General features: G+C 41.3%; 1 protein-coding gene and 1 pseudogene across 1 annotated transcript; both read right to left on the bottom strand.

Annotated features, from left to right (window-relative positions):
- Nucleotides 1-41,224: 41,224 nt before the first annotated feature.
- Nucleotides 41,225-47,238, bottom strand: LOC147420839 (ferrochelatase-2, chloroplastic-like; annotated as a pseudogene).
- A 15,947-nt stretch (nucleotides 47,239-63,185) lies between these two features.
- On the bottom strand, nucleotides 63,186-66,227 carry LOC147420838 (uncharacterized). The gene is made up of 2 exons (XM_086504589.1): nucleotides 65,480-66,227; nucleotides 63,186-63,214 (listed from the first exon to the last, which is right to left on the bottom strand). Exons 1-2 carry the CDS (start codon nucleotides 66,225-66,227, stop codon nucleotides 63,186-63,188), a joined length of 777 nt encoding a protein of 258 aa, XP_086360715.1.
- Nucleotides 66,228-72,089: the final 5,862 nt, after the last annotated feature.

Below are 72,089 nucleotides of genomic sequence, written 5' to 3'. Positions count from 1 at the left end.
AGCCACCCGATGCAGCTCAAAGGTTGAAGGTCATAGAAGCTAATCCTAATGTGCCCTTGGTGAAAGCCTTTGAATTTGGTGCACCTATGAAGAATCATGGAAGCGAAAAGAAATCTCCCCTACAAGAGTTCACCCCCCTCAAAATCAGCCCCATTGGTGTCTGCCTCTCCCACCAGAATAAAGCTCTCCTATGTGTCTAGCGAACTCCCTTCACATGTGTCTGCCTCTCCCACCAGAATAAAGCTCCTATGTGTCTAGCGAACTCCCTTCACAAAGCTTCCTCAATACAAGATACAACAAAAACAATGTTGATTTCAAGCTTGATGAATTACCTGATCATGATATCTATCTGCTGGATGGACATCACCCCTCCCTCCCTCCTCGCCCTTACTCACACCCCCTCTCATCCCTACCCACCCCTCTCTCTCCCTCGCCCCCCCCTCCCCACCCCCTCCCTCGCCCTCCTACCCACCTGGCCTCGCCTCCCCTACCCCCTACTCACCCCTCGCCCCCCTACGCACCCCTCGTCCCCCTATCCACTCACCCTCACCCCTACACTCCTTCCCTTACCCTCTACCCACCCCTCGCCCCCTACCTAGCCCTCACCCCTACCCACCCCCTACGTAGGCCTTGCCCCCTTCCCACTCACCCTTGCCCCCTTCCCACTCACCCTTGCCCCTACACTCTTTCCCTTACCCCTACCCACCCATCGCCCCCTACCTATCCCTTGCCCCTACCCACACTTTACCTAGGCCTCACCCCCCTACCCACCCCTCGACCCCTACCCACCCCCTACCTAGGCCTTGCCCCCCTACCCACCCCTCGTCCCCCCTACCCACCCCCTACCTAGGCCTCGCCCCTACCCACCCCCTATCTAGCCCCCCCCCCCCCCCCTCCCGCCCCTACCCACCCAATCTCTTCATCTCACCCCTATCTAGCCCGCTTTCCCCTTCCACTCTGTTCTGCCAAGGTTGCAAGCTTTGGGGTTTCTGAAGCAGTTCTTTTGGTGTTTCATAGCAGACGAGCAAGAAGAAGATCCTTTTGGCTGTTTCCTTGTGGATTTCAAGCATTCACCAAGTTGCCATCCCGTTGCTGTTACTTCTTTTTGTTCTGCCGTCACGATGGAGCTTAACCTTATTTGCGGTGTTACTCCACCTTATGGTCATCCCTCTTTTCGAGAAGAGTTTTGTGTAGAAAGTGTTGCAAGGTTCATCTGCAAGCATGGACCATGTCATTTTCCTCTCACTATGATTATGGAGGGTAAAGATGCACTGGAGCCTCATTTTGTTTTGCCAATTGGGATTCTTGGACTGTGCAATCATACTAGGTTCCTGCCTATTCAAAGGCTTAAGGCGTTTGCAAGCAGTGCAGTGTTTTTAACTCCACTTTTGAGGCATGTAAGGTCATGGTTGGGCCTAGCACCTCTTCATGAAAGATGTACGGATGCGGTAACTAGTGGTTTTCTTTCACTGTTTTTCAGTATTCCTCTTAGTGAGACGGTGAGCGGTCTTGTGGCAGGCAACCTGTAGTAGGCTACAATGTCATTTTCACAGGACACACAATTATTGCAGTTGGTCTGGTCTAGTATGGGCTGGGAGTGACATGTGGCAAGGATACGGACGGTGGTCTATTAGACATCGTGGCCAAGTCACCACCACCACTCAGTTTGGAGATAGACTTAGATGGATGACCTTTATGAGCCGTTGGTGGCTCTTTATGGTGGTGCATGTGAGTAGTAGTGGAGGGGTCATGATTATCATCTTCTTCATATATGGTCCAGCGTTTTCGTCTGGAGCAGCGAGTCTATACACATAACACGTTTGCACTATCCCTGCACATCTGAGCCTTGACACCCCCATTTGTACCTATGAGTTCTGGGAAGGAGGTGAGTGTGCTGCCATGCCAGAGTATGTACCGGCTCTTTGAGATAGTCGAGTTCATATGTTCTAGTCTGTTTCTGTGTTGTTGTGTCTCTGTGTTCATCAATTGGTATCTATTGTTTCCTTTGTTTTCACTCTATTATGAGTCAGATGTCACGCACATTGCACTGAGGAGCATCCAATGTAGAGAGCACGATACACTATCTGCGCTACAGGTGCTCTTGGGTTGGCCGTGTTTGGTCGCTTAGGTTTTAGTTCTTTGCACTTTGGCTATTTCAATTTGATTAGGGCTAGCCGCTTAAAACTAACCACGAAGATAGACATGCTCATAACCACCCAACCTACCTATATGTAGGTGCGTGGCCCTATCGCTCTTAGCTACATATAGCCCCTATACCGCATGTGTATCCGGAGTTAACCCATGGCCTTGGCCCATCCTACCTTACACCTGACATTACTCCCCCCTTGGGGAGTGTTTTTGTCCTCGAAAACAGGAGTGGTGATATATTAATGTTTTCCACAATGGAATCCTTCATGGATCGAGCTGGTTGCATGACCAAGACACGGTTCAATAGGAGGTTCAATGAAACCAAAAAGTAACATCTTGATTTTACACATTATTTTTCATTTGCAACTATCTTGGTTAACCAACCCATAACCAACATAGTGTGGGACTCCATTGATAACTCACTTGAGTATGCTAAATGAGTTATCACAACTAAAAGGTGTCTAAATGCATACGCAGGTTTGAGACCTTGTGAAGGTACTGGAACGTGCAATAAGACCATTACTCAACTTTTCATGAAAGTAACATGTTGATATACTTATCAACACCAACCAAGTCCTTGACTTGTTGTCGTTTCTTGTGGGTAAGCACCCTTATCAAAACTGATGATCAAGGTTGATAACGTAAGAATAATAGGCAAAGACTAAAACTAGTCGCAACATGCCTTTCATCATGTGAAGCAAAATCCAACAGAAAAAGGGAGCCGATGTAGTTGTGTCGCTTCTTGCTAACGTATGCGCTTATCATATCCTTTAGCGTGGTTTACTAACATATTCGCTTAGCATATCCTTTAGTACTAAATAGAACACTTGTAAGCTGCCCATCCAACGCGCAATGAATAGAAGTAGCAAGAGTGAGGTGCTTTCCCCAATCAATTACAGAAAGTCTTTCATGAATGACGAGATAACCGATGACTCACCAAGTGAGGCTCCAATCGTATACTTGATGTGAATTTGACCGAAGTTAACTCATAGTGTTTAGATCATGCAATCACAAACACCCATACTAAACCATTATCGTGTATGGACGGGTGTGAACTCATACTAAATCTGATATAGAGGTTGCACTTGAAGTGTAAAAACTTACAAAAACAATAAAGTCCATTAATTTCAATGCCGCTCCAAACAAATCTGTGTTAAACACTAGAGCCCATAACACCTAGTGTGCATGCATTTAAGACAAACAAATCTGAACCGCAATTTCATGATGAGACTTTCTATAATACGTACATGAAATCCTTGCAACAAAAGTTGAACCATAACAGAATGTGAAAACTCAGTCACACCTAGGTACCAACCATGAGACATTCTTGCAGTTGTAATTGTAACAAGTTTATACTTAGTACATGACAATTTTTGGCCATTGAAATTGTTCCTGATACTATGTGCTCAAATTGGTCTAACAAACGGATGTGACCAACACCTAGGGACTTCGTTGCGACACATCATTAGGAAATAGGCGCCAGTGTGAGTCCCAAAGACTCATATTCTCCACATGTGGAATATGTCTCAAAACATGATGTCAAGGAAAGTGACATCAATCAAGTACAATATGTACTTGTGGGTGGAGGTAACTGCAAACAATCAGCAATATGAGTGAGAGGGACCCTCATTAACATTTCTCCACACTGGTTAAATCGAACGCCTTGAGCTCCTAGACCATGTTGTATCTGGTGTGACAACATGTGCTAGACATAACCCTACCATGTAGTTTTGTAATTGTTTTAACAAGAATCAAACCTATCGTGGTATCCTGATGAACAGTGAAGGGAGAAAGTGACAACAATTTCTTAGAGTGCTATGCTCTTACATGACCTTGTCACGTTGTTAGCATGCAAACAAGAAGGAAAATGAGAACCCCTATAGCCTTGCACACACCACACCCTCAGAAAGAAAGCTGCGGAAAACACCTATGTCGAACACTTGTAGAGCCGGGCGGAAAACAGCCCTAACCCAAACCATGATTAAAATTTATGAAAACCAAGACCATAAAGATGAATCTCGTGTGTTGTAGACCTCCGTAGAGTATCCATATGCTTAATTCCGACACCAGAGGAGAGAGTTACAAGCTTTTGAAGATGGGGTCTCTCTCAAAAGCTCCAAAAAAACTAGTCTCTGTTTTGAAAAAGGGTGTGCAAGGAATTGTAGCTATTAAAAGGGGATTTTTGGCTCTTATCCCAAGGTATTTTCTCTCTCTTCTTATCCGACATGGTTCTCTCCTTGAGCACCTTTTAATTGGTCCGATTTTGGCCTTTTTTGGGTCAAAAATGAGCTGTCGACCACTTTTTGACCAAAGCAAGTGAGGAAAGGGGATGTCCAGTGGACCAAAAAAGTGGCAAGGCGCCTAGACAGCTGGTGTGGACTGAAAATGGCACCCCCTCTCTCCCCCAAATTCCACGAGCCCTCACAAGCAAGGCCAAGAAGCTCCATTAGCTCCTTTGATACACCCTTAGGGGGTACCCACTTCCCCCCTTATACCCTCCAATTTCCACTTTCTTCCCCCCATGTGGGATTACTCCATTTCCACTTGGCACCATCGTCCCACCTCCCCAACTTCTCAAAAATTTCTAGCTTCTCCCAAAGCATGAGGGGACTTCTCGGACAATTTTCCCCAAGGCATACCTTGTTGCTCTGGTCACCGAATGATGCACTGTAACACATGGCTCGAAGCCCATCACATCGACTATCTCTAGAAATATAAAACTTCAGCATTTCTAATCTTAGACCCCCAAGTTGGCCTAGTTGCCCTTCTCGCATGCACCTGCAATCACCTTCTAAGTTGAGACCGCCCGATTTGGATGCTCATAATTCATGACGTACAAGTCCGATTCACAAGCTATTAAGCACGGATGAAAACCCTTATTAAAAACCATATTTTGGAGTCTCAAAAAACCCAAAACATCAGCATTCAATCTTGGCAAAATCACACCTTTGTACATGAATTTTCACAAGGTCACTTTCAAAACTTGCAGGGCTATGTACACATATATACATGAGGCTAGTGGGAAAGCTTTTTAGCATGGATTAGTGACTTTATCTTCTTCTAAAAAGTGCCTGACATAGTTTGCCAACCCCCCTAGCCTTCTTAGTCATTCATGACAAGCATAGGTGTCTAGGGTGAACAACTGTTGCATTTCATCTCCAGAAACCTCATCCACATTTTTAGATGTCTCTACATTTTCTTCTTCTATTGATAGCATTTCAGTAGTCACAATTGTCATCAAACGTGCCCGATACTTCTTCAATCTATAGCCATTAACATGATACTTATGCCGGGCACCATTTAAGTCTGCCAACTGATATGTGCCGTTTTCAAATTTGCTTACAACAGTAAACAGACCTTCCCATTTGATTTGAAATTTCTTTTGAAAGGTATTGTCCAGCTTACTATTGTATCGCAACACCATATCACCCTTTTCAATTTTCTTGTCCTCCATGCATTCATTGGCTTTGACTTGAGCCTTCTTTGACACTTCCTCATAGTAACTCAAAGCTAAAACTCTATCCAATTGCAAGCATTGTAAATCCAATAACCTTTTCTGCCATGCATTCGTTTGCTCTCATCTTCCAATGACAACAACTTGAGAGCAGGAATTTCCACTTCAATTGGCAATAAAGCTTCCTTGCCATAAACCAAGTGGTAAGGGGGAAATCCTGTACTCGCTTTGATAGTAGTTCTGTAGGCCCATAACGCACAAGGCAACTCTGAATCCCAAGTCTTCCAATGTGTCTGAGTCATCTTTGTCAAGATCTTCACCAAATCTCCATTGAACCTTTCATTAAGACCATTGCATTGTGGATAATAGGGAGAACTATACCTATGCCGTATATTGAGCTTTTTGCATAAGAAATCAAACAGTTCTCCTCTAAATCCTGGTCCTCTATCAGAAAGTATCTCTAGTGGCACACCAAATTTTCAACATATGTACTCATAAACAAATTTTCCCATCTCTTTAATGGTAATCTATTTGACAACCTTGGCTTTTGCCCATCGTGACAAATAATCCACTGCGATCAAGATGTAAGCATTTCTTTTGCTAGTCATAGGTAAGGGTCCAATAGCATCGAGGCTCCATTTCTCAAACACATCAGAAGCTAGCATTATCTTTCACAATTCAGGCTTCAAAATTATCTTTCCCATCCTTTTGACAAGGCAAACACGACTTGCACCAATGATTAACATCCCGTTGAATACTCGGCCATATGTACCCTTCTTGCAAGATCTTATGCAACATGATCTTCATAGCAAAATGGCCTCCACAAGACCCCTCATGATTTTCTTCCAAAATTTTGTAAATTTCTTCTTTCCAAGGTACACGACGCAAAACCAAATCACCTCCTTTCATGTAAAGTACTTCATCAAGCATTTTAGATTTCTTGGCTTTTCTTATGAACGCATACTTTTTAGAAGACAGTAAACCTTCAGGTAGAACACCTGTCAATAGAAAATCCACTTCCTTTGATAAGATTTCCCTCCCATGATATAAAGGGGCATCTGCCTTTACCACAAACACACAAGTGATCATCTCTTGGGCAGCATCATGAGCTTCTTCATTTAGAGACCTCTCAATATGCTGCAAACTCCATGCTTCAAGATTTTTGAGCAACACTTTCACTTTGAAGCATAAATTTTTCAGTTTGGGGTTTTTATTCTTCCATACTCCCAATACTTGCTTCACAACCAACAAAGCATCTCTTTGATTTGCAAGTGTCTAATTCCCAGTTGTAAGCAAATATGAAAACCACCTTCAAGAGCCATGTATTCTGCTTCATTGTTACTTTTGGCATCAAGTTTCAGTCCTTGCTTTCTCATAAGCTTCCCTTGGGCATCATAAATAACAATGCCTCCTGAAGCAGCATCATGACTTCTTCGATAAGAACCATCAAAATATAACAGTGAAGCATTAGGGATGGAAAAACTGGAGTATCCTTATAAGTGAGAAGATCTGCTAGGGTAGCCCGAGTACTTTCCTCTACCAAAAAGGTGAACTGAAACTCTTGAAGCTCAATAACCCATTTCATCACTGTTGTTGATACATTTGAATTATTGAATAGCTACGGAAGCAATGAATAACTGGTGAGGAAAGTGAATGACTTTTGCAATAAGTAGCGTCTAAATCGTCTGCAAGCATAAACCATATTGGTCATCACCAATTCAATTTTCGAGAAATCTCTTTCATGAGGAGTCTTTCTTTACTCTGCTAGCATAATGAACAGGCTTCATATACTGAGCTTCTTTCCCCCTTTGCAATAACATAGCCCCGATAACATCATCTCCCAATGATGGGTTGACATAAAACTCCTTTTCCCAATCAGGAGCCTGCATAATGGGAAGCGTACTCAAAACCTCTTTAACTCTGTCAAAAACCTCGTCACAGTCATGAGACCATTCCAAGGGATCATTCTTGACTGTTTGTTGCAATGGATATAATAGTTGCGATGCTAAGGGTATGAAGCGAGACAAATATTTAACTTTTTGTATGAAAGTGACCAACTGTCTAGTATCTTTTGGAGATGACAGTAACAGCAAAGCCTCCACTTTCTCTGGATCTGCTTCAATCCCATTTTTTGAAATAACATGCCCAAGAAGCTTCACCCATGGCTGTGCCCAATGACATTTTTTAGGGTTTAGTTGACCCCCGCATTCATCATACTTGGCAAAAGTCATTTCAAGATTTTGAACATGCACTTTTCTTGAATTGTATACACAAAAATCATCTATGAACCCTTTGAAAAACTTCCCAAAGAACGGGGTAAGGACCTAATCTACTTTTCTTTCAAAGGCTCCTGGCCCATTTGTCAACCCAAAAGGAAAGCAACAAAAGCAAAAACAACCCCATGGCGTGATAAAAGTAGTTTTTTGCCGGTCTTCAAGAGCAACGATAAGCTGAAAGTATCTTGAATACCCATCATAGACATTGTATCTCTCAAAACCAGCCAGTGCATCTAACAATTGATCAATAAAAGGCAAAGGATAAGGATCTATTTTAGTCACCCCATTTAGTGGCTTGTAATCAACACAAACTCTCCAACGCCCATCTTTCTTTGGGGTGACTACCACAGGGCTCACCCATTCAAAATTATCCACTGGCACAATGAACCCTGCGTCCAAAAGCTTATCCACTTATTCCTTTAAAGCATTCATTTGTTCCTTACCCATCCTTCTTAGTTTCTGCCGCATTGGCTTTGCCCCTTCAACTAGCTCAATCTTCACAGGATCCGCAACAAAGCCCCTTATTTCCTGATATGAGGTAATAAAAAGATCTGGAAACCTGTCCAGCATTGTTAAGTACTCCTTTCTTTCTCCTTGTGTCAGATCAGTACTTAACATATTTTGGATCAACTCTTTCTTCTCTAGCGGTTCCTGCTTAGGTTGCATTAACTCTTCAAGTTGCTCTAAACGGTGTCGAGAAATTTGCGATCTTGCCAGGAAAGCACCGGGCTTATGGCTGTGAGAGTTTGTGAGAGAACTCAACAAAAACTATATGAAGGAGTTAAACCATAGATTCCATGAAGACTAGGGTTTGGAAAGAAGTGCAATCAAAGAAGACTCACTCTTTCTCTCTTGCACTCACACACACAAACAAAGAACACAAAAGAGAATGTCAAAACAATACGAAGATGAAAACATCAAGGCTATGGTCATATCGTATCATGGGTAATATGAAAGGGTTAATAGATGAATTAATGGCATTCAATCTTGGCGGACCAAATAGGCTACGAATTGTTATTTGGAATTGTAGTTTTGGGCTTACCATATTATATATATTTTGTCTAGTGATTAGGATTAATTGTGTGTACAAATCCTCTTGGTTCATAGCAAGATAACTACGCTTACGTCAAAAGAAAAGTTATAGTCTATGAGAGGTAGTATGATGGGATCCGGTGATAGAAGTATTTCATTGAGCCTTTCAGGGCCGAAGAGAAACACTATACGTTGTTGAAAGTGTATTTTACGGCTAATCCATACGTTAATTCTAATAGATCGTACAGAGTGAAAGCAATAGAAATGATCATCATGTGGGTTATTCATCTTCGATAGTATGTGAGAAATGTAGATATGAGAAAAATGTAGATATGAGAGAAGTGAAGAGATGAGAAGTTTCCCTCCCAAGCCCTACTCTTGCCCGTACGCAATAAGGATACTGCGGGGAGAGATGTACCTGTAGCAAAGAGAACCTAGAGAGGATCAATTACTAAAATGAGAGAGATAGGTTTGGTTAAGGAGATGAGATTAGATATATATATATATATATGTTGGATTAGAGATGAAAATGAAAACAACAAGAAATCAAGAAAACATCAATGTAGAACACATCTTACTTGAAACCCTTCGGAACCATTATTGATGGGAGAGAGAAGAAGAGGGGAGAATTCAATGTTGATTGATACGCCAAGTACAACACCTTCTTTGATTAGAGTTGATCTTCCAAGGATAGCGTACAAGAATGGCTAGTCTTCCTCTAGGAGAAAGTGTAGGCTTGGGCTTATGTTAATGGGGCTAAGTACAATTAGGCATTACTACTCCCTCCCTCAAGAATTCCTCTCATCAATGGCTTGAATGCTTAAGTCTCTTTTTAAGGAAGAAGAGGTCCTCTTTTATAGATGAAGGGAACCCCCAAGGGTTTACACAAGAAGAGAGGAGCCAGTGTGAATAGGAATTGGAAAAGTTGAAAATGAGCTGTCCGTGCATGATGTGGGCAGACTAGGGTCCAGTATTTTGATCATATCTCCTCAACCGTGGCTCCAAATACAAAAGTTAAAATATGGGCAAAAACTTCATCTCATTAGCTACGATTTTCATTTTAAAATCATTTTCCAATTCGGATTGGAACCTTGTGTAAAAAATTCATCAAAATAGGGTCCATTTCTGGCAGCAAAAGTCTTCTTGTGGTCCCCTTAGCTTAGACTTTCATTTAATTCCAAAGGACACCTCATGCCATATGAAAGCATGACATTGCTCCCTGACAAAGTTTTGTAATCATGCTTGCAATAATGCATTAAAATAAGTGTATCTTTGAAATCATGCCACCTAGTGTCCCACTAGGATTTGATTCCCTCTTAGTAGCTATTTAAAAAGAAATATAAGAAAAGTATAAAAAATACATAGAATATATATATATATATATTGGAGTTTACCCTAGATATAGGATCTAGCTAGGGTGTGAGATGATAATGAGATAGTAGAAATAAAGAATCAATGCTTTTTGCCCCAAGTTAAAGAGGCGGAGCTATTGAGCTTTTTCCATAGTATTTTCTGATGGTAAAGTAAGGATAGGTTACCCTTGAGACAAATAATAGGATGAGATAGAAAGCTTATTATTATACTTAAATATGCATATGTACATTATAGGAAAGATAATTATGTATCTAAAAAGTTACAAGATAGATCTTGTAGCATGCGTTCCCACTATGTACGTGTTACAGCACGACATCCACCCCCTCTAAACCTGCACATCCTCCGGTATGTGCCACATTATTTCTTTGTAAGATCAGCCCTCTTGTACATCTTCCTTGCTTTCTTCTTCACTGGATGATTCCAAATCTTCATCTTCACTTTGATCTTTACCTGTGGTTTGCTCTTCTTCCTCATCAACATCTTCTGGATCATTGTCTCCTCTTCTCTTAAACATTTTGATCCTTTTTCCAGCCATGTGAATCTTTTCTTCTGTACCATCTAGTTCAGACAAGCTGTAAGTAGCATTTTCATGCATATGCTTTACAACATACGGTCCAAACCATCTTTTTGAAAACTTATGCATGACTGTGTGCTGGTTATCAAGGCTATTATCATACAACAAAACCCAGTCACCTTTGTCAATTGCTTTGCTCCTGAGTCGATGTCGCTTATCAAAGTAGTCCTTGTTTTTTAACCTTGCATTTTTGAGTCGTTCTTTTGCAACTTCAATGTCTCCAGGTCTTCTCTCTAGCTGCCTTATATGCAGTGCAAGGAGATCTTCCCTGCTAAGCCCCTCTTGCCAAGGTAGTACATTCCATGTGGGAATTGTATCCTCAATCGGCATCACTGGCTTTTGACCATACATTAGCTCCGCAAGCATGTAGCCAGTTACTGAGCTATGTGTTGTACGATCAGCCCATAAAGCATATGGTAACAGTTTTGGCCACTTACCAACTCTTCCTTCGCAAGCCTTGGCCAAAGCTTTGATGATAGGAGGATGCCCTCTTTCACTCTTTCCATTGCCTTCAGGGTTGTAAGCTGTAGTAAGAGAAAGCTTGATTCCTAATATAGAAAAGAACTCCCTTGCTTCTTCAGCATTCAGTTCACCTCTATCTGCAGTGATTTTTCCCACACAACCATAACGGAAAATCACCTCATCAAGAAGGAATTTGCACACAGCTTCTGTGGTTTTAGCTCTTAATGCTCTTCCTTCAACCTGGTTAGTTAGGTCCTCTTGTGCAAGAACCAAGTATCTCATCTGCCAGAGTCCTAGAGGCATTGTGACTAGATCCACAACCCATTTATAGTGCATGGCTAGTGGATATGTAGGGTGCAATCCATCACGATGTCGAACATTTGAATACACTTGACAAGTTACACATGTCTCTACAAACTGAGATACATCTTTATACATACCCTTCCACCAGTATTTTTCTTTCAACTTGGAGAAGGTTGCCCATACACCCCTGTGTCCAGCCCATAGACTCTCATGAAACTCTTGCATGAGCTTTACTTGAGTCTCTTTTTTACATATAACCCTTTGTGGTGTAGCACCCTTTTGTTTAAGATGCTTTCCTGCGTATCCTCTTGAATTCTTGTTCAGACCAATCATCCTGTTTTGTTAGAGTACTCAAGTAGCTTCCAATAAGAAGCCAATCACCTTCATAAAGGTCTTTCAAGAATGATTCAAGTAGATTAGTCATGCAAACATTGTTACCTTTGACATGAGAGATAGAATAGAACTTTGTGCCTACATCATCTCCCTCGTCAATCATTTGTGACTCATCTTCATACCTTGCCCTTGATAGCATATCTGCCACTGTATTGTCTTTACCTGCAATGTGCTTAAACTTAGGATTTAAGGACTTAATGTAGGCAATCCACCGCAACATAGCAATATCTGGAGTTGAGCAGCTTGTAATCATCCCAAGAAGTGGTAGACAATCTGTTTCTACAACCACACATGCACCAATTAGGTACTCTTTCCCACTTTTCAAGGCTGTAACCATACCCCATAACTCTCTCTTTATCTGTGGATAGTTTCTTTGGCAAGCACTTAGCACCTTTGCTCCAAATCTTACCACATACCTGTGTCCTTCTTTGTCATCTTGCCCTATTGCCCATCCAATCCCTGTAGGACTGGTGTCTACTGTCACAATTACTGGCCTTTGACACTCATAGTCTACCTTTCTCAAAGTTGTTGCTGACTGGAGCAACTCCTTTAGCTTTTTCATGGATTTTACATGTGCTTCTGTCCATTTAAACTTTTGATTCTTTCTAAGCATCTGATAAAGAGGATCAGCTACATGTGCATAATGTGGAATCCAAATAACATAGAAGACACATGCTCCCAGAATCCTTCTAACCTCAGTGATGCTAGTGCACTTTTCTTTCATTCTTTGGATGGCATCTACCTTTGTTGGACAAGGTTTCCTACCATATGGCCCGCACATGTGCCCCACAATAAGCACTTCATTGACACCAAACATAGTATTTTTCCCTGACAATGTAAGATTCACTTCTTCCAACCTAGACAAAATTTTATCACAATCATTTATGTGATTTACCACAAACCTGTGACATCCCTTGAGATCCAAAGCTTCATCTTTGTCACTTTCTTCACATCCTTTGATAGGAAAATCATCAATGAAAGGCATTGTGATTTGAGGAATAAAGTCACGTAAGACCTTATTCATCCCATTCATCATATGTGCAACCGAGTAGGTTGCTCCCTGTGGCAAGGTACACATCCTTAACAAACCCAAAGGTGTCTTCATGGTTGTCAAGTCTTTGCTTTCGATTGCAAGCTGAAATTGATCATACCCTGAGTAGAGATCCCCCATTGAGTAGATTGTCCTCCCTGCAAATGCCTCTGCAAACTCATCCACAATTGGACCTGTACCTACATTTCTAATTGTCACCTTGTTGATTGGTTGCATATCTTGGATGAAGCGTAGAGAACCATTCTTCTTCGGAACTGTGAACCACCTGTTTGAGTATGGAGCACAAGAAGGCTCCAAGATTCCCATCTTGATTTTCTCATTCAGTAGCTCTACTAAATTTGCAAATGAGCCTTTGGAACCGGAATAGGCCGCAGATTCCAAGGCACATGAGGTATTGTGAAAATTACCATAGGAGCTACAATAGAAGGATCAACACATCCTATCTCATGTGGCTCAAATGCAAAAGCCTTACCATGCTTTGAAAGCATTTCTTTGAAGCACTTTGTCTCCTCCTGTGTTAGAAACTCCTTGCGACCAATCTGCAAGTCTTGAAAAGACTCCTTTGTGAAGGTATGCCCAATCTTTTAAGGATTCCTCAAACTTGGTTGTAAAGAAGCCTGCTCAATCTTTTCCCTGTTGTTGGGTGGTAAGGGTGAAGCTACTGGTTTCACCTTCTTTGCTACACTCTTGTATTTAGTTTCAACATGGACTTCTGGGCCAACTGTTTGGCTTTCTTTAAAGGCTTCTATTACTTGATACATTTCCATAGAGCAAACTTCCACAACTTCATTTTCAAGATGCAAATTAGACCCCATTATAGCATCAAGCTCACCCACATTATCTACAAAAGAAACTTGTTCACACAAACCCAAAACATTTTCAGTAGGCTCTAGCAACCCACTCTTTTTCATGCCTATTTGTACATTATGCACATATTGCCTCTCACATCTCTTCAAATCTTCAAGTTTTGTAAAACATACTGATCCATTCTTTGTTACCAAGGAGCTCGTTGAAAACGCTTCACCTATTTTTGGATCAGGCGAGACCCTTTTTCTTTCTGTACCACTGCAATCCCGCTTTACAATGGTACTTGGCCAAAACCCATCATTTCTCTATGATCATGAAACTCTTTGCTCACCTTTGGTAGAGGATGTTCTCTGAGGTTGTCACGATTTCTTTCATGGTTCACACAAACTGTGAGAAATTGGACAGCTCGTTTACCATCTTTGCTACGTATCCTAGCATATGCTCAACCATCATCCATTACCTTTGTTTCCATTCGAACTCCCATAATGTAGGGCTGTCCAAGGATGAGATGATATGAAGATGTATCCTGTACAAAGAAGTTTTGGTCAATCTTTACATCACCTATTGTTACCTTCACACCTGGACATGCTGCATACAATTCACCGGATCAATTGTTTGCCACTTTTACCATCCAACCATGATCTGTGTCCATCGGCCATTTTCACTTGTTGTAGAGACTCTTTGACATTATGTTTATTTCTGAACCATGGTCAATCAAGGCAACAAATGGCTCTTCAAGATCACCTACCTTGACCAAAGTTTCTGTAGTAGCCCTTGCCCAATGACTTCGTGAATAGTAACTCCTAGGAATATCTTCAACTTCTTCATCATCATTTGAGGAATGCACTTGCTTCACTCTCCCACTAGATTGGTAGCATCCTACCACAGCTCCGTCATTCTCCTTATTTTGCAGTTGCATCCCTTGTGTCTTTGAGGTTTCCCCTTCAACCTGTGGATGAGAAACTTCAGCAAGGGTTTGCCTCTTCCTCTTGATGATGTCAATGATCTCCTCATGGAATTCACGCTTTGCAATGCCAAGAACTTCTCCCAGAGTAAACTCAATCTTGCTATTCAAGATCCTTTCCTCCAAGACTTTCTTCAAATCTGTAGCAACCTCAATATCAGATTGTAGTTTATAAGTTGGGCCTTTTGTCTTACCTTTTGTTGGCTCTTTCTTCTTTCCTGTTGTAGACTCCTCCATGAGTACTTCAGGTGGAGATGCTCCTTGTGTTGAGGGTGTTTGAGAAGGCATTGAGTCGCTTCTTCCCCCACTTCTAGAAGCTCTTTTTGATGGTCCTTCATCAACATTCTCACGTCTGCGCTTCTCTTCTACAATTTCCTCATTTTGTTGGCATTTTGTAATGTAGGCATGCACTGACAATGAGTCCACTGGATCATTCTATCCTATTTCTAGACGTATGCAATCACCTGCTTCATGTAGAATCTCTTTTGTAAGCTTTTCCTTTTTAGCTAATTGCATGACATTTGGCCAAATCTGACCATGATGGTCACTCACCTCTTCATCAAAAAAATGTTCAATTTTTACTCCATAAGTAGCTGCCTCAACTGAAGAGGTGGCATGCTTAGTTGCCATATCTTCAACTAAGGTTTGCATTCCCCCCTTCCCAAAGTTAGTTCTCAAGGGTAGACCTGTCTCTCTTAAGTGGATTTTACCATCCTTAAAAAAGACAACATCTTTTGACAAAGCATCACTAAAATAATCACAATCCCTTCTTACATGGTCTGTACTATCACACCAAATACATCTATTAACAAACCCTTCTTTGGGCTGTTGTCTTTGCCTAGGAAGTAGCCCTGATGGTTGGCCTTTTTCTTCAAGCTTTGCAAACTTCACCTTCAAGTCACGCATTCCCTTCACAAGCTCATCTAGCATGGAATCATCAAACTTAGGAGCGATAAAAGTAGGCTTTACCATTTTGTCCGAAGTTGAGGTGGAAGGACTTGTAGTGTTTACTAACATCTTGTTCCTTCTTCTTTGTCGTTTGGCAAGCAGTGAGACAGCACCTTCAACCTCATTCCAATCGGTCTTTAGTCCTTGCTCAGCATCTTTATCTTCAAGAAGAAGCTCCAAATTTTCTTGAAACTCTTTACCTGCAGCTTGTAAGAAAAGATCTGTCTTCTCTGCATCTAGTGTGGCCCTTTCTATCCTGGTGAGTTGTGCATAGCGCCGCTCAAATTCCCTAAGTAGCTCTGTTATTGATAGTCCTTGCTTTGGCTTGACTACCCATTCTAAGAATGTCCTTTTGGTCACTCTCTCAGAGTCCTCCATGAAATATTCCTCCTTTAAAGCTACTTTGAGTTCTTCCCAATTTCTCCCATGCCCATCTTTAATTACCCTAACATGCTCTCTAATTTCTGGAGCAACAACTAGCTCAAAGCTTTGAATCATCTCACCTTCTGACACGCGATGCAGCTCCATCTCCTTCACATACTCGCGTAAGTACTTGGCTACATCTTTGCCATTGAACTGATCCATTCTATTGACGACTGCTTGTATGGCCTTCATTGCTGAAATCTCCCTTCTTTCAATGGCATGTTGTTGTTGCATGAACATTGCAAATGCTTGAAACATTTGCATTGTTGCTGGGTCAAAATGCATACCCTGTTGCTCAACATGATCACCCATGGTTATCCACAAAATCTCACCCTGGCAGTTTCACGTCGGGTTCACCAAACATATGTCGAGAAATTTGCGATCTTGCCAGGAAAGCACCGGGCTTATGGCTGTGAGAGTTTGTGAGAGAAATCAACAAAAACTATATGAAGGAGTTAAACCATAGATTCCATGAAGACTAGGGTTTGGAAAGAAGTGCAATCAAAGAAGACTCACTCTTTCTCTCTTGCACTCACACACACAAAGAAAGAACACAAAAGAGAATGTCAAAACAATACGAAGATGAAAACATCAAGGCTATGGTCATATCGTATCATGGGTAATATGAAAGGGTTAATAGATGAGTTAATGGCATTCAATCTTGGCGGACCAAATAGGCTATGAATTGTTCTTTGGAATTGTAGTTTTGGGCTTACCATAATATATATATTTTGTATAGTGATTGGGATTAATTGTGTGTACAAATCCTCTTGGTTCATAGCAAGATAACTACGCTTACGTCAAAAGAAAATTTATAGTCTATGAGAGGTAGTATGATGGGATCCGGTGATAGAAGTATTTCATTGAGCCTTTCAGGGCCGAAGAGAAACACTATACGTTGTTGAAAGTGTATTTTACGGCTAATCCATACGTTAACTCTAATAGATCATACAGAGTGAAAGCGATAGAAATGATCATCATGTGGGTTATTCATCTAGGATAGTATGTGAGAAATGTAGATATGAGAGAAGTGAAGAGATGAGAAGTTTCCCTCCCAAGCCCTACTCTTGCCCATAGGCAATAAGGATACTCCGGGGAGAGATGTACCTGTAGCAAAGAGAACCTAGAGAGGATGAATCACTAAGAATGAGAGAGATAGGTTTGGTTAAGGAGATGAGATTAGATACATATATATATGTTGGATTAGAGATGAAAATGAAAACAACAAGAAATCAAGAAAACATCAATGTAGAGCACATCTTACTTGAAACCCTTCGGCACCATTATTGATGGGAGAGAGAAGAAGAGGGAGAATTCAACGTTGATTGATACGCTAAGTACAACACCTTCTTTGATTAGATTTGATCTTCCAAGGATAGCGTACAAGAATGGCTAGTCTTCCTCTAGGAGAAAGTGTAGGCTTGGGCTTATGTTAATGGGGCTAAGTACAATTAGGCATTACTACTCCCTCCCTCAAGAATTCCTCTCATCAATGGCTTGAATGCTTAAGTCTCTTTTTAAGGAAGAAGAGGTCCCCTTTTATAGGTGAAGGGAACCCCCAAGGGTTTACACAAGAAGAGAGGAGCCAATGTGAATAGGAATTGGAAAAGTTGGAAATGAGCTGTCCCTGCATGATGTGGGCAGACTAGGGTCCAGTATTTTGATCATATCTCCTCAACCGTGGCTCCAAATACAAAAGTAAAAATATGGGCAAAAACTTCAGCTCATTAGCTACAATTTTCATTTTAAAATCATTTTCCAATTCATATTGGAACCTTGTGTAAAAAATTCATCAAAATAGGGTCCATTTCTGGCAACAAAAGTCTTCCCATGGTCCCCTTAGCCTAGACTTTCATTTAATTCCAAAGGACACCTCATGCCATATGAAAGCATGACATTGCTCCTTGACAAATTTTTGTAATCATGCTTGCAATAATGCATTAAAATAAGTGTATCTTTGAAATCATGCCACCTAGTGTCCCACTAGGATTTGATTCCCTTCTAGTAGCTATTTAAAAAGAAATATAAGAAAATTATAAAAAATACATAGAATATATATATATATTGGAGTTTACCCTAGATATAGGATCTAGCTAGGGTGTGAGATGATAATGAGATAGTAGAAATAAAGAATCAATGCTTTTTGCCCCAAGTTAAAGAGGCGGAGCTATTGAGCTTTTCCCATAGTATTTTCTGATGGTAAAGTAAGGATAGGTTACCCTTGAGAAAAATAATAGGATGAGATAGAAGGCTTATTATTATACTTAAATATGCATATGTACATTATAGGAAAGATAATTATGTATCTGAAAAGTTACAAGATAGATCTTGTAGCATGCGTTCCCACTATGTACGTGTTACAGCACGACAACGGCTTGAAGCATTTATGTTCCCTAATATTTGCAACACTTCACTAATTTCTTTTTGTTCCTCATCCAACAACAAGAATGACACTTCCCCCTTATCACTGGAACTCAAAGCAGTGCTACTTTCTGAGTCCTCGGAACTATCATCAATGGTAGTTTCGGACTCATCATTCTCACTCACATCTTCAAGTGCCATAGGTTGTTTGGTAGTCATATCAAACACTCTCTTTTCATCCTACTTGTCATGCACCTCGATTGTGCCCTTGCGCCAATCTTGCACAGCACCAACAACTCTCAACCAAGGTCGTCCCAAAATGAGAGGGAAGGCTCCTAGACCAGCTGGCATAACATGAAAGTTAACCATAACCTTCACGTGAAAGACTTTGACTTCCAAATTCTTGATCATTCCCAAACATTTCACTTTGGCATGGTTTGCTAGTCGAATCTGAAACCTAGAGCTCCTGCATGTAATGAGACCCAGACTCTCAACACATGACTGTGTGATCACACAAACTTGACCCCCTCCATCAATGTAGGCTTCTCCCATGCCCACACCTTTGTGTCAAGCAGTCACCATAGGACAGATGTCGGGTAACTCTCCCACGGACAACACTCTGACTTGTCCATGATTCGGCTCTTTTTGATTCACTAATGACTTCCACTACCTTTTAAGTTTGGGCACCATATTCATTAGCTGTCCAAAAGCACAATCCGCTTTCCTCCCAATCAGGTCTTCATTTAAACTGTAAGCTATTTGGCCTTCTCCCAAAGGCAAATCTGCCACTTCAAATCGTCTATGAGGCTTTCTCTTTCTCTTGGCTTTTGCATCTTCACCCTCCTTCTCCTTCCCTTTCTTTCTACTAGGCCCTGGTGTTGCATAGCGTTCCCTCTCTCTTTTGCCTACCGGCAACACATATGCGTCTTTCTTTTCTACACGCACAATACCCACATGACCACCAGAGATTGAGGCTTGATTTTCCTATCCAGTACCTTAATCTCCCTGTGTATCCAATTCATAATCATTAGCTCTATTAGGAATCTCCTGAGGAAGTTGAAACATATCCCCTCCCATCCTTGTTGGCTTTGGATAGTAGGTGCTGATGTGACCAAGCTCACCACAATTATAACAAGTAGGAATGAATCTCCCAATAGGAGAAAGTTGGACTCACTTTTGGGCCTTTCAGTTCTAGAGAGAGAGTGGCACTCGTCCAATGAGGAAGAGGCTAACGTTACGTTGAAAATCGACATTTTGGAGTCAAGATCTTTTTTAAAAAGGGAGGAAATATTATTTTTGTTCATCAAATTGCACAACTTCACGCTTTCAAGGCATAAATACCGTAAGTCACGTACTAACTCTGTACCGAGGAATTTCAGAACTTTCATTGAAGACTCTATCTAGTAACTTTAATATGACTTTGAGTAGCTCTACTTCCCTCTCAAAACTTCTTCCCTTTTTCATATTTGCGCTAAACTTTCTGTGTATTCTACTGCACACCATGACTACTTCTCGAAGGCGTAGCACTACCATTGACTCTGTTAGCATTTTAGTAGTTATACTACAGACGATCAAGCATGGATACCATCTCGAATAACTATCAAAAGTTGGGTTCTACTGCAAACTAGGAGGAGGAAGAGAAGGCAACACAATGATTTTGTGGAGGCTTTCAAGGGACAAGTTAAAGAGTTTAAAGTGTGTGCACAAAGCAAGCGGGTGAAAGAGGTCCTCATACAACATGCTTTCCAGCATGCAGACTTAAGGTTGCAAACATCTCCTCCAAGTTTTCCAAGGCATCGACCCAACTGTAAGTTATTTTGAGCATCTCGCTTAGTGCATGATTATATTCGAAGGTTAAGTGGTGGATATCATCTTTGGTATGTTTCAGATATTTATCCATCGAATAGGACAGATTGGCAACCAGTTGAGAGCATAGTTGGGATTTTTGATGCTTTCCATGCATTTATTGGTGAGCAAATGTATCGGGGAAGACAACACAAGGAACTTGCAGATAATGGAATTTTCTTTTATGATATGTCATATGTGGAACCGAGAACTTCCATTGGTTGGGGTCGTGTAGCTCCTTTGTATCTTCCATCCTTTGACAGCAAGAATTGGTCCTTGCCAGCTTCGCAAACTAGTGAAAGCTTTAGGAATAAGTTGTTTCAGTATATACAAAAGTCCCTCAAGTATTCAATTGCCATAAAAATAGTTCTGCTCACACTATTTATGCCTCTTAAAGTGTTTGTAGATTTTTTCTTCGATGAGCAAATAAGAACTACCACAATAATACTTATTTGCCAGTCTGAGAGCTGTTTGGACTTTTTAGATGATAATTGGGATAGGAAACAATCACAGAACAAAATCTGTATTTTGCAAAAGAAGTCCATAATTTGCAAGTTCATTATAAGCTCTCAAAATTTCTTAGTGTTGTTTTACTATATTAGATATCATCTTCTTAGTGGGCAGCTTATTCCACTCGACCAAGATACTGAGAATAGCCTCGAGAACAAAACTTTATCAATGGAGCTCTACTTTCGAGACAACCTACTTACTGTGATGGAGACAATGTCAAGCACAACTCTTGCACACCTCAAGGTAGATCTTACATATGAAGAACTTCCACTTTTGTCGGAATTGTATGCATTCAGTCTCAACAATAGAAAGGTTCTTACTAAATCGATGAATTTTGATTGTCTTTAATACATTAAGACAGAATCTAACTTTTTCTTCTTTTCAGATTCCAAGATGCAAGGAGAAAACAACATTGTGCAAGGAGTCACTAACAAATACACTTTACTTAATTTCTTCCACCAGAAGCTAGGTCACATACCTTGTGCAGGCGAAGAGCTTTGATGTCATGCAAACCATGTACTCTTCAAAATGACTAATGCAGAGACATTTTGTGGCGGTCAAACAATGTTTCAAAAATGTACATTTTCATTGTTTCAAAACTTTACATATTGTGTTGTTTCTGTCAAGATTTATACAAGTAAATTTCTCCCTTTCCCTGCTACTGTCCTCTGCCCCGGTTTGTGCCACTCGTCCCCTATCCTCTCCCCCGATTGTTTGCTGCCACTCGTCCCTTGCCCTCTGGTCCGTTTGCTCCCCTGCCCTCTTCTCCGGTTGCTGCTACTTCTACCTCTGGGGACGCTGATCTCGGGCATCCTTTCGCATCGCTCGAAATCATGGGCCTCTTCTATGGCTTCCCATGCTTCTTGCACATGTGAAGCTTCCCTTTGTTCTTGCTCTTGTCGTCGACGTGTAGCCCATTCCTCTACTTCTGTGGCATCCGCATAATATTGATTTATTGCTTCTTGCATATTTCGAACTTCTTCTTGAGTCTGATTGTGGCGTTGCGTCATTTTGTTAATGCGAGCCTCTTTGAACTCCTCAGCTCTCGCCGCTTCCTCTCTTGTGCGTCTGTTTACCGAGGTTATAATATGTTGGATGGCCATTACAAAAAAATATCGCACATTGTTTGGGGTGTAGTTATGTAATTGAAGTTCCTATAGGAGCGTGATTTAGACATTTGTTGCTTCATACAAATGTTGCAGCAAACAATGAAACAACACGATTACTTACGTTCGGTACATCCATAATTTGACTGAGGAGCAACATGGCATTTAAACAGGTTCGCCAGCCACATCTATAGTCAACAATCTACGTGGGCACAGTTACCCATTGGTGCCGGACGGTATTTCCTAGATCATGTTCTAACAAAACATGCTCTACACAACATACAAGTTTTTTCGCAGCACTACATACATAACCACTTGAGTCAGAAACACAGTACAAAGAGACACTACTTCCAAATGTTCCCAAATGGGCCTTAAGTTTTTACACAACCATGAAACGCCCTGCTTTGCTCGGAGTTTGCATAGTAAACAATCTTAGCTTCCATGTCAAATAACATCAGACTCCAATGATCACTACAAAGACACCATCAAAGATGAGGAGAAAGATTCTAAATGCAACATGGTTTTTACAAGGCAATAAAAAACTCACGATTGATTGTATGCAGTGAACAGAAAGTGTGCTAGATCAAAGTTGACTCTGCTAAACCAGTTCATCAGACTCAAAAAGGAAACTGAGTTGTTCTGCAGATAAGGCGATATCAACGAATCTATTACATATACTTTGTCTTGAACCTCAGGGGGCAGAAGCGATACAGTGTGGCTAACATGAATGAATGGCAGAGATTAGACTTGAGGTATTTCAGCGGGATGTCACTGCCACAAACCCATGAGTCAATATCGAGCAAGTGGGGCAGCTATCGAATTCCATCTACCACTGATTCGCTTGGTATTGACCCATGTCTTAACGGTAGTGAGCCATTTAATGAATCAAGCGTGACTTATAAAGAAAAACTTGACGACTGCCGCAAAGACATGGGTCAATACCGAGCGAGTAGTACCACTATCCAATTCCATAAGCCATTGTCTCGCTTGGTATTGACCCATGTCTCGGTAGAGACCCATTTAATGAACCAAACGTGACTTTTAAAGAGCATGAGAATTACCACAAAGCAATGTTGACGACCTCATTCGTTGCATCGGAGTTGGTGAAACTGCGCATGCACATGAAGTCTTGATGATCGAGGTTGAAAATGCAGGCCTCCCCTGACCTTCCACGCTGCAGTATCTGTGCATGCAGAGACGCTGAGCTGAACATAATTCTCAACTCCTCTTCATTCTCTTCATTGATTTTCTCTAAAATAATTGACTCATCTGATACATTGGATGGCCCTTGTGATGTAGAGCCTTGCCCTTGACTTTCTTGAGCTGGCTCCGTGGCTACCTCAGGCTCCTCCCTAACAACCGTAGGGTCCTCCCTAACAGGCAGAGGCTCCCGATCATTTTCCTTCAATATTGGCTCCTCCATAAATGCCTGAGGGTCCACCCTGGCCTGCTCTTGCCCCTCATCAACCCTTACTGGCTGCGGATCCTCCATGACTTGCTCATTTTGGTGTGTAGTTGACTCCTCGATAATTGTCTATGTTTCTTCCATGACTACCTCGGGGTCCACTCTGGCTTGCTCATGCCCTCTGCGGCTATCTCAGCCTGCCCATCTATGTCGTTTCTCTCGACCTGTGATCGGGTCCTTCTGCTATTTGTTTCAGCCCTAGACGACTCTGTCTGTCGTGCATGAGGATGCAGAGGGGGGATGTTGAGAATATCCATGGTTCTACTATCCCGGATAGGCACTAGCTGAAGCAGCCCATCGTAGCGGAAACACAGCCTCCGAAGAGTATCAAAATCCCGCGGCATGATAGTAACGCGGTGTGCATGGGCAGCCAGGATATATCCATCGCTGAAGAATTCAACGAGGTAGTCTTTTGCAATTTCTTGAAGGCAGAGTAGTGCACTGCTGGACCATCGCATGCCGACTCTCCACTGCTCGCAAATCTCCTGCACTAATAGCTGGAAAGGGAGACGTGGAATAGCAGGTTGAACGTGTTGTTCTATCCTGCCCGCTCTTGCAGTTACCTCTGAGCACCTCATATCGGCATCTTCTTGGTTGAGTATTCAAAGATTCACCTGTTGCCCTCCTAGCCGTGGCCTTTACACGAGGCATCTCTACAAATAGCATAACACAAAAAGACAATTCATTTGTCAGCACAAGGGACTTCAGATTCCAGAAAAGGTCAATACCAAGCGAGCAGGTGTGTCGAAAAGAGTTTTCCTTCCCTTATTCGCTCGGTAGTGACCTCAAAAAATAGTAATAGCAGACATCACTTATATTTTTTGAGGTCAGTACCAAGCGAGCAGGTGCATCGGAAAGAGTTTGCCTTCCCTTATTCGCTCGGTAGTGACCTCAGAAAATAGTAATAGCAGAAGTCACTTATATTTTCTGAGGTCAGTACCAAGCGAACACGTGCATTAGAAAGAGTTTGCCTTCCCTTATTCGCTCGGTAGTGACCTCAAAAAATAGTAATAGCAGACATCACTTATATTTTTTGAGGTCAGTACCAAGCGAATAGGTGCATCGGAAAGAGTTTGCCTTCCCTTATTGGCTCAGTAGTGACCTCAAAAAAATAGTAATAGCAGACATCACTTATATTTTCTGAGGTCAGTACCAAGCAAACAGGTGCATCGGAAAGAGTTTGTTGTCCCTTATTCGCTCGGTAGTGACCTCAGAAAATAGGAATAGCAGACATCACATATATTTTCTGAGCTCAGTTTCAAGCGAAGAGGTGCATCGGAAAGAGTTTGCCTTCCCTTATTCACTCGGTAGTGACCTCAGAAAAGTGTAATAGCAGACATCACTTATATTTTCTGAGGTCAGTACCAAGCGAATAGGTGCATTGGAAAGAGTTTGCCTTCCCTTATTCGCTGGGTAGTGACCTCAGAAAATAGTAATAGCAGACATCACTTATATTTTCTGAGGTCATTACCAAGCGAACAGGTGCATCGGAAAGAGTTTGCCTTCCCTTATTTGCTTGGTAGTGACCTCAGAAAAGTGTAATAGCAAGCAAACAGGTTTTCATCCCCTGCAACAAAATATCAATGTGAAGGAGACGTTTAAGTCCATGTGGTCCTAACTGTCATGTCGTTCCCTCCCATCACCTCCCCTAATCTAGAAGGGGTGGTACCATTGCTTCTCTCTCCCACGTCTACCTCTCATGAAACCACATGGCAGTACCACACCTCACAAACCACTCATCAGTCAGAACCCAGGCTCTGCTTTTCAGGCATGTCCATCTAGTCTATTTAACCAACAATTTTTTTAGAACCTCCCTCAGGGTTTCGCAGAACAACTACAAGAAGCTTAGGATAGTGGTGATGCCTTTCCAAGGTATACTCCCGCAGCGCCAGTAAGACCGCATCCGGGCCCTCCTCAAGAGGCCAGCCCAGGAGTAGCTGCTGTCAACACGAGAGTCAATTCTCGAGGTAAGCCGCTGGTAACTCTTTGCTTTCTACTCCCAATTTCCAAGCTCCTAGTTTGAAGAGCTTATTTGCTAAATGCTCTGTCCAAGATGCTAGCCTGAAGCTGAAACAAATGCTGATCGTCAGGCACAGAGTCTCAATCCTCAAAGACTCTCTGGAAGCAAGAAGGCCTAAAGACCTGCAGTGATTGCTCGCCGAGAATGGCTCTGTAGAGGCTATCTATAATTGGCTACAGGAGATGAAGGATGAAGTGCTTGAGCTACCCAGTAAATATGAGGAAGCCATTAACTTTGCCAACAGACTTCAGGAAGAGACAGTCTGGTTGTGAAGGAAAAGGACTACATGGTTATTGCGAACCCTAAACCCCCGGAAATTAGTAGGGCACTCTTTGTAAAGTCTCAAACTTGGTCTTTGCGCCTATCCCTAGTGTTTTCTAACTCAAAACCCCCTACATGGGTGTTAAGTTGTAATTTTGCTTCTCCCTTATAAATTCAAAACGCGTATTTGGTAAAAAAAACCCTAAACCCGCAAAAAACAGGGTTTACCTTCCCCTTATTTGCTTAGTATTGACCTCTGTACTAGCAGACATCACTTATATTTTCCGAGGTCAATACCAAGCGAACAGGGGCATCGAACAAAGTGGCCTTCCCTTATTCGCTTGGTACTGACCAAGGAAAAGTGTAAAACCAAACATTGTATGGTAAAGACAATGGTCAATACCAAGCGAACAGGTGCAGTAAACAGGGTTTACCTTCCCTTATTCGCTTGGTACTGACTACACAAAATACAAGTGCACAAAAGGGTAGTAAGTAGCATACCTCTTCACTGTGTGTAGAGTTATGTGTCACTAAAGCACTGCAGAACAGGAGTAAGACAAGGATGTGCGAGAGTAAGAGGTGATGCGCAAAAAGAGTTGGGATGGATTTCTTACCACGTAGCATCGATGGGGGTAGACTTAATTAAAATGATGCGCAGCAGAGGACGCGAAAAGAGGTAGAATAGTTGAAATGTTTGGCGGGGGTACTGCCTCTAAACTTAGAATGCTTACCTCGGCGAGGGTGACAACTTCACTTATGCGCGAGATTATAGTTGGTAAATCGTATTGCATGGGAATCTGAGACCATTTATTATTGGTTGTCCTTGTGAGCGTAGCCCACGTGCCTTTTTGAGTGACCGTTTAGGGTCAGACAGATGCCAATTGCCCTTGCAGTCGCCATCTCCATCTCCAAGTGGAACAAACAGATCGCCGCTGCCAGATCTTCGCTACCTTTGCCTTTTCTGTGCTCTTCCCCTTGGCCAGCTCTCGCGATCCTACGTTTAGAGTCAGATGTTGATCACCCTTGCAGTCGCCATCTCCATCCCCAAGTAGAACAAACAGATCGCCATTGCCTTTGCCTTTTCTGCGCTCTTCCCCTTGGCCACCTCTCGTGATCCTGCGTTGAGAGTCAGACGCCGATCGCCCTTGCAGTCGCCATCTCCATCTCCATCTCCAAGTAGAACAAACAGATCATCGTTGCCTTTGCATTTTCTGCGCTCTTCTCCTTGGCCACCTCTCGTGATCCTGCATTGAGCGACCTCCACTAGGTTGAGTCTTTTGCTGCCGCGTCGCCATCGCCATCACCACCTTCTCGTTCTTGCTATCGGCAGCCTGCGACATCACCATCCAACTTGGCGCCATTGGATATTGTAGAGACAGGTTCTTTCTCCCTGCCTCTCTCCCTTTCCTGTGTGCCGTTAATTGTGTGCACACCGAAGCCACTGCGTTAGGGTAAAATTAAAATTCTCAAACCGCATGGTTGGAATAATTACTCCTTATGTGACCGTGCCTGAGTTTGGACATAGTGAGTGAGTAGGCCTATAAATCTATCACTGATCACATTAAAAACTATGTTCTTATCCACTTGTTCCGAATGCTTGGGTCTCTGGATAGAACCAAGCAAATAGGGCCCTTCGGAGATTCTTGGGCCCCTATTTGCTTGGTTTTGACTTAAGTGACGTCACCTTTAATGACATTAGCGCACGGGACAAAACCAAGTAAATAGGGCCCTTCGGAGATTCTTGGGCCCCTATTTGCTTGGTTCTGACTCAAGTGACGACACCTTTTATGACATTAGCGCACGGGACAAAACCAAGAGAATAGGGCCCATCGGAGATTCTTGGGGCCCTATTCGCTTGGTTCTGACTCAAGTGACGTAACCTTTTATGAAATTAGCGCACAGGACAGGACCAAGCAAATAGGGCCCTTTGGAGATTCTTGGGACACCTACTCGCTTGGTTCTGACTCAAGTGACGTCACCTCTTATGACATTAGCACACGAGACAGAACCAAGCGAATAGAGACCTTGAGGTGTACTCGAGGCTCAATATTCGCTTGGTTATGACACCAAATAGTTTTGGCTTGCTTTTTCTTTTAGTCATGGGGATCATAGTTCTGGAGACAGACGTGAGCGAGGATACATGTGAAGAAAAACTATTCATGTTCTTATACAACGCCCGTGCTCATCACCGTGCACCAGAACTATCAGGAATGTTTAATGCAAAGTTTTCTATAGAGAGGATTATAGATTGCTCATTTGAGTATCTACAAATCCATTTGCAACAGTATGAGGTAGTCACTTGTGACAATTCCATGACAATTGATGGCATGAGATATGTGCACCCAGCCGACCTTGACCCTAACAAGAGTGCTTCAAGGAGACTAAATCGTTGTCTAGAAAAGTGTCCCTCCAATGCACTGCTTGTACAAGACAGGTGTATGAAGCACTTCAAAAAATGTCGCTTAGTGGAATTCTACCATGGGTTTGTCTATTACTTATACTTGCAGACGGATGGTGAGTGAGAGACTTCCCAGTCAACAACTTTCAGTAGTTGTCCATTGGCGCCAGAGGAAGAGGTAGAGGATGTGGAGGTGCAATGCAACCCATAAGAAGAGCGCGTAGAGGTACTAAAGGAAACATTTGATGAGAACATAACTCTTGCTTCTCTTGCGGATGCAGAAATAGGGTGCAAGCAAGAAAGTCCAAGTAAGGAAGTGACTTTGCCTCTGAATTGTGCTCCCAACTTTGCTGTGGCGGGCGACACCCACTATGTTCTGCTCACAGATATCATGCATGAGCTCAATATATGGGAGGACTACTTCCTAGCTGCAATTATGAATTTTTGTGAGGCAGACATGGGGTTTGTGGATGATGATGGAGTGGACCAACGTCTTATTGCTGACACAGCTGTCCGCGACTCACAATTCACTTCAGGGTGGCAACTGGTCAAAGATACATTCAATGAAGCGAAGTCCGGAGAGGACAATTTGCCAACAGATGAGCAGTTTGAATCGACAACAAAATAACTCGGCTTGGAAAACATGGGTAGGCCCATGGCACCCAGAGATCAGGTAATGAATAGTCAGTCTATTCACTTGTGGGGGAGATCGATGCTGGAAATGGACGAGAATCAGATGGTAACTTTTGTCCTGCATTCAGATGGTATTGGAGATAGCCCAATGATAAAATATCATGATCATTTTTTTTTGTTGACAGGTGCTAGTGTATGACGATAGTTTCCTTAGAAGAGCGGGAGGCTCACGACAAGGTCTTGTCATTGGAGTCCAAGGCAAGGATGCGGCATTGTCTCACTACGTCGGGCGTTTCAACCACAAAAAGGTTTGTAGAAATAGTTCAAGTACTTGGAAATTGTACTCATTTCACTTACGGCCCATAAATTCATTACAATTTTTATGTAGATCATAATATACCAAAAGGAATATTCCGATGACAATGCAAAGTTCCCGCTGTTTTCAATGAAAGTTATTACAAGATTGTGTGGTGGGCACCCCCTCCCACTAAATGCAGAAAGACTAATTCTGATTGAGAAACAGTTTGCTCTACGCATATTTGGCATTTATGGGTGACAAGCACTCAGAGACCCCTATTTCATGTCCTACACAGCAGCTTAGATCCATACAACAAGCGGCTATTTCTGAGGGAAAGAAGATGCCTAATGCCCATGGGGATGCTGCCATCAATAGAGGAACGAGCTCGTCTCTACAGAGCTTGCACATCAAAGAGGTACAAAGTGAGGAAGAAGGAGGTGCATCAAAGAGGATAAGAACGATGGGCTCATGTCCATCTTCTCCCGCTCCTGACTCGTGACCGTCGCCACCTTGCATGGTGATCCACCGCATTTGAAGCTCCCCAAGCCATCTGTTTCTTCTCTTTGCGGATGTGTTGTAAAGATTGTGTAATTTCTGAACTCTTAAGAAGTTCCTTTTGCCTTGCTCTATGAATTAGTCGTCTATAAGTCCATTGGTGTAACTCTAACAGGCTATTAGCCTTATCTTTTCCTCCCCCATGTCTAGTGTGCTTAAAATAACCTGTTCTTGCCATGTAGTGGGTTTTTGCCATGCCTTGTGTGGACCATATTGATAGTGAGCCATATGTCTTGGAAAAATATGGACCATGGTTGAACACTATGTGCTGCATTGAAATAAAACAAAATGGTAAGTAGAGTACAATTTAAAATTTTGTTTTGTATATGTAGAATGCCAACCCACCATGTAATGTATGATATGTTGCCCACCCCACCCTGTAAGGTAAGCCTTTTTCCACTCCAGCAAGGATGCTTGAAATGATGTGAACTTACTTTGGTCCCTGCTCAACGTAGTGGAAAATTTTATCTAGTGATTTCCACACGTTTTTCTTGTGTGTCTGGATTGCCCCACCACCAACATTGTCTTTAACCACTTTATGTAACTATTTCCATTTGTGAACAGGTTTCTCCTTTCTTCTCTATCTGAATCTTTGAGGCTAAACCCAAGAAACCTTCTTGCCTTCGCTCCACCTATCGATGCTTTCCTTGGTACCTTGTACCCACTTTGAGACATCTTAGGGTCCTCTTCGATTTTGACATTGTCTCCATGCAAACCAATGTCTGAGAGCACTCCCTCTAATGATTTGATCACACTTTTCGACTCACTCTCTGGCTTTAATGTCCATGCAAAATATATGTACAAATGAACCACCTCTTTAATTATTCGACAGAGTGCATGAAGTGTACAGACGTGAACTCTACTCAGAGGAATATCAAGCACTGGTTTAAAAGTCTTATCTTGAAGATGCCTGCTAGGAGCTCTATTCCATTGCACACTCTCAAGAGATTGTGCATCAACCATGCAAATGATAAGCATGGATTTTCCTCAACTGCTCCGTGTGTTATGTTGTACATACACTTAAGAGTCTTTAAGTCACCTACTATGTGCCATTCCACTGTGTAGTCACCAAATCCTTCCACGTGATGATAGAAGGAATTTGGGTTTGACTAAAAACCCAATCGAGGATCTCAAAACTTTCCTTATCAACCTACAGTAAAAATGAAAACACAAAATCAACAACCAAATAATCAATATTTTTGTTATCATAGAGTAAATGAAGTATACCTGAAATGATCCTAGAGTTAGAATGTTGTTTTCAAATTGCATGCTGAGTGGATCCTCTTTCGTTATTGATGGATTCAGAGCTCTGTTCATGAGGGTAATGGTGACTCTCTCCAGCTTCTTGTTCTTCAGGACCTCGCACTTGTCGAGCTTCAAAACAAACTTGAGAACCCCACCGCACTCCTCTTGACTGATGTCAAAGAACTGAACTGCATACCTTTGCAATGCTTCAAGATCAATGAAGAGGTTGTTGTGCTCGTTAAACTTTACCTCTCTGCCGCCCTTGCCTAAGAACGTTGCTTCAATATGGAATGGTGACCCAAGTTTCTCAAACACCTCATCGTTTACGTGCCGGTGAGAAGCCTTTACATGTGATGGCTTTGGCAGCAATGATCCTCTCTGTAGTTTATTTTGAGACATTTTAGCTAATGCTTTAAAGAGTGCCCTGTATCCCATTTGCGAGATGCCACTCTCATCAAGTATTTCTTGCACTTCCATTGGTTCCAACTGATTCTCATTCATGAAGGAGGTAAGGAGCCTCCCTTTCAACTTACAAATTTTTTCTGAGTTATCATCTCTTCAACTACTTCTTTTGGAACTAGACGGCTATAATGCACTCCGGCATTGAAGCCTGCACCGTTCGAGTTTGGATGTAGTAAAGACCTGCCAAAAAAGCACCATGCGTTATGATCATGTATAGGAAAGTGTATCCATTTCTTAATGAAGCACATTGAAGAAACAAACTTCGAGTTACCTTAAAGCTCGTATTCATTTTTTCAGGCCACCTTTACCAACCTTCATGTTCTCAATGTTGCACAAATCTCGTTTTCTTTTCCGACTACCAAGCACGATCTCTTTCTCTCACAAACTTGTGATCTTCTTCTCAAGGCCTTGGATTGTCTCTCTATTTGATGAAATCTTTTGAGAGCATACTTCATTAAGTTTCTTCAACTGCATGTTCTCTATCGCCAGGAAGTTTCTTTGCCTTTCCGCATTCAATCCTCTCATTTCCAAATGTTCGGTGTATCCCAATAGCCAATCCTTGACATCGCCTATGAAATGTAAGAGGTTAGTGATATTAGCAAAGGGAGGTGGCGCATTTGTCGTAGGATCCTTTGGATAAATAGACCCATGGGTCCACAAATCCAAATGATGTTCCTTGTTTGTCCTTCTAAGTTCTTTTTCCCGTTGAGATAAGAAAGACTCCCTCCTACGTTTCTGAAACGGTGTGTACTCTTGCAATACATCAACATGAAGATGATGTGTGTTCTTTCTTTGGGTAAGTGTTAAAGATGGAGGGGCTGAGGATTGCAAGTTCAAATTAGTGTTTTCATGAGGAAAATAAGCGTTCTCCATTCCTAGAGTTGATAGAGAAAAAGACGGAGACTCGAAACTCATGAAATATCTCAGGTTTTGGGAGGGAAGGCCATATTCTCAAGTTTAGAGTTGATAGAGTTCGTGTGGCTTATTTTTCTGGAGGGAACACTTGTAAGTTGGCATTTCAAATCATTAGTCATACGGTTAGTTGGATTCCTGATAAGAGAAAGAAAGATAAGAATGATAAAGACGGCGGCTACCTACCAAAGAATGTCATTTTGGCTTTTTGTTGTGCAGAAAAGTATCACATAAAATGCACAAGTTAACATTCTCATTTTCTCTCTCTAAGCCAACGTGGCACTTCTTACAGGGCCCAAAAGTGATTCCAACTTTCTCCTATGTCTGCGGCTCAAAACCACCTTGCCCACGACCCTGGTTAGCATTAGGATGAGATTCACATGCCTGAGCCATCCCTCTACCGCGTCCACCACCACGACCACCTCCACCGCATCATTGTCATCATGTCTTGCATATTTCGTTGTAACTACTCAGTACTAGCAGCCCTTTGAACAGGTTGGCCTCCAGCTTCTTCCTGATTCTCCTCCTTTTGGCTACCATTATTTTGCTCAGGGACCACTTTCCCGTGTTCATTAATCCTTTGAGCTTTCCATTCTTTCTCTCTGGCAATGGCAATTGCCTCCTCAAAGGTGGCGAGCCTTTTCAGCTCAACTTTGAACTTTAAGTTTTCTTTTAGGTTTGCCACAAAACGGTCCTTCTTTAACATGGATGGAGGGATATCATTTCCCAAAGCCCGAGCCCATTTATCCCATAATTAAACGGGTGAACTGCATGAAAAAATCATCAACATTTTGATTAGCCCTTTGAGTGTATCCCAGAATTTCATGCCAAACTTCATCTGGTACTTTGATGGATCGGTGTTGTGCTAGGAAAGCTTGCTTCATACGATTGTAGTCCAAAACCACCCCTGGGTTTTGTGCCTGCATCAAATCCTCAAAATTGTGTAACCAAACTTTTGCCTCATCCTGTAAACTATATTGCAGCAGCCGCAACAATATAGCTTGGTCTAGTATATTGCGCAGTAAGCAATTGACTTTCAATTTTTCAATAAATGTCTATGCATTTTCATTAGGCAATCCTTGAAACTGTGGGAACTCGTCTGCCATGTTTGATTGACACACAAAAACACTTACATGTGACGTCGAAAACTTAAGGGATGTCGATGGATCGCTCCAGTACCTAATCCACCCCACACTGGGTAACCTGGCCCCCAGTGCTCGGCTTTAGAAAACCTCATGACCCTCCAAAGGCTGCAATCCAATTATACGACCGCCTCAAGTGTTGTTCACAATTTGCACATACATAGGTGGTTGCCCATAAGTACCCACATCCCTTTTACATTCACTGCTTGCAGAATAGACATATTTCACAGGAATTGGAGCATAGGAGCACTTGCTCCTCTATGGGGACACCAAAATGATTTTAGCGTGCAAACAAGAAGAAAAATGAGAACCCCTATAGCTTTGCACACACCACACCGTCGGAAAGAAACACCACAAAGCTGCGGAAAACACATATGTCGAAAACCTATAGAGTAGGGCGGAAAACAGACCTAACCCAAACCATGATTAAAATTGATGAAAACTAAGGCCATAAAGATGAATCTTGTATCATGTAGACCTCTGTAGAGTATCCATATGCTTAATTCCGACACCAGACGAGAGAGTTACAAGCTTTCGAAGATGGGCCCTCTCTCAAAAGCTCCAAAAAAGCTAGTCTCTGTTTTGAAAAAGGGTGTGCAGGTAATTGCAGCTATTAAAAGGGGATTTCTTTTACTCTTATCCCAAGGTATTTTCTCTCTCTTCTTAGCTGACATGGTTCTCTCTTTGAGTACCTTTTAATTGGTCCAATTTTGGCCTTTTTTGGGTCAAAAATGAGTTGTTGGCCACTTTTTTACCAAGGCAAGTGGGGAAAGGGGATGTCCAGTGGACCAAAAAAGTGGCGAGGCACCTGGACAGCTGGTGTGGACTGAAAATGGCACCCCCTCACTCCCCCAAATTCCACGAGCCCTCACAAGCAAGGCCAAGAAGCTCCATTAGCTCCTTTGATACACCCTTAGGGGGTACCCACTCCCCCCCTTATACCCCCCAATTTCCACTTTCTCCCCCCCATGTGGGATTACTCCATTTCCACTTGGCACCATCCTTTCCTCTCCCCAACTTCTCAAAAATTTCTAGCTTCTCCCAAAGCATGAGGGGACTTCTCGGACAATTTTCCCCGAGGCATACCTTGCTACTCCGGTCACCGAATGACGCACCGTAACACACGGCTCGAAGCCCATCACCTCGGCTATCTCCAGAAACATGAAACTTCAGCATTTCTAATTTTAGACCCCCAAGTTGGCCTAGTTGTCCTTCTCGCATGCACCCGCAATCACCTTCTAAGTTAAGACCGCCCGCTTCGGATGCTCATAATTCATGACGTACAAGTCCGATTCACAAGCTGTTTAGCACGGATGAAAACCCTTATTAAAAACCATATTTTGGAGTCTCGAACAACCCAAAACATCAGCATTCATTCTTGGAAAAATCACACCTTTGTACATGAATTTTCACAAGGTCACTTTCAAAACTTGCAGGTCTATGTACACATATATACATGAGGCTAGTGGGCAAGCTTTTTAGCATGGATTAGTGAATTTATCTTCATCCAAAAAATGCCTGAAAATGTGGCTAAAGAGCGAGCTGGATGAAAACCTGCTAGGTCAAGCATCCCTTTGACAAAGATAAATATATTGAAGCTTGTAACCCTAGGTGTTGCCTTGACAATCCAGACCCTTTGGTTAGAATCTACATAGTCAAACCCTTTGGTAAGACCTTTTATAGAAATTGCTCAAGGGTTCCTTTTACTTACGGAAGGGAGAGCCTTCCATCTTTAGTGAGAGAGTGCAAATAATCACAAACAAGTGGATAAACCCTATGAATGAAGGTACTAACACTAACAGATAGAGAGAGAATACGACACTAAAATGTTGTCAAACCCTCCTCCAAGGGCCCCTCTCTTGATGGCCAGAGAAGTATATGCTATTGATTGCACAAATCTGGTACAAAGGTACTGATGCAAGTGCTTAATGCTATGATGCAAAGACAATCTAAGTCGGTGACGATGACGACGATGAGGAGATGACAACATTGTCTTGTATGGCTGAAAAAAATGATGTCTTGTATGGCTGAAACGTGATCGTTGCATATCTGACTACGACAAGCTCACACGGAGAGGGTCTGCTACGGGAATGGGTCGGGTCGTAGAGGCTAAGTGCTGAAATTTGAAAACGCTAGCAGATCTACGATTGATGCAAAAACGCTAGGGATTTTGACGTGCCTGTTCGCGAGAATGCTCATGCCGCAAAGATCTACTGCAAGGGTAAAAAATGCTAGACCTTCTTGACTGAAATGTGCAATTTCCTATGATGTTGACTAGTCCAAAAATGCTGGGGTAGTAGGTACTAATTCTGTAAACACGGTTCAAGTGTTATCTCACGATTTTAAGATATGGTTGAAATAGATACCTATAGTGATGATATAATCCTTTAAGATTCTACTTGTAGGGATATTTGGGAGAAACTGTGGTTTGTCCTACTACCTAGTGCTGCAATTTTATGCCATGAAGAGAATATCTTTGTAGAAATTGGCCTTAATAGGTGTTAATATACCACTTCATGGTAGGTCTAGAAAGAAAATAGCCCAAGCCTATATACTTTTGAAATGGAAATATACCTTGCTCATCATCATGGTTTGTGTACGATATATTCATAACGTAAGAGCTTACTCTTCTCATTTGATAGAAAGTGGCCAAGATGCCACCTAAATTAGTCTTCATCGGCTCATCGATTGAATACTAATTTGTTATTGGCATAAGGGCTATGAACCACAAAGGCTAAGAGCCATTGTCAGACGTAGGATAAGACCCAAATGTTGGCATTTCCTGGGTGATTGTTCTGCGGCTTGAATAGATCTACCCAGTGGAGTCCCCATTGATGTTAATGGCCCAGCAAGAGTCTTGCCATTACAGTGTTTTAGGTGCTTTGTTAGCACTACATGTTTTTTAGTGCCAAAATCGAGTTGAGTTTTTGATACTCTTAAACTCACATCAGTTGATTTATACCATGGAGTCTAGAGGCAGCAAACAATTGAGACAACATGGCTGTTCATAAGAGCTAGGCATCTCACTTGTGTGGATGTCTTGCTCTCTCTATAGCACTACGAGTGTCTATGGAAGCACAGGTTTGGGGTAAAACCCAACGGGTGATTAAAGTTTTTTTTCTTTTAAAATCCAGACATCTTGGCAAGTTTCCCCAAGTTCATATGCTATTAGCATATTCCAAACTTTGGAAACCACTATGCCAACTGTCAAAAGGAAATCCTTGCTCCACATAAGTACTCATGCACGGTTATGGTGCTCATCGCGAACACATACTCTTGCAAATTTACAATGGCATAGCAGAAGAAAGTCGACCTTGTCGAGCATTCAACGGTAATCAGCCTTGTTGAATTGTACAATGTGTTGGAAAACAGAGAAATACTTGCAAGAGATGTACCTTGTATCTGCTTGGCTTGATTACTCTTATCTTGAGGATTTGTAGAAGAACCCTTGCTCCCATGATGGCATAGAAAACTTGTCAAATCACGCTTGCCAACAATGGGTGGGTCCCGTCATTGTCTGATTCCATTAATGATAGACAACCCACCTAAGAGCCATGTCTGAGAAAACTGAAGCCTTGCTTCATAGGACAATCCACATGCCATGCATATCAAAAATCGTGTCAATAATCAACAAAGAATCAGCCTGCGGTGCATGGACATTCGTTGCCACCACTACCTGTTGATCAATCTCGATCTTCGTGCTCCGTCTAAACCTTGGTCAAGTCAATCCACGAGCACATCCCTTGGATTAAAGCTCCTTTGGAGCATCTTGAGACATGCTATTTGTCGATTTTCCATTGAAAATTGGGCTAACACTTTTTGTTGCTGAGTGCATGTGTTACTAGGCCAGTTATGGCTTTCAACAATCGCCCAAAACACACCTTGATTTGTAGATCACTATGGCATTCGGATATTGTTGAAGGTTTGCATCCAAAGTTCTACACATGCTGTCAAACGGATTCTTTCTAGTCTCGTTCTTGCACTTTGCATGCCGTGCATGTCTCAGCCCTTGCTGGTGGTGCTGAGGACTTTTCTCTCTCTCTCTGTCGATCGTTACCTCTGTCAAAATGTGGGCTTGGTGGTCTTTATCACCCTTGCATGGCCTTGTTGTAGCCATGCTTGAGGTCTTTTGTTGTCGATCGGTGCATGTGGGCTTGGTGGTATTTATCACCCTTGCATGGCCTTGTTGTAGCCATGCTTGAGGTCTTCCGTTGTCGATCTGAGTTCCAATCGACAATTTCTCATAGCCTACATTGATTTGCATGTGAATCTCCCGCCTCACATGGTGACTTGCACGATGTGTCTAGGGGATTCCCAAGTTCCAATCACGTGCTGCTCATAACCTGCATCGATTTGAGTTCCAATCGCAAGTTGCTCATAGCTTACATTGATTTGCATGTGAATTCCCCACGTCACAAGGTGCCTTGCACGATGTGTCTATGGGATTCATCCTTTCCTAGGGAAAGGGTAGGGATTATTGGGCACCCACATGTGAATTTTAAGCCAAGAAACGACTATGGCCAAGACTGTGTTATAGGGATTATCTTACATTGATTTTCATGTGAATTCCCCGCGTCACAAGGTGCCTTGCACGATGTGTCTATGGGATTCGTCCCTTCCTATGGAAAGGGTAGGGATTATTGGGCACCCACATGTGAATTCTAAGCCAAGAAATGGATATGGCAAAGACTGTGTTGTAGGCCTGTCGCGCCGAGCAAGAAAGGGGAGTGTTCTAATGAGTTGTTGGTCATGCTACAGAGTCAAAAAGGCTCCAAAATGGCATTGCGACCTTGTTGGTATCACTCACACCACCTTTGGTGCAAGTCGATTCCTCGCCTTAGCTCTCCTTCACACATTGCGACAATCCGAGATTTTCTTGGAGCAAGCCGCTAGTACCACGCTCTGTGTCATGAAACTTCCGCCCTTGACTGATCCTTCCATGCACACCCTCATGGAAACAAGAGAGAGAGAGAGAGAGAGAGAGAGAGAGAGAGAGAGAGAGAGAGAGAGAGAGAGAGAGAGAGAGAAAGAGAGAGAGCATGCAAGGTTCCCCCTTCCTCCATAGCCCTTCCCTCCCCTGACCTCTGATACCAATGAAAGGCCATGGGAAGATAGACATGCTCATAACCACCCAACCAGCCTATATGTAGGCCCCTAGCCCTCTGGCTCTTAGCTACATATAGCCCCTGTACCGCATGTGTATTCGGAATTGACCCTTGGCCTTGGTCCATCCTACCTTAGGCCTAACAGTGGGTACTTGTAGCTGAGGGGTTTGAGATGAAGTGAATGCATGGGCCTGAAGTGCTCACTTTGTGGAGCGCGTCAGTCTTCTCAGATGAGTGATCGAAGTTCTAGTTGCCAAGATATTGGCTGTTAAAGATTCACCGAGGGTCGGATCTGTGCTAGGTCGATCACATCGATCGATGTGCCATGTGGGAATTTTTGAGTTTGACCAAGTTTCGGAATGTCATCTTTTGCAGTGCACTCATAATTATATATGCAAGAGGACTTGAACTCTGCACTACTTTAGTCAATATTTGTGTCATCACTATGCATTGGCAATGCTTTCATTGATATGTGTGCTCTTACAAAAGCATGAGAAGTTTAAAGGGTATCTCATTTGCCATAATTAAGCCCAATGGTATTGTAACGAGATCTACTACCCACTTATAGTGCATGGCCAATGGGTAAGTAGGGTGGAACCCATCACGATGGCGTTGTCGTGATGTGGCACGTTCATAATGTGAAATTAAAATATCTACCTCACTCTCAATGCTTTTGTTATGTGGGATCAAATGCAATGATGTACATAGTGTGATATATATGCAAAAATAGATGCCACGATTGTAGTCGTGTACATACCTTGTCGGGCGGGTGAGGCCCTACATGTGCCACTATGGCATGATTTTTCACATAAATATATGCCTATTTTGATTTAGAAAATGTACAGATGTCAAGTGTATCGAAGTCGTAGGATCGTTTTTCCTAGAAAGTTCAATGCAGGCAATCTCGACCAAAAATAGCAGGTTTCATGCACGGGCGTAAAAGACGTGTCCAAAGTGCTTACCAACTGGGAAAATGAGTTTCAACATGAAATTTTAGCCCAATGCGATTTTTCCACAAATTAATGGGATATTTCCCAGCTCGTTTGGGCACCGGGGGATTCACTATTATCAATGGGGGGATGTCACCTTCATGCATCAAAATTAAAGAAAACCCCCTATGTACGGTGTCTTACATCCTAACCTACCCCCCTATATACGAACAAAATATGAACATTCTTGCAATGAGCCATCTTCCCTCATACGGATTTTGTACAGAATGTCATGACCCACTATTTTATGTATACTAGTAAGCACATGTTTTTGTGAAAATACATGTTGAACTCCAAATGAACAGAAGTGTAGATTGTAGTGTGTTTTCATTTGCACTAGATGTTAAGAGAAAAAACCATGAAAAGCAACAAATCTAATGAATACTAAATTATAATAAACCAATTAACACAATGTAATTTGTCAAAAGACGGACATCATTTCCCTTGTAAACTGATACAAATCTCAATCTCAAAACAAATGATACTAGCCACCTACTCAATAGGCTTCCCACATGGGATTTAAGGTACACATATGAAATGGATTTTTCTCTAAATAAAAAATAATGGTATGCTCATAAACAACCATGGAAAACTTCACTTATTAAATCAAAACACATTACAAAAGGTATTAACTTATATTTTTTTCTCTAAATGTATCTCTTTCTTATTAAAATCTCTCTCTCTCTCTCTCTCTCTCTCTCTCTCTCTCTCACACACACACACACACACACACACACACACACACACACACAACCTTTGATTGCCCTTTCCTTGATCTTAAAGTCGCACAGATCCGAATCGGGTCATTTGGATGGATATTGCAAAATTAGACATAGATAGGGCATGGATCAAGCTCTTAACAACCACTGGGCACAAATATAATACACTACTTGTGACATTTTCTAAACAACTTTGTAGAGGGGTTTATTACATGCCCTATCTATCTATATATATATATATATATATATATATATATATATATATATATATATATGGCACACACCTCTCAAATGGTACTAGGGGTGTTGATAATTGTACAGATCCGTACCTCCTCACATGCTTTAAGATTCCTAACAGGTAGACATAAGGGTATAAATAGGAGATGATTGCATTTGTGATATATGTCATCAGGAGGTGAAATCAGAGGAGTACTATGGATGTTGCTATACTGTTTATTATAAGATCCTTCGATGCACCACTGACTTTTTCATGAAGGCTTTGGACCACTATGTTAGATTATGTGCTTTAAAGATCAGTCATGTCTTAGGCTCTTAGCATAGGAGCTTAGGCATCACAAAAGTGATATTGTCTGATGATGCATACACAAAGAGCCATCACATATTTTTTCAATGACAATATTGCAGTTCCAGGCACCTCTACTCTCTCATCCACATACCCAGTTAGGATTTGCCTCTCTAGAGGAGTATCATTGGACAGAGCCATTACCATCTGTAGAGTGAGACGTCCGCAACCATAAAGACCTTCCTTACAGCTTCTCACCATCAGCAAAATTGACTTGCTGATTGTAACATACAGAGCTTTTTCATTTCTAGTCTAGACAGGGATTTAGTTAGGATCAGATTTCATTGCTTGTTACATTTTACAAGGATTTGGTGAGCAAAGATCACTCCTATGACTTGCCGATTGTACAGAGCTTTTTCATTTCAAGTCTAGCTAGGGATTTAGTTAGGATCAGGCTTGTTACATTTTACAGCAAGAGTCTAGAGATATCATAATCAGTTGCACTTGCTCTAACCTTGCGGGCCATTTTGGCCTTTAACAGACGTTTCATTTGAGGAAAAACAACGCTTTAACAAATCAAAAATCTGGTTAAGGAAACGAGTAAATGCAAACAAACTTTAAGTGACTCATTGAAAGTATCAAGTTCCTTGCCTACTAGATCTGCCATTGCTTGCACATATCCTTCCCTTTGATACCACAAGGGAATCATTGTATGCTGCAAATTTGCAAGGTTTTGATCTTTCCTGCAAGTTGTTGGGAGTTATTATCTCCTTTACGTGTGTACTACAATTAAAAGTTTTGGGAAAAGAACCTAAAAATTTCTTCCAAAAGATGAAGGCTTGAACCACTTGTCTATACTTGTCTATACTAATAGATAATGAGGGAAGGGATTCCAACCCCTCCCTCGGACACGTGTCGACATGAGCTTGATCCGGCAAGCTTCAAAACAATGCGCGACGAACACAGTGGGCATGCGACAGAGCTCCAGCTTCATCCGACCAGTGTCCCCTGCAGCCGGTGATTGCTCAGGGACCGTGAAAGGGAGTAAATGCGCTGAGGCTCATCATGCGTGTGCGTTCTTGCTTGGAAAGTAGAGAGAGAGAGAGAGAATCTTGCCCGTTTTCTCACCTTCAAGAGCTTCTGTTAGCGATTTTGTGTGTGTGTGTGTGTGTGTGTGTGTGTGTGTGTGAGAGAGAGAGAGAGAGAGAGAGAGAGAGAGAGAGATGAAGAAGAACAAGAAGAGAATCTTTAATGCGCTGAGGCTCATGCGTGTGTGTTCTTGCTTGGACAGTAGAGAAAGAGAGAGAGAGAGAGAGAGAGAGAGAGAATCTTGCCCGTTTTCTCACCTTTAAGAGCTGCTGTTAGCGATTTTGTGTGTGTGTGTGTGTGTGTGTGTGTGTGAGAGAGAGAGAGAGAGAGAGAGAGAGTGAGTGAGAGAGAGAGAGGAACAACAACAAGAAGAAGAGAATCTTGCAGCCTCCGCCCGTCGAAGGGAGTAAATGCGCTCATGTGTGTGCGTCCTTGCTTGGACACTTGGTTGAGAGAGAGAGAGTTTTCACCTTCAAGCGCTACTGTTAGCGATTTTCTGTGTGTGAGAGAGAGAAGAAGAAGAAGAAGAATAAGAGAATCCTGCAGCCTCCGTCGCCCCTGTGTAAATTGACTAAGTATGAAGGTTTTTACATTGCTCCTCTTTTTCTCACCCCACCCTCAAAAGAAAAAGGAACATCAGGCGCTTATCACAAATCAATAAAAACTTCTTTCAAAAACTTAGCAAACTTACATATTGATGCTAGAGCACACGTCTCAGGGCGATGCAGTACGTGCTCGAATTTTGTTCCCTTGGGGGCAATTAAAAAAAGAAGATGCAATAGAGAGGTTCAACTACGCTTTAAGCAAGTGATGCGGCCTCCACCATGGGAGCATGCAGCACACGCTCGAGTTCGATTCTGTCAGGAGCAATTAGAGAAAAAAGATGTAGTAGAGGCTCAACTATGCTTCAAGCAAGAGGCACTGGACCTCCTTCCTAGGAGGAGTGTATGGAGCACGCCACATCTAAAACAAAAAAGATTATGAGGCTCTTCGGCATAAGCAAGCGGCACGACCTCCTTCGTAGGAGCAACATTGGGTGATGCAGCACGTGCCCGAGTTCGATCTCCTCAAGAGCAATTAAAGAAAGAGATGTTGCAGAGGCTCAACTACATTTCAAGCAAGCGGCACAGACTCCTTTGAAGGAGCAGTGCATGGTATACATCACAACAAAAACAACAAAGATTATATGGCTCTTCGGTAGACCAGTATTCGGCATGGAGGAGGCTTCAACTCACACGCTCCCTATACAGGAGACATTAGAAAAGATTTTTAGTCTCTTTGGGCATTCAATCTCCCTCATGCAGGAGGCTTCAACTGATCAATATGTTGTCCCACCGCCACATTGTTATGCACCCTCTGCTGACCTTCGTCTCAGCTGCTACGATACCAATGACGTGGAATAAGATGATATGTTAGTAAAACGAAGCGCCTCATAGGTTGCCAATCTCTTCTCTTCAAGCAAGCGGACAGTGCACCTGGCAACACAGGGACGAAAGAGAGAGAGAGAGAGAGAGAGAGAGAGAGAGAGAGAGAGAGAGAGAGAGAGAGATGAAATGAAATGAAATGATATATTAACGTCTTCAAAAGGCCAAAGTGACCTATGAGACAAAAGAGTTCACGAATGGTGAGTCTGATACAATGTGTGTACAAGACTAAAAAATTGAAAATTGAAAAACTGAAATTGAGCTGAGCTAAAGTGAAATGGGATGAAATGAAAGGCTGAGATGTTGGGATCAAGATCCTATCTTCTGATATCCAACATCCGTCTTTGGCGAAGCTCATCAATGTCCTCCTCAATGAGTACTCTGACTGGGCGTCTCTCATGTCGTGCCAAACATTCCGGACCCTCTGATGCAGCTTCCACTGATGTCTTGATGACCCTCGCAGTCGTGGGCGTCTAGATCTCCCAAGCTCAGTGGCCCTATCAGTCAATGTACCTCTGGTATAGGTGGACTCTGAAGTTTGTTGGGATGACTGCTCATCTGAATGCCCCGTATGTAGTCTGAAGAAATCAGTGATCTCCCTCTGTGAGTGTCTCCTACTGTTTGGTCTCCTCAAGAGGCTCTCCCTATGTTTGTGCAGCTCCGATAAAAATAGCCCAAGGCATCTCTACTCCTGGTATCTCATAACTTTGGCCAGTGGTCCAAAACCCTCTCTGAATAGGCAGTGGAAGCAAGGGGTTTGAGTATAAGAGGGGCCATGCCGCCGCCGAAGGCGGCGCCGTTGTACTAGTTGAGATAGAAAGCTGAGGAAAAAGAGGTAATATGACAAGCCTTGTGATTTGATCTCTTTTTAACTGCATAAGAAAATCTTACTTTAGGTCAAAAACAACACCAATACAGTTTAAGCAAAGCACATCTCCCATATGGCTTTAGGGAGGGGAGTGATGAAATGTAATTGTGGAACTAAAACTCCACGGCATAACAGGGCAAAACTGCTAGCAAAGTCCAGGAACTAGAAAAGGATGAAAAGGCATACCTGCTCAAGTGCCTCTTCTATAAAAGGATTCATGTACCTCATTCCAATGTATACTTTTGCTAAAACGTTCTTTTCTAGTAAAGCCACAGATTATTTAAACACTTTAAACACCTTATAAAGCTCACTATCTGCACCGGATAAAAAATATGCACTCATGTTTCCCAACTAAAGTAGCCCTAATTACAGAAACAACAAGTTTAAGAGGCATTTATGCCCTGTGTACAATCAAAGGATTGCCCTAGGAGTCCTTGAATCATCATGGAATGGATTTTCCACATCACAGAAGTCATGTTGGTGGTCACCCAGACAAAAATCATGTGTAATAACCATGAATTGTCTGGCCTGTGTCCGTCACAAATACATGCAATGGCGAGATAAGGGATATCTGAATTGACTATTTAGAAGAAGCAATAGAGGAAGAGAAATTACTTTAACTAGAATATTTTTAAAAAACAAACATGAAGCAAATTCTCAAACAATAATGAAAAAATACAGATGCATAAACAAATTTCCTTGACTGGTGAAAGTACGACTAAAATTGTGCAAGTAAGCACATGCAGCATGCATGTGCATGTTGCATGCAAGCGCATCATCGTGCATGTGCACGCACAAGCACATATAATGCATGCATGTGCCCATGAATGGGAAAAAAAAACATCTTCACATGCATACATACATCCATCTGCACTATTCAGATAACCCATCATGTGATATTGGCCAAGAAAACTCTTCAATCAACACTAAAGTAATATGCAAAGTTACACTACCTCAAAACTTAAACTCCTTGCTAACAAGCATTAGTTGAACATAGCCAAAGAAAAAGCTTGAAAACATACGGCATGTTACGCTTTCCAACTTCATCTATAAAAGATGAGACAGTAAGCTACCAAAGCTAAAAGACGACATGTTCAATGTAACAAATAGAACTGTTAGAAGACTCAAAAATCTCCAAGTAACAATTGCTAAAGTGTTGTAAGACATCATCCACACTTAAAAAGTTGAGATCAATTCAAGTCACAACAAGTATTTGTACATGATCCTCAGTTATTCTTCGCAAGGGTGATCCTCCACCAATGGCAACATATCCCTTTTTTCTTTAGGAGCTCATACAAGTGATATGAATCTTGCAAGAGGTTGTTGAAAAAATTTTAACATCCTTGGAAGCCGAATAATGTCTTAATACAGAGTAATAGAACATTCACAAAAGCTGCACTAAAAAACTAGTAAAATGTAATCTGACTGTTCACACAGAGAATAGGCTGGAATTATTCACTCAGGATACAATCTCACAGAGGGATTGGGAACCCATGTTTGCATGTATATATCCATACCTTCTTAGGATACATGGTTGCACCATGATATATGTGCCAAACATCCCACTCCAGAATGTGCATATAAATAACCCATGAAATCTCCCTGAACAATATCAATCTAGGGTACCAAACAAAAACAGTCACAAATGAGGAATGGCTTGAAGCTTACTGGATCTGCAAAACGATTGTATAAAAATGGTTGCACGTCGTTTCTATCATATTGGAAGGCCTCTCTTATTTGCCTTCCTTCCCTCCTTACCTCTCGAGGCTGACGTGCCCCTCCCGCCTGGAACTCCTCCTTCCTCACAAGCCTGCACCACAGCTCCCCCTACCACTCACAAGGCTACACCTACAGAGAACATCTCGAGCTTCATCACCACTACACACATCCTCAGACAAGACGAGAGAGAGAGAGAGAGAGAGAGAGAGAGAGAGAGAGAGAGAGAGAGAGAGAGAGAGAGAGAGAGAGAGAGAGAGAGAGAGAGAGAGAGAGAGAGAGAGAGAGATGCCCTTGTTGTGTGATGCGCAAGGCTAGAAAAATAACCGAAGAAAATAAGGGCAAGCTTGAAATTCTCCTGGTTTTTAGGTCAAAATTTAAATCTTTTGCCGGTAATTACACTAAAATTTGTGAAAACTTCCCGGTTTTCTTCAAGGCAAGCTCAAAATCTAACAGCCAGAATTTTGGGATTTCAGCCGGTTAAAATACATTGGACACCGTTTTTCTTCTAGCACTGGTCCACACACACACACACACACACACACACACACAGAGAGAGAGAGAGAGAGAGAGAGAGAGAGAGAGAGAGAGAGAGAGAGAGAGAGAGAGAGAGAGAGAGAGAGAGAGAGAGAGAGAGAGATCAAATTGGGAAGGGAGGAGCATGGCCTCCATGTCGCCTGCCTCTAGAGTCCCCCTTTTCACTCTTTTAAGGCCTAGTTCAGACCACGCAGTGGAAGAAAACAAACTTTTTTGCAGCTTCCGAGCAGAAGATGTAAGCACCTATGGATTCCACCCTCCAACGATTTACACAGAGCGGTGGTAGACAGGGAGCGAGCATCCTATGTGGAGTGCAATAATTGGCCCGAGGGACTCCTGTAAGGGTGGAAGAGGTGTTCTTCCGGGGGGGGGGGGTGTGGCCGGAAGATCAATTTAGGGGGATGGAAGAGAAGAGGCCCCCTTTTTCCATGACGTGGAGGAACTTTTTGTTACCTCCACCGCCGTATGTGAACGGGGCAAGCCACATGACAATGTTTCATTGGTCCAAGCTAAACTAAAACATTTCCACCGGGCTGATGTGAACCCAGCCTAAAACTTCCTGGGAATCGTCTTATGATTCTCAATATTTAAGCATTTTCCCCAGTTGGGTATCCCCTACTAGGCCACCCAGATTCAAAGTAAAACTCCCACACGTTCTGTGCCTTCTAGGTTAAGCCCATTTGAATGTTTCCCTTGTACATTTTCCATGGGCGACAGAAACTGAGAGCTATCATTCTCTTTCGATGCATCATCTAAGGAAAGTGAGGCAGTTAAACAAGTTTCGCTTCTCCCTTCTTTTCCTTTGCAAGACATAGTCCTCCTTCCTCTACTTACACACACACACATATCATGTACCAAACTCAAACGTTTCTATTCATTCTAACTTTAGCAAACAATTTGTAATAGAGTATTAGAACTATAAAATAAAGGCAAACTTAAAAGTCTCCTGGTTTTTAGGTCAAAATTTGACGCTTTTGCTAAAAGCGTTTCCGGTTCACTTTAAGAAAATCTTGCAATCAATCTAGGTTACTAAAATTCAAAGGATCAAAGCCAAAACTCTTGAAGAGAAAATTGAATAAACAATCTAAATAACTCTTGAAGATAACAATAAATAAAATGAGGGTGTAGATGTGGAGACAAAGGCTATGCAGATGGTGATATTGATGATGATGATGTTGTTGAAGAGGCTAATGAGGGTCTGAATGTCAAAGATATTGATGCGTAGTGGCTACATAGAAGTAGGGTTGGTCAAGTTTATGGTAGCATCGAACCCAACAAATCTAGAAGCTTGTTTAATAAGTCTTAAAGATGTTAGCTAAGGGAGAGGACCGGGAGGTACCATATCTTCTCATTGGTATAGCTATTTTAGCTTTCTAGTGGAGTGAATTAACTGTTTGAAATACCAATAACAACACCCTCATGCGAAATATTCTTTAATTGGCTTGTTAGGGCATGTGTCTTATGGTATAAGCACTTAATACCCCCCCCCCCCGCCCGCGGGGTAGGTCCCCCCCTCCCTTATGCATACGGTACGAGCATGATATAATAGGGGTCTACCCCTATTGTATACGCTTATGTATGACCTCTAGAAAACCCCCTCTTGTACACTCACGTGATACCATACAGAAATCCTTAGTGAATCCCTCGAGGTTTGGGCATTTTACGAACAAAAAGGGGCATTTTTGGGCTAAAAATTATAAAAAATAGCTCAAACTTCCACATCGATGATAGTGCCATCTTTTCGCAAGTTGTGTGGAAAATTTCAAAGCCAAGAATGAGCTCATTTGGGCACATGATCAAGGAGATACAACCATTCCTTTACAGGGTGCTAGTGCAGCCCCGTGCTTCTTCCACTACATGGTTGAGGCTGTGAGGCCTCCAATTAGGGTTTCGCCTCCTCAAAATAACTACTTGGGCTTCTCCAATGAATCAATGAAGCTTCCATGAAATGGTCATGATGAAGAATTGAAGCGTAAATTTAGGGTTTATAACAGGTCGAATGAGCACTGCATCTGTGCAATTGGGAGCGAGGCTACACCTAATCTTCACACACACAAGAGTTTTGAGTTAATCTTGGTTCCTTTTCAAAGTGGATCTTTCATGGCTGGAGTTTTGTTCTTTTCTATTGTGTTTTTGGCTTCAAATAATCTACGCCTTGCTTGAATTTTCTACGAATCCTCACAATCAGAGGCCCGATACTTTCCTAGTCGCACTGCGCACTTCTTGACAACGTACATTTGAATACATTTGACAGTGAGGGTGAGTTTTTTGAAATGGGGCCTCTAAACCCAAACCAATGGTCCTACCCTCACAAAATGTTCGTAAAGAGGTACGCACACTACTTGGGGCACCACCTTCTTTTGGGAGTGGAGAAGGAAACCGATCAAAATAACACTTGCACTCACCAACTCAAGCAACACACTTTGAAAGCCTCCTTACTCTATATACACTTTGGACACTTGAACACCATCAACGATTATGCAACCCAATGCCGTGCATCAAATGAAATATGCAATTTGTGGAATAGCATTCACCTTCTCCCCATAAGAATACCCATAATACATCCAAACTCCTCCTCTCTCAAGTACTCATCAAAAAATCATGCGCACAAGGCTTGCCTCTCAAACACACAAGAGAATCACTTACATCAAACTAACACACTTTGCATAGAGAGCTCATCTCCATCTATGCAATGCCGTGACACAAATAAAATCACCATAAGAGGTAGCCACATGCATATGTAATGAAGCAAAAGAGAGTTGGAGTGAGAAATTTCTTTAGACCAATTGAATAAGTGTGGAGAAACAAACCAATGGTAAATTGAGAATAGAACACTTACTTGATTTCTCGCACACCTTTTAAGGGGAGGACAGACGTTGGCTAACCATCACGAATTACGACACTTGAAAGTTTTGAAGATGATTTAATGATCATTAACATAACCATGAGAGAGATCATGATGTATTTACAAGTTATTGAGGTTCTACGAATGATTTACTGGGTTGATGGAGTAAGAGATTGTAGAATAGAAAGAGTGGAGAATAGAGTTGTACTTCCTCCAAAGAGGAGGGTTAGGAGGGAGGATGTGAAAGAGGGAGAGTTGGGGTTTTCTCTACTATTGATCAAGAAACAACATGAAGTTGAAAATATAGGTGTTTGTCCTTGAGTCTCTCCAAGGGGGGCTATTTATAGTTGTGTAGGAGTGGGATTATGCTACACTTAATTAGGGTGAGTGATTAGCCCTAATTAAGTGTCCTTTGACCACTAATTGAATATTGGACATAAAAGGGACTATTTATTCATCAAAAATATCATTTTAGATCGTGAAGGCTCCATAGGGGTGCATAATGTAGGTGGGCCCCTCCATGAGACCCTACGGGTGGCTCCTACGGGGTATCTCAACTTGTATGTCTTGGCATTTAGAAAGCATCTTTAGGTTGGTCCCATCACATGCAAGTGACCTTGAACACTCATTTCTCTTCTAGAAGATGAGTAGGGGAAAAATAAGATCTCACCCTCTTGATTTACTTGATTTACAATTCCCTTTTGCTGTGAATCTGACAGATTTACACTATTTTGACCATAACTTTTTACCTGTAGCTCGGAATGACATGCTTCAAAAGGCAAATTTGACCTTCTCAACATGTTTGATATGAATTTAGACTATTTTTCACACCCATGCACCAAGGAATTCGGTTTGAAAGGTCCACACTAGGCTACGGAACCTTTTGCTTCCAAGTCTTATCATATGGGCCCTTTGCTTGTATGCATCCAAGGGGAATCATGCTTTTTCGAAAGGGTATGATGCTTAAACAAATAGAGGAGGGCCCAATATTATTTTCTTGTGAAAATAATATACAATTTGAGTATTTTTGAAAGGAGAAAAACTATATGTATATTCTTAAGAGATATTGGGCCACCTATGTAGGGGGCATAGAAGACTTGTAGAGATGGACCATAATCTTTGGTAAAGACAAGTGGAGAGTTGATTTTCCATGGTAATTTATCTATATGGGATGGAAGATGGATAGATTATTTTTCTACTACTAATTCACAAGAGGTAAGAAAGTTTGGGGGTAGATAGTTGGTTATTGTATGCTTAATTTTATTTACAAAGCAAAAAAGAAAAGGGTGGTAATATAAATATATGACTAAGGTGACATTTTTGGGAAGAGTACAATGTATGTGTCGCCACAAAGGTTAAACAAAGAGGGGGAATTTACTCTAGATAACTTAATAGCGTAGAAAAATATATACACATATGAGGAAGAGGATGTTGAGTAGGCTGAAAAATGTTGCAAAAAGATGGTTACCATTTTATGCCATTCAACAAGTTTCACAAGAATCTACAAAGTGAGATACATCTTTATACATACCTTTCCACCAATACCTCTCTTTCATTTTAGTAAAGGTGGCCCATACGCCTCTATGTCCAGCATAAAGACTCTCGTGAAACTTTATCATAAGCTCATTTTGAGCGTCCTTATCATTCATGACTCTCAACGGCATTCCATTTCTTTGTTTTGGATGTTTCCATAAGTACCCATCTTTCAGAAAGTATGCATAGGCCTTTCTCCATATTCTTTTGAGCTCTTGATTAGTCCACCCTTCTTGCCTTGTCAAAGTGCTCAGATAACATCCAATGAGAAACCAGTCACCTTGATATCGGTGACTGAAGTGCATTTGATAGGCAAACATGATCACCCTTGGCATGAGAGATACTATAGAATTGTGTACCTACATCATCGCCCTCAACAACCATGTCTTCTTCATTTTCATACCTTGCTCTTGAAAGCATATCCGCAACTAGATTATCTTTCCCTGCAATATGATTAAATTATGGATTTGTGGACTTTACGTAGGAAACCCATCTCAACATAGCAATGTCAGGGGTTGAGCATCTTGTGATCATTCCAAGAAGGGGTAGACAATCAGTCTCCACTATTACATTTGCTCCTATCAAATACTCTTTGTCACATTTCAAAGCTGTGAATAATCCCCATAACGCTCTTTTTACCTGTGGATAGTTGCGCTGACAATCACTTAGGACTTTTGCTCCAAATCTCACCACATATCGCTTGCCATCATCATCATCTTACCCAATCACCCATCCAATTCCGGTGGGGCTATTATCCTCTGTCATAATTACATATCTTCCACATTCATAGTTTGCTTTCCTCAAAGTTGGAGACCTAAGCAACAACTTCTTTAATTTTCTCATGGCATGGGTATGCATTTCTTCCCATTGAAACTTTTTGTTCTTTCTCAAAAGTTGATACAAAGGTTCTGCCACATGTGCATAATGTGGAATCTAGATAACATAGAACACACATGCACCTAAGAACCTTTGAACCTCAATTACATTAGTACATGTCTCTTTCATTCTTTGAATCAAATCAATCTTTGCAGGACAAGGCATTGTACTATCTGGCCCGCACATATGTCCCACAATAAGAACTGTGCTCACACCAAACACTAACTTTTGGCTAGACAAGGTAAGGTTCACCTCTTCCAACCTCGAGACGATATTATCACAATCATTGAATAGTTTGCCACATTCTTGCGGCACCCCCTCAAGTCCAAATCCACATCTATATCACTTACATCACATCCTTTGATTGGAACCATGATTAATCCTTTGGACTGAGAATAGTAGCTAATCTATTCGATCAAGCCACACTTGGCCTTTATGTACCTATATGTAGATCAAATATTCACCAAGCTAGATGCTACTTTTCAACCATACCCACATATTAATCTCATCGTGAAGTTTTTTCCTCACTCAACTTCTTGTATTGTGTCACATGCCTTCAAAATGCAAGTGAAGGTGATCACATGTGGGGATAGGTGATGGCTCTCTCTACAATAAAAACATCACAAAGGTGCCTACTTTAAACATAAATTGCATTAACTACATTCCAAGAGGTGCCTTCAGGAAGGGAAAGAAAGATCCTTGTGCTCAAAATTTGAGGCACCTCTCTCTCTCTCTATCTCCCTCTCTCTCATTGTCTTGAGATGAGCTTTTGTACACATTGAGCCTCTTCCACCTATACCCCCACTCCTCTTGTGAATTGATGTACTGATATATATGATAATAGTCTCTAGATTTCATCTCCCCTACCCTGTTCGCCATGTCTACTATGATACTCCTCCCACCTATCCATTAATGTATGATATAAATATACTTTAGATTTTCTTTCCATTTTCTATTTTCATAGCTTTCTCAACAGAGTATTTAGATTCTATTCGGATGGAACTTTTGGTGTCTTAGGTCTTTTTGGCCTTTTGAAGAAGTTTAATATAACATTTTGTTTCATTTCACTCTCATGCAGGCTTAGGGAAAGCATTTAATTACAAATTTTTCCTTTGTTTTACATGCACCACCTTTTTCATTTTTGGACAGAGGATAGGACTCGTTGTATATGTGTTTATAGGCATACCTTTGGGTTCAACTAGTGATGTGTGTAAGAATGTGGATGTCATTTAGTATATTCCTACCGGTGGACTTGAGAGAGAGAGAGAGAAGATTATCAATCCTTCAGCCTTTACTAAGACTTAAAAGGGGAGTGGGCCACTGTCTAGCTTGAAATCATAGAGTTTGAGGAGCATGGCATCATCCTAGTAGCAAGACAAACTTGCTCATTACTGATTTTTTCTTGCTCATTCCCTCTAAGCAATTGTCATGCAACTTGCAATTACATGTGGGTGTCCATGACAATGTCAAGCAGGCATCAATGACAATGATGGTGCTCTTGTTGCACTCCAAGGCTTGGCAACTTTGAAATTTTGATTAGCCCGGGCTTGCCTTGCACTAATTCCTTGTATTACCGTCTTTGGCCTCCGCAGCCCGTTGTCGTGTAGCTCCACTCCCATGCTAAGAAACATACCAGAAAGAGGCACATCAAGCTTAATTGAAGCTTAACTAATTAATGATCAATGTTCATGGCTTGATAACAAGGTAGTTTTACAATTAATGTATGCCAGATACGGCTTTAAAGGGCCAACAGATTCCTTGATGATGCTAAAAAAGAGTATGCTTGAAGTGATCACATAGTGAAGTATATGATCTAGAACTGCAGTGCTTGAAACGCTCTATTGACTTGTCTTTACGGCTTGTCGATTGCAGCTGCGATGAAGAAGTTATTGCAATTTGAAGTTGGAGTCAATTGCAGATCCGTACCGGATTGAGTTAAAGTCCGATCGAAGATAGACATGCCTATAACCACCCAACCTACCTATATGTAGGCCCTTGGTCCTCTGGATCTTATATACATATAGCCCCTATACCACATGTGTATTGGCAATTGACCCTTGGCCTTGGCCCATCCTACCTTAGGCTTGACATTACTCCCCCCTTTGAGAAGTGTTTTTGTCCTTGAAAACAAGAGTGGTGATATACTAATGTGGTGATATCACCACCAACCAAGTCCTTGACTTGCTCTCATTTCTTGTCGGTAACCAACCTCATCAAAATTGATGAACAAGGTTGATAACCTGCAGAGACTAAAACTAGTTGCAACATTCCTTTCATCATGTGAAGCAAACTCTAACCCAAAAAGGAAGCCGATCCAATTGTGTCGCTTCTTGCTAATGTATGCACTTAGCATATTCTTTAGCGTGGTTTACTAATGTATGCCCTTAGCATACCCTTTAGTACTAAATAGAATACTTGTAAGTTGCCCATCCAATGCTGATGAATAGAAGTAGCAAGAGTGAGGTGCTTTCCCCAATCATTTATAGACAGTCTTCCATGACTGACGATAACCAACGACTCACCAAGTGAGGTTCTAGTCGTATACTTGATGTGAGTTTGAAAGAAGTAAACTCATAGATTTTAGATCATCCAAGCACAAACATCTATACTGAACCATTATCGGGTATGGTTGGGTGTGAACTCATACTAAATTTGCTATAGAGGTTGACTTGAAGTGCAAAAACTTGTAGAAACAATAAAGTCCATGGATTTGCATGCCGCTCTGAACAAATATTTGTTAAACACTAGGGCCCATAACACCTAGTGTGCATGCATTTAACACAAACAAATCTGCACCACAATTTCATGACGAGACTTTCCATGGTACGTATGTGAAATCCTTGTAACAAAAGTTGAACCATAACAGAATTTGAAAACTCAGTCACACCTGGGTACCAACCATGAGACATTCTCATGAAACTAGCATACTTGGTTGTATATAGAAACAACCATCCGTTATACTTGGTTGTTTTTGAGCAGTTGTAACCGTAACAAGTTTGTACTTAGTACATGACAATTTTTTGCCACTGAAATTGTTCCTGATACTATGTGCTTAATATGGTCTAACAAACGGATGCGACCAACACCTAGGGACTTTGTTGTGACACATCATTAGGAAATAGGCGCCAGTGTCAGTCTTAGAGACTCATATTCTCCACATGCGCAATATGTCTCAAAACATGATGTCAGGGAAAGTGACATCAATCAAGTACAAGATGTACTTGTGTGTGGAGGTAACTGCAAACAATCAGAAACATGAGTGAGAGGGACTCTCATTAACATTTCTCTACAATGGCTAAATTGAACTCCTTGAGTCCTAGACCATGTTGTATCCCGTGTGACAACATGTGCTAGACAGAACCCTACCATGTAGTTATGTAAATGTTTCAACAAGAATCAAATCTATCATGGTATCGTGATGAACAGTGAAGGGAGAAAGTGACAACACTTTCTCAGAATGTTATGCTCTTACATGACCTCGTCACGTGGCTAAAGAGAGAGCTGGTTGAAAACTTGCTAGGTCAAACATTCGTTTGACAAAGATAAATAATTTGAAGCTTGTAACCTTGGGTGTTGCCTTGGCAACCCAGACCCTTTGGTTAGAATCTATGTAGTCAAACCCCTTGGTAAGACCTTTTATAGAAACTGATCAACTAGCAGGTAACGGTAACCAACATAGTTGACCGTGTACAAAAATGATTGGAATCAACTTGAAAAGTTGAATTTTTTCACTACCCTGTGGTAGATTGTGGATTTCTTTCCTTAAAATTATGACTAGAATATATAAAACTGTGATCTTCAATGCCTATGGGTGAAGATGTGACTCGTGTTCTTTGTTACCTCTCTCGATGAGAGCATCATACATGCAAATTTTTGCATACTTATAGGATAAGCTGCAAGCCAGCCATAAGATGCGAAAGAGCACATAGATTGGGTACACACTCGAGCAACTTAAGGAAAGTTCCTCAGCCCAACATGCTCTCCTTCTCTCTCTTTCTTCTATCTCTCAAAGAATAATGAAAACTTTCTAAGAATCTTTTGATACATGTTTTTCTTGTGAGTCAGCCTGAGCCAAGGTGCTCTAACTCTCAGCTAGAAAGTGGCCAAGACGCCACCCAAATTAGTCTTCATTGGCTCATCAATTGAACACTAATTTGTTTTTGGCATAAGGCCTATGAGCCACAAAGGCTAAGACCCAAATGTTGGCATTTCCCGGGTGATTGTTCTCCGGCTTGAACAGATCTACCCAGTGGAGTCCCCATCAATGTTAATGGCCAAGCAAGAGTCTTGCCATTACAAATGTTTTGGGTGTTCTGTTAGCACTATATGTTTTTTAGTGCCATAATCGAGTTAAGTTTTTGATACTCTTAAACTCACATCAGATTTTATTTTAGTTGTTTTAAATTGCAGACATCTTGGTAAGTTTCCCCAAGTTTGTATGCTATTAGCATATTCCAAACTTTGGAAACTACTATGCCAACTATCGAAAGGGAAGCCTTGCTCCACATAAGTACTCATGCACTGTTATGGTGCTCATAGCGAACACATACTCTTGCCAATTTACAATGGCATAGCAAAAGAAAGTCAACTTTGTCGAGAATTCAATGATAATCAACCTTGTCAAATTGTGCAATGTGTTGAAAAACAGAGAAATACTTGCAAGAGATGTACCTTGTATCTGCTTGGATTGATTCTTGTTATCCTAAGTATTTGTAGAAGGAGCCTTGCTCCCATGATGGGGTAGACTTGTCAAATCACGCTTATCAAAAGTGAGTGGGTCCCGTCATTGTTTGATTCCATTAATGATAGACAACCCGCCTAGGATCCATGTCTGAGAAAACTGAAGCCTTGCTTCATAGGACAATCCACATGCCATGCATGTCAAAAATCGTGTCAATAATCAGCAAAGAATCAGCCTACGGTGCATCAACATTCATTGCCACCGCTACTTGTTGATCACTCTTGATGTTTGTGCTCCATCTGAACCTTGGTCAAGTCAAACCACGAGCACATACCTTGGATTAAATCTCCCTTGGAGCATCTTGAGAACATGCTATTTGTCAATTTTGCCTTGAAAGTTGGGCTAACACATTGTGTTGTTGAGTGCATCTGCTACTAGGCCAGTTATACGACTTTCATCAACTGCCCAAAACACACCTTGATTTGTAGATCACTATGGCATTCGGATATTGTTAAAGGTTTGCATCCAAAGTTCTACACATGCTGTAAACTGGATGCTTTCAAGTCTCATCTATACTTTGGCACGTGGTTGATGAGAAAGACATTCTAAATATGATCTCTGATCCTCTACATGCTATTGTGACACAATCCCTTTAGAAACTACTATTGAAGGAGTTTCAAAACATTATTCTCCCTTGCAACATGCTTATAGTGTGCAACTCAGTCGGGATTAGTGATAAGGGGTACAAAGTATTGTATACATGCATAATAGGGAATCTATGCAGCAAGCGAATGGCTTGATCAATCTTACCAATCCCATTCAGTATGGCTATGGTAAGAAAAACCGCCAACAATAATGTTTCACCCTTGCTAGGAAAATATAACTGGGTGGATGGCAACATGCCAATGTTCTCAAAGAGTTTTGTTTAAAAAAGGTTCAACAATTTTTAAGTTTAAGTAGAAACCCTGCAATGAGCTATGATCCAATATTACGATATCACAAAAGAGGAGACAGGCAAAAAAGGTATATTTTTGTTAAAATTAGATGAATGTCGGGTTGTTAAAGGCCAAAGGGTGGAGCACACAAGCCTCAAAATAATGATGAGGGTACTAGTGGGAAAGGGGTTAGAATGTGAATATGCAACCGAGTCACTTGGCAGGAGGCGGCAAAGGCAAGATTTTTATGGGGTACAATAACATATGGCGACAAGCGCCATGGGCACTCCCACATGAGGACCATGATAGTTTGAGGTGGTATTTCAATTGTTCAAGTATTCAAGAGGCAATTGATCAACAATGCAATGGGGAACTCCTCAATGTCCCTGGCATTGGCAACTTTGAAATAGAGTGGCACCTTGGTGGAGACTTGAAGACCATAAAATGCATGTTGGACACTAAGGGCGATGCAATTACTTTATTTCCATGCATTTTCTATTTCCATTCAATGATACCTAAGGATGAATTGGGGAAGGGCACATGGGTCATAAGATCAAAAGACCGCAAGCAAGCAAGGGCTAAGATCCGGAACGATAATCAAAAGGCAAGTAGGGGACACATGTTGTATAATGACATCATAACTTGCGGCCTAATCAAGTCACCATCTTGTACATGTTGGAGCTATATATGGATCACTCTAATCAACTTGGTCTTACCTAGATATTTGTATCTTGTCCTCAATATGGATCGGTCCTTGGGAGCGTACATGGCGTGTCTCTTGTCTTGTCTCTCTCTCTCTCTCTCTCTCTCTCTCTCTCTCTCTCCACATCTTAGCATGATATCAGAGCGGTAACGATCATGCGACGATTCATTTCATGGACAAAATAGAGTATGTGTATGCAATTCACATGTAAGATTCAAAATTTCTATAACTTTTATTTTTGAGTATTGATTCTTGTTAACTGTGGTTGTTTTGTGTTAAGAAGAAAATGATTAGTGTTCTGTGTGGAGTTTATTGCTAATTAATATGGTGAATCATTGATTACATTTGCTTGTTGATTTGTCTTTTGACACCCTCAACTTTGTCTCAATTTTTGAGGGACTTTTGCTCAATATTTGGAGAAACGAAAAAAGTGTAATGCAACGCAGCACAGTAGCACTTCTTATCCAAAACTTATTTCTCTCCTCGTGCTTTTTGATTTGAGTTCGAGGTTTGCATCAATTGGAATTAACAGCAGAAAGTTATGTTGTTTTTACTACGGTCGAGCTTGATGCAGGTTTTGTCCTCGTACGTCTTCGTGAAGCGTCCGCAATCGTTTTTTTAATTTTAGCGTCAACTTTTTTGAGAAATTTAGTGTTTTGATTTTCATGTTTTGGCTGTCAATCTTGAGTCTCATGTCACTCTATTTTGAGGACTCTTTTATTATTACCATCTCCTTTTCCCTACTTTTTTGGGTGGTGTCCCTCACATCTTTGGACGTTTGTTGAGCATCCTTCTTGCATTTATCATTGGTAGAACACAACTGTGATATTTCTCTCATCCTCAATTGCATCCTTCACTATATATGGTGTGAAAATTTTGTGATCTTATCTTATATGTCTTCTCACAACCAGATATGGATATGACTATCCTCGTCAACGGTTTTCCTTCTGGCCAGCATTCTATTCCTCCTTTCTAAGTCCAAGGATTCTTGGTTGGAAAGAAAAGATGTTTTTGATTCTTGAAGGTGATGAACTCTCTGATATTTTCCTTGGAAATTGTGTATATCTGTCTCAGCCTGGTGATACGGACCATGACAAAGATGTGACATCCCTCACAACTTTGGACGTTTGTTGAGCATCCTTCTTGCATTTATCATTGGTAGAACACAATCCTGATATTTATCTCGTCCTCAATTGCATCCTTCACTATATATGGTGTGAAAATTTTGCGATCTCAACTTATACGTCTTCTCACAACCAGATATGGCTATGACTATCCTCGTCAACGGCTTTCCTTCTGGCCAGCGTTATATTCCTCCTTTCTAAGGCCAAGGATTTCTTGGTTGGAAAGAAAAGATGTTTTTGATTCTTGAAGGAGATGAACTCTTTGATGTTTTCCTTGGAAATCGTGTATGTCCGTCTTAGCCTATTGATACGGACCATGAGAACATGCTTATCACTACAGGACCTGTATTTGAAGATTGGCATGTTGCGTATACGGATTGGTAACAATGTGATAGAGCAACTTGTCGGTATATTCTTTTTCCTCTTAAAGATTCTCTTGTGCTTGATGTGTATCAACTGCCTACTTCCCACGACGTATGGAAGTGCCTTATTGCAAAATTTCAGAAGAAATCTGTTACAGAAATACTTTACTTGAGAGGTTTTCTTTCCAAGTTATAATATGAAGTTGGTACTGCCATGACAATACATATTGAGTCTTTCAAATCCATTATTAATCAACTTGCTACTTCCGGTGATCCTGTTCCACAAAAACAACTAATTACACTTCTCCTTAATCCCTTTGTAATCTACTTCTTGTTTGAAGTACTAAAGCCATTGAGTGGCTTCTTTCACGTGGATATGGCACATTGGGTGAACCACGTATATCATGTGTGTTGTCTCTCTCTCTACTCTATAATCTCTCATGTGTGAAAATTATCTCTCTCCATTAAGTAAACTACTCAATTATCTCTTAGCTACGTCATATTCCCTAATAGTTTCCATACGTGACCTTTCACATGATGATGCAGATAAATACCACGATTCAAGGAGCAAGGAATTAGAAAATGATGCCGAAGATAAATTTTTAAGTAATTCAGAACACGAAATTGCAAAAAAGGCGGATGAGTCAATTTTCTACGAGTTCTCTAACCACAAATTGCGAAGACAAGAAAGATATCAAAGAAAACGAACAGGGAAACAACATAACAAAATTGAGAAAAACATGACAAAGTTGGTAAAGAAAACACAATATCTTATGCTCATGGGAGCAGATGACTGTGTTTGAGACAAAATAAGGAGGAAGCTAGTGAAATTGATAAGTTTTTGGGCAAGGTCAGAAAAACAGAGCAAGAAACAACTAAAAAAGGAAACCAAAAAATCACCAAAGATGTCTAAAATGGAGCGCAAGAGTGAATACCAAAAATTAAAATAGACAGTAAAAGAGGTTTGGATTACGAAAATGGAGAGTGAGGGAGAATCCAACTCACATAAGTTTGATGCACCCTCTCATTACAAAAAATACAACATTCAGGATTGACACAGTGTGGTGGAACACCTATGCAAGAGCCGAGGGAGATGGGAATGTCGTACGATGGACCTGAAAATGCAAAGTAGATAGGTTTGGCAGAATCAAGAGAAAAACCAAATTTGACCTACATTGCCACAGACCTTACCGAAGAAGAGGAACATCTATTGATAGCTTTCCTCAAACAATATAAAGATGTATTTTCCTAGTCGTACAAAGATATAAAAGGGGTAGGTGCTAACATTTGCTAGCACACGATACCTTTGAAGATCGATGCAAAATTGCATTGGCAATGTCCCTACACCTATGATGAAACTTTTGCATAAAAAATTAAGGAAGAGATGGAAAAATTGAAAGAACAAGAGTTTATCTATGAGATTGAAAACATGGAGTGGGTGCCACCAATTGTCGTGGTGCCTAAAAAGAACGATAAAATGCGAATGTGTGTAAATCTCAAGCAAGTAAACATTTCTACAATCCGTGACAACTATCTCTTACCCATCACAGATCATGTGATTGAAAGAGTCGCTGGAAAGGAGGCCTACAACTTTCTGGATGAATTTTTAGGGTACAACTAGCTCATGATTAGGCCGGAGGATCAACACAAAACTGTCTTTGTGACAGAAGTGGACATATTTTCATACAGAGTTATGCCATTTGGTCTAATCAATGCACTTTCCACATTCCAAAGTTTGATGAGTTATGCATTCAAGGGATATCTAAGACAATACTTAGAAATTTATATAGACGACCTGTGTGTGTACATTCTCTTCACAAAAATGAACATGTAGATCACTTAAAGAAAATATTTGAGAAATGTATAATATATCATATCAGCCTAAACCCTAAAGAGTGTGTTTTCATGGTAAGACAAAGAAAGATTCTAACACATATTGTGTCCAAAAACAACATTTCTATAGATCTTGAAAAGATATATGTGATAGTTTCTCTTCCACAACCATCAAAAGTTAGAGAGGTACAAGCATTCTTAGGTCATTGTAGCTCTCTACATGCTCATCACTAAGTTTGAGTTGAACGAGGAATGCGAGAAAGCATTTCAACAATTGAAGCAAAAACTTATTTATGCCCTAATCTTGAAAGCTCTTGACTAGAACATCTTTCATGTCCACATAGATGCATTGGCTTACACTATCGTCTATATCTTGGCTCAAACTAAGAAAAAAAACATGGATTTTCCAATGTGCTACTCCAGTAGATAGTTAAACAATGCGAAATGCAATTACACCACCACACACACACACACACATACACACACACACACACACGCATGCACGCACACACACAGGTCTTGGGGATGATTTACTCTGTAAAATGTTTTAGACATTACCTGCTCGCAAACACATTTGTGTTCTTTGTGGACCATCAAGCACTGTTATACCTAGGAAACAAATCCTACAATACAGGTCACATCGTTTGATGGTTCCTAATATTTCTTGAGTTTGATATCATGGTGGTGGTCAAAAAAGAAACCACACATCAGAGAGCAGACCATTTGTCACAAATGTTACATGGGGAAGCTCCGATAGGGATTCATGACAAATTGCAAGACTCTTACCTCTTCAACATCGTGATGGTACCAAGGTGGAGCAAAAAAATCATATTGTTGCTCACCATAGATTCACTACAGATAGAGAGATGGCCCTTAGTCATTGAGAAATCTTGGGATCTAGTGCGAATTGTAGGACGGCTATATAAACGAGGAAGAGACGGCATACTCAAGTTATGAATCAAGCCATGCAAAAAAGAGTTGTATCTGCAACAAGATCATGTGCAAATCACGAACATATATGATGCCAAAACACAAACATATCAGAGACTGATGGTACTTGGGGTATATTGGCCAAACATGCAAAAAAGCATACATAACTATGTTCACTCATGTATTGTCTGCACAATCAAAAAACCAATTGAGTATGCTACATTGTTTAGGGAAGCCGTAGCACCCGAATGGGCGGAGTACATGTTAGACTACTTGTTGAGAAGACAGAGAAAGAGAAGAACACAAACATGATACGCAGAGATTGCACCCCCAAATTCTGTAGAATATACACATAAGATGTTATATATATAGAGAGGACCGATGGCTATATTTAGAGTAGCTTCATCTATAAGCTCAACAGCCCCGCTCAAACAAGGGTCCCTAATTGTGGATGAAAAAGCCCTTGGGGACTCAAGGGAAAAATACACATCCCTCTATTTATTCACCATTATATTAATATATTGTTCAATTTACAAAAATGGTTTATAAGGAGTTAGATCACTCCTATTATATACAACAATAGCTTGAAAGGCTCAATAAAATCATTTTATTAACTCTTTAAATACTTCAAAGAATTCTTTGGATCATCTTCAACTTTGATAAACATATACCATCTCTAAGATACTTCACTTTGTCTTTGAGTTATGTATAATTTGTCAATATTACAAAATGAAAGAGCACAAGATAGAAATCATATCAAAGTTAGGAAAATACACTGACATAATGTCTTTGGAGACAATTTGTAGCACTTCAATCAAGATTAAACCCATGTATATATTATACAATCTTCTTAACATGAAATACTATGTAATATATAAACATATATACAAAGCCGGTATTCAAATTTTACCATGGGAATCTCTTATTTGTATGGACTCTATTCAATGTAATTTTTCTTGATCATAAATTAATCACCCTAGAATGGAATCATAGAGAAAATCTATGAAGAAACAAACATCTCAAGCATAGAAAAATATCATAAAACAATATCATGACATGGAAATGCAATATGAAAATCTCCAAGTGTTTACCGCGCTATTTTACCGCGTTTTGTAGAGAGAAGGTGCAAATTCAAGTAGAGAAACAAGAGAGAGGAGGGCGGTTAAATATTGCCACGATTGTATTCGCTATATTACTGCGTATATTACTGTTGTTGTTATCGCGTAGATTATCGCTGTTATACCCGACAGCCAAAGTTAGCGCCTAAACTTTCAAATTCTGGATTAACCCCCCCCCCCCCCCTTTAAATTTTGGTGTTTTCCTCCTCTCAATAAAAATTAAAGAATATTCTATAAAATTTTCAAATTTAAAAAAGAAGAGAAAGAAAGAGAGAGAGAGAGAGAGAGAGGATATAAAATTAAATTTGGTTACAAGTAAAATAATCATTGTCAATTGATTAACATAATTGAGCATATTCCCAAATCTAAAGAGAGGAAGAGAGGGGGGGGAGAGAGATGAATGGATTACACGACCAAAAAACTTCATAACTGCAAAATGTTTATGAATCATCTTCCAAAAGATCTCCACATGAGGCATCATCCAATTCTAAGCCCATGGCTCCTAAATCAATAAAGAGAGAAATGGAATTTTCCTTTGTGGATGCATTTTCTTCATCATCTTTGAGTTCGTCATCCTCCATCTCATTGTCTTCATCATCATGACAATCATCCTCGCTAAGACTTGCTGCCCTGCCGAACTTGATTCATCGACCTCCCTCTCCTCTATTTCCATCTCATCAAAAGTCGGAGGTGGAAGAGGGTCAAAGATAGTCTCCACTTCATTAGTGGGAAAAATGGTTCTCCCCCAAGGTGTTACGGGAATTACGAGCCAAAGTTTTGGTTGGTGGATTGATGGGATATAGATGACCTATAAAATAGAAGCTCAAAGTGAGTAACATTGGTATAACTAACGCTACAAGCAAATAAGAATAAAAAAGGTACATGCCACTCACATGCTCACAATTGAGAGATAAAACTAAATTGTCATACCTCCCTGTGTGATGCACACTAGAGTCCACCATGTAAAGGTCATTCTCATGTCGTCTAGACACATTTTCAAACCACTTGCACTCGAAGATGAAGGTATGAAAGGTTCTAAAATTAACCTTTAGTATCCTTTCAATAGTTCTGCAGTACCTGGCTTCATCACCGCCTGTGTCAAAGTTGCCCATGATGGCACAATCCATGATGGTTCTACGCTCGTCAATGTGACACGTACAAAAGTAACGACCCTTTGACCACATATAGTTCAAGGAAAATCACCACAAAATAGAAAAATATACTAATTTATCAAATACATATTAAAGATAATTTCAAGAAATAGCGTTACAATCTGGTTTAGGTATATGAGTACTCTAGCTTTGGTACACAGCCTCGTGCATACTCCCATTCTTTGCAGGTGATTTCTTCTCCGTGCGCTTTTGCCTCGATCATTCTCTCATGAATCCACTCTGCACTAATGAGATCTGGGAAACATGCAAGGTGTCTAGGCACTGGGGGTGCCCTCCTTCCTCCATGTACTTGTTTCCATACTTTTCTCTCTTGCAAACGCCTTGCTGTTGCCGCTGTCCACAAGTCCACCCACTTGGTCATAATCTTTGCATTGAGAATACAAAAGTGATTGACCACTCGGGATAGATACATATCCATGTTAAGAGTTTCCCCTTTCCACTTGGCAAGTGTGAAGTCATCCTTGCATCTTCCTCGTCTGACCACATGCGAGGCATTGAAGGATCAAATTGTGCCAAATAGTATGATATGTAAACAAATGCCTCTTGAACGATCCACCCTTTGGCCATACATGCCTCAGGTTGAGACCGTAGCCGCACAAAATCTTTGAGATTCTTTAAAAACCTCTCTATGAAGAACATCCATTGTTCATGCATTGCTCCACATATAGAGATCTCCTCCACCACGTGAACCAAGAGGTGAATTTGACTAAGAAGGACCGATCAAGGAAATGCATCTTCAATGGCACACACAGTTTTTGTTGTAAGTGTTTGAGTAGCAGGGATAGCATCTATTTGGATTTCCTTGGAGCTCACAAATCTGCAAGAAAACAACAAGGATACACTAAGTGCTAGTTGAAATTATTGTGTACATAAAAAAGGTGTAGCTGAGTGGAGTCTTGTGGTGTACCTTACTAGCTCTCCTAGTTTGATAATAGCATCCTTGACTTTCTTGTCCCGACATATATACATACTCACCGGCAGAATAAACTACAATGTAAATCAGGGGAAGGGAAAGTGAGTGATAGTCATACACACAAACTATAGATAGAATAGGGAGTATGAAGATTACCTGAAGCATCTTGTGCCAATCATGGGACTTCAACCCATACAATTGAACGCTTCCACCCTTCTTTGCTTTTGTGAAAGCTCCCTTTAGTGACCTCATGTATCCTGTTGGTGTGCGAATAGAGGCAATGGTACCCTTCACCTTGTCTAATTCTTCTTTGGCTAGCATCCATGGTGATTTAGTAAGCACAATCTTTCTATTTGGGGCCCGACGTGGAGTAGCAGAAGCGGGGAGACGTTTTAAAAGCCTCAAATCCTCCATCGCACCCAAAGAGTCCTTCTTGCCAATAATGTGGTCCCATAGTGTTTGGGCTACATTCTTGAATACGTGCATGGGATCCATGAGGTGTTGTATATTTATGTCCTTCCAATATGAAAGCCTTAAAAATATTGAATACCTTGACATACCTTTTGATGGAGGACACGGAGCCGGATTGTTGTTATGGTGTTCTTCCCAAATGGTTGCCCAATCTGCCATCGTGAGCTTTAGAGGGGTCTTCCCATTTGTTGGAGCCTTGTGCTTGTTATGCCCTTGGGGTAAGAAATGATGGTTGTTTGGATAGATTACCTTGCACAAGGAATCGGGCCTCTCCATCACCAACAATGGCCCGCAAGTAGGACATGCATTGTGCCCCGATGTGGACAACCCTGCATACATATCATATGGTTAGAGAGATGAGTGAACTAAAGTGAACTATAGGGAGAGAGGGAAAGAGGGAGAGAGAGATAGAGGAAAGGGGGTTACCAAAATATCTCCAAGCCGAGGATAGTCGTGCATAGTCTACATAAGGATGCCCTTCCCCCCCCCCCCCCCCCCCCCCCCCCCTCCCCCCCTTTGCAAGTGAGACATTGAAAACAAGAATGACTCTCCATAACTCCTCCAACTCCTCGATGAGGGGCTCGAGGTAGACTTCAATATTTGACACTTTGTACTTCCCTGGCACAAGCAAGGAAAGAAGTATATTTCCCTTCTTGGTTGTCTCCCATGGTGGAATATTGTAGTCGACGATCACCACAGGCCAAGTGCTCCATGAAGTAGACATAGTGCTGAAGGGGTTGACCTCATCACTTGCTAACCCAAGCCTCAAGTGTCGACAGGGACATGCATCATTCCATGCAGGTGAATCAACAGGGACATGCATCATTCCATCATTTGAGCGATGGTTCGCGTGCCACGCAAGAAGCTCCACGATAGACCTGATTTTAAGCATGTGTTGGATTCAAGGAATTAATGGAAAATGTCTCAATACCTTACGGGGTAGGTGCGCTCCGCTGAATCTTGTCTTGTATCGTGCCTCCCTGCACATGGGACATGAGGTAGCATGTGCACGCTCATCGCGGTATATCATGCAATCGTTGACGCACGCATGGATGCATTCATACTCCATTCCAAGTGCAGTGACATACGATCTAGGTCATTGACAATCTGGAGGCATGTGTTGATCTTCTAGCAACATTTTTCCCATCAAACTACAAAAAACATACGTATTAGTATAATTGCTAAAGGACGGCACCATAAAGCGAGTGGAGAGTATATAAAAGCCACATTCCATACTTATAAAAGTAGAGCATCGACACTTGCATTACTCCAACCGAATTTTTCTTGCAAGTTGAGCACTTCCAACAACGATGCTTGAAGCATCAAGTAATGTGCGCCGTTGTAAAGAGGTGTTCGGGCACTCATCATCAATCTATCTTCCGTTCGGTAGCCCGTTGAGTGCAGGGTTGATAATCCTCCTCGCACACGTCACGCTCATGAGCTAGTAACTCATCACACATGTCGAACATGTGCTCATCCTTTGCCTCAAAGTGTGACGGAGACGCCATAGGAGCTGCCGAGGTAGAGCCAATGGGAGGATCACCATGCGATGCACCCAAATCACCCAGTCGCTCTTGCCTGTGTGGTTCAGCCTTGCGATGTGCCTCAAGCGAGGGATTTCCCTTTTGCACTTGGTGCAAGGACAAGGGAGTTTTTCCTTGAGCCAATGATCATGCTCAGGCCTCCAGGGGGACCACGATCATCCCAATCGATATCTTGCACACGCGAAATGTTGTTTATTTAGTCATGTGTCCTAAAAAGTAAATAATTAGGAAAGCCCTACATTTCAGTAAAAAAATTACGTAAAGTTAAGGTCAAAGGGAATAAATGACAATGAGTGCTAAAATTATTTTTAATTAAAAGAGAACTTAAAAATGCAATTAATAAAGATTTAAAAGTTTCAAAAAATAAAGTATCCATAAAAAAATAAAAATCTTCATCAAAAATATCAAAAGGCTAAAAAATAAAATAATGGATACCTAAGGGTAGAGGGGGTGGCTTGTACACCCCCCTCCCCCTGCAACCTCGGATTTGCATATTACCCCGGCCTCGGTAATATAGGTGGTAATAGACGCGGTAATAATTAGCACCTAAAAAGGGAGAGAAGGCAGAGTATGCCGTGTTTTTGCAGCATACCCTGCATTCTTTCTCTCCACCCAAGCTCCCAAGCTCCCAAGCTTCCACCTCCCCCCCCCCTGCCTCCATGTGGTAATATTAGTGGTAATAAGCACGGTAATAACTGGCACCTAAAAAAGGCAGAGTATGCCTCGTTTTCTGCAGCATACTCTGCGCTTGCTCTCCGTCATCGCTCCCAAGCTTCCACCCCCCCCCCCCCGGCCCCCCTCCCCCTTCTCCCTTTCCTCTTTCTCCTCCAAGATTTTCAGGTTTTGTCGAAGGGTGTTTCATCCAAGTTTTCATCATCGACTTTGGAAGGACAACATCAACGGAGGTTTTGTCGAAGCGGGTTTTTGGCCATCGTGTTTGGAAGCTCAACGTAGCCGAAGCTCAACCGCGCTACAAAAAAAGAGGTAAACACAAAAAAAAGTACCTCCCCCCTCTTTCCCTCTTGTTTTCTACTACACACAAACACACACACACACACACACACACACACACATATGCGTGCATAAATCGGAAAAAAAAATAGTGAATCCATAACATACCTCGTTCATTTGGAAATGGTTGATTTGCTCCGCTTGTTTGGAAATGGTTGCTTTGATAGGCTTGTTTGAAAATGATAGCTTTGCTCGGCTTGTTTGAAAATGATTGCTCTACGATGCTTGTTTGCAGAGACTGTAAGATAGAAATGTTGAATTTGTTACAGAGAGAGAGAGAGAGAGAGAGAGAGAGAGAGAGAGAGAGAGAGAGAGAGAGAGAGAGAGAGAGGGATAAATAGAGAGAGAGAGAGAGAGAGAGAGAGAGAGAGGTAAGAGAGAGAGAGAGAGAGAGAGAGAGAGAGAGAGAGAGAGAGAGAGAGAGAGAGAGAGAGAAGGGGGGGGGGGGGGGAAATAGAGAGAGATAGGGAAAGATGTAAAGAGGGAAACAGAGAGATATAGGGATATATAGAGAGGAATAGAGAGAGATAGGGAAAGAGAGAGAGAGAGAGAGAGAGAGAGAGAGAGAGAGAGAGAGAGAGAGAGAGAGAGAGAGAGAGAGGGGGGGGGGGGATAGACAAGAGAGGAGAGAGGGAGATATAGAGAGATAGGGAAAGAGTGAGGGAGAGGGAGAGAGAGAAATAGAGAGAGAGATAGAAAGAGGGGAAAGAAATAGAGAGAGAGAGAGAGAGAGAGAGAGAGAGAGAGAGAGAGAGAGAGAGAGAGAGAGAGAGAGAGAGAGAGAGAGAGAGAGAGGAAAGAGGAAAAGAGAGAGAGATAGGGAAAGAGAAGAGAGGAGAGAGGGAGATAGAACGAGGGAGGGAGAGAAGAGTGGGGGAGAGGGAGAGAGAGAAATAGAGATATCGTGGGGAGAAAGAGGGAGAGAGAGAAATAGAGATATCGTGGGGAGAAAGAGGGAGAGAGAAAAATAGAGATATCCGTCAGCATAAAGAGATAGGTAGAGAGAGGAAGATAAAGAAATAGGCAGATAAAGAGCAATGGTTGTACGCGGAGCAGCCATTTTGTGGTGTGCGTAGTGCGGGTATGCTCATGCTTTTGTAGGGCCCTATGAAAAAGACCTTCTTTATGTGATGTCGACCAACCCTTGGAAATTACCTTCTACTATCTTCTCCTTAACTTCTCTATCTCTCTTCCTATCTCTTTCGCTGTGAAGAGATGTTGCGTAAGAAGCACAAAAAGAAGCTCTCCTTCATAGCACTCTACAAAAGCAAGAGCACTCTCGCACTGCGCACAACACAAAACAATGGCTACACTTACAACCATAACTCTTTATCTCTACCCTAAATGATGGCTACATTACGTATATGTATACATATTTGTGTGCACATATATATTTGTTTATGCATGTATGTAGGCACTAAGTACGGGAGCATATCACCCGAAGGTTAGACGCTTCCTCTTGGGTATAGTCCTTTTTCAATCATGGCGTTGCATTCATTGATCCACTCATGCATGGATTACCACAATGTACCTTTGGTTTTATCACGGTTGAGACTGTGATGATATCTAAAGAGGTGCACTTGACCTTTGGCACTACTAGCCTCTACTTAGGTCTACTAGTATGTATATGTATCTATGTGTTTGTGTGCTAATATACTTGTGTACGTATTAAAAGATGAGTGGGTAGGGTGAAAAACTTAATCTTGTATTGCTCTTTGTAATGTAGATTTATGACGAGAGACCTACTGGTGGGGGGAGCAGCCAGCTGGCTCTTCTTTTGGTTGGTTCACATCCAGGTGGGCTCCCACCCAAGGTGGACATCGCCTCCAGTGGACCCAAGTCTTGAGTCGGTGAGAACAAGCAAAGAAATAAAGAATATTTCTGGCTAGTTAATCCTAGCCCTAGATAAGGATTAGATAGAAATATATTTGGTCCAAACTTCCGTAAAGTCCCAATGTGGTACAATGTATATACAACTATTTACTTTTACTGTAGCTTTTTTTAATAGTTGATCTTCTGCATTTGAAATTGTCAAGGTAAAGTAAATTCAATTTCAATGCTTTGGTATTTTTAATAGTCTCCCAAAAAACAATTGATGTTTCATTGTTTTATGCAGGTAAAAAATAAAGGTGCTCATTTGGGCCACCCAAGATTGGGTGGCCCAAATGAGCACCTTTATTTTTGAATTGGCATGTAGCAGCAATAAGCGCGGTAATATCCGCGGCAACTGGCACGGTAATAGTAGCGGATATATTATCGCGACTATTACCGTGCTTATTGCTGAGAAACCACTACCGCGTGCATAGCCGCGTTTATTGCCGTCCACACAAATTTTTCTCTCTCCTTTTCCCCTTGTTTTTCCGCGGCAATGTTTGCGGTTATAGACAATTCCTCTTATAGTGATGATTATCTCAATCATCACTAATCAGCACGAAACAATATCATGCCATAATAAAACAAATTAGCCATAAAATAATAATCATTTCAATCATAATAAATTATCATGGAAAATCCCATGACATCACTCTTTCATTCATAAAAGCAATCATCGTGGATTAACACCATGGTATCATGGCATAGCACCATGATACAGGAATCATTGAAATTATAAGAAATCATTATGAAATAACTATATGGAATAAAAACTAAGGAATCATTATCAACGAACTTCATGGCATCATAAAATAAATCCATAGAATAATAAACATAGCAAAATATCAAGAAATGATATCATGAAATCACAAAGCGATAATTTTCATCATTACAAATGACCTTAAAACAACAACATGGTATAATGAATTGACTTCATGGAATAATAATTCTTTCAATTATAATAAATCATCGTGGAAAAATATCATCATGCTAAAATGACTCTATCTCAATTATACTAAGTCATCCATGAAACAAAAAAGCATTTCAATAAGAAACGATCAGTATCATCATGGAAATGCATCATAGTATCATGGAACAAGTCCACGGAAGAATAAACTTATTACTAACAAACAATCAATGCGAACGACCTCTAACCATTATGAAAACATAGCATGTCTCATGGAACAACTCCATGAAATAATAACTATCTGAATAAAAATCTATCATGAAAACACATCATGACATCATGGAACAACTCTATAAATGAATAACCATCTTAGTAATAAATGATCTGTATGAACGACTTCTAATCACCCCATGAAAATATATCATGAAATTATGGAATAGCTCCACTGAAGAATAACCATCTCAATGAAAAACAATATGTACGAACGATCTGTAATCACCATGAAAATGCATCATGATCTCATGAAACAACTCCATGGAATAAGAATCATCTCAATGATAAACGATCCGTATAAATGACTTCTAATCATAAATACATATCATGAATCATGAAACAATTCTATAAAAGAATAATCATCTTAGTGACGAATGATCAGTACGAACTATTTGTAATCATCATAAAAACACATCATGATATTATGCAAAAACTCCACAGAAGAATAATCATCTCAATGAAAAATGATCAATACGAACAATATTTAATCATCAACAAAATGTATCCTCGCATCATGGAACAAATCTATAAAGCATGAGGTGGCTGATTATTCGTATGTAGTTGATGTATGCTCAAAGATAGATGCTTGTAGGA

The sequence above is a fragment of the Adiantum capillus-veneris genome, chromosome 28 (assembly GCF_014529385.1).
Source record: "Adiantum capillus-veneris isolate H3 chromosome 28, ASM1452938v2, whole genome shotgun sequence".
Taxonomy (NCBI): Eukaryota; Viridiplantae; Streptophyta; class Polypodiopsida; order Polypodiales; family Pteridaceae; genus Adiantum; species Adiantum capillus-veneris.
Note: the sequence above shows the minus strand (reverse complement) of the source record. Positions and strands in the feature narration are given on the sequence as shown.

Excerpts from the sequence above, each read along its gene's own strand:
- LOC147420838 (XM_086504589.1), bottom strand. The coding sequence starts at position 66,227 with ATGTATGCAGGGTTGTCCACATCGGGGCACAATGCATGTCCTACTTGC. Across the intron at positions 63,215-65,479 it reads CATTGTAGTTTATTCTGCCG|ATTTTCTCTATGATTCCATT; the intron begins GTGAGTATGTAT and ends GTTTCTTCATAG.